The 61,169-nt window shown below is 58.3% G+C and overlaps 1 protein-coding gene across 1 annotated transcript; it reads left to right on the top strand.

Moving 5' to 3' along the window:
- The first annotated feature begins 4,662 nt into the window (after positions 1–4,662).
- On the top strand, positions 4,663–47,886 carry SPSB1 (splA/ryanodine receptor domain and SOCS box containing 1). The gene is made up of 3 exons (XM_040987865.1): positions 4,663–4,736; positions 39,553–40,369; positions 45,957–47,886. The coding sequence occupies exons 2-3, from the start codon at positions 39,676–39,678 to the stop codon at positions 46,082–46,084; spliced, it is 822 nt and encodes a 273-aa protein (XP_040843799.1). The 5' UTR covers positions 4,663–4,736; positions 39,553–39,675; the 3' UTR covers positions 46,085–47,886.
- The last annotated feature ends 13,283 nt before the right edge of the window (positions 47,887–61,169 follow it).

Below are 61,169 nucleotides of genomic sequence, written 5' to 3' on the forward strand. Positions count from 1 at the left end.
AGCGTCTTGGGGTCCCCAACAAGCCTTGACCATTTGGGGGAACCACCCCACCCTCACCACCCTGGAATGCACAGTGTGACGAGCTGCAGATTCACAGAGGAGTCAGAGAAAGAAGGATAAAAACCACCTGTGTCCGGGGGGAAAGCTTGCAGCATTGGCAATGACCAGGCAGGGAAGGATGGAAACAGGAGCAGGAGTGGGAGCAGAGAGTGGAGGTAACCACAGGGTGGGCAGGCGATGCTCAGGAGAGGTGACTGGAGGGAGGCTGGAACTTGAAGAAGGAGCAGGGGGCCAAGCCAGGAGCAGTGGGAAGGTGCCCTGGGGGCAGATGGTGGGTGTATTAGCCTCCTGGGGTGCTGAGGTCAAGTCCACTGCAACTGCTGGGACATGATCTCCCTAAAAGCACTGGGAAGGATCCCCCCAGGGCACCTGGACACAGGCAGTTTTCCTACCCAATGTGACCTCACCTTAACCTGGGTACATCTGCCAAGACCCATTTTCTAAAAAGGTCCCACTGACAGACACGAAGTTTGGAGATGCGCTCTTTAGCCCAGCACAGTGTGGGTGACAGGTAAGAGGGTGGACAGAGCTGGGACTTCTCGGGGCAGTCTGGCGTCCTTCCTTCGCTCGGTCAGTGGGTTGCTCCACCCCTCCTTTTTTTTGGCCACCTGATGCTCTGTCACCGGGGTAGGGGGGCGATGAGGCAGGGTGGGGATATTTCAGTAATTCTGGGCTCAGGTGGTAGTTCTGCCACCCACTGGTTGGGTGACCCTGATGAACATCCCCCTCGTAAGTGGGGAGAAGTGACAGCCCCACCCCGGACGTGTCATGCAGATGTCACAGATAAGTACGGACTGTGTGGCTGACACCCAAAAAGTGTCAGGTTTGAAAAAATGTCTATTTATCCTGTGGCTTGGACACCTTAATTCTCTCTTTTTCCAACATGATCTATCCCCTGGAAAGAAAGTTCCAGAATATACGCACTGCAGGAAGAGCCCACCCGGAACTGGCATCTCCAGCTGCCAGACAGGGGTGGCAGCCTCCACCCAGAGGGGGCAGGACTGCTGACCAGAGCGCCTCCCTGAGGGATCTCCCAGGAGTGAGGCAGTGTGGGCACTGAGCTCTCCTCCCTCTTCACACTGCCCCCTCACAGTCAACACCAAGTTCACACGCAGGACAGAGCCAGGTCCACCAACTGCCCCTCCACCCTGCTCCCCGAGGGAAAGGGGCAGCTGCCCGCTGGCTGGGCACTGGGGTTCGTCCAGAGACGAGGATGGGACAGAGGTCTGACATTTGAGTCTGGGCGCATGGGTGGAGGCATCCACCCAACACACCAAGCCCCACAGTGGGGAAGCAGGTCTCATTCCCCAGGTCCCAGATGTGTCCCGTGACATAACAGTGACCTCTCTGGAATCTCTCTAGGGAGTCATAATGTTTGACCTGAAGCCACCACACATACCCCCTATATGCCCCCACCTCAAGTACAAGAAAAGCAGTGTCGGCAAATCCAGGTCCGGATGACCCTTTACTAGGGCCGTCGCACCTGCTGTCTCTCACTTACCTGGAGGCTAAGGCCAGGACCGCGTCCACTCAGGATTCACGCCTGCTGTCCTCCCAGCCTTGCTACCACAGCCAAGGTTCTGTGCCACAGAGGGACATCCCATGGAGCGCTAGGAAGGCACTGCATTCCAAACGCTTTGGGAAAATTTGCAATGATTTTGTCCCAATCCCAAGGTCATCTCCTTCTTCACTTCCTGAAGCTCTAGGAACTCTCTCCAGGCCTGTTTATCACCCAGTGCCACACCACAAACTACTGAAATTGTGCCCATGGTTAAGTGTCTGATAGAGCCCTCCTGCAATCTCAAATTCAGCCAGCAGGTGGCACCATCCAACAATAGAAAGTCACTTCAAAAATGCCCAGATGGTGGAGTTAAAAGATATTTATTTTTGGTGCAAAATTTTGAAATCCATTTATAGTTCCCTCAGAGTATGCATTTGGGAAGCTGGAGATTTCTTGTATGCATAAATTTTCATTTTGGAGTACCAAAGTAAACATTATTTAATTCCATTTTCCGTGAACATTTTAAAGTAGCCTTCTTTGAAATCCCGTGAAAACCCACAGCTGTTGAAGGCCAAAAAGTCATGACATTAACCAATCTACTGCTTCACAGATGCCAGAAGAGCCAAACTATAAGGCAAGAAGCACTGTATATCAGGGCTTTTTAAAGATTTTTTTTTTTTAATTGAAAAAGTCAGGTTTACAGAGGAGATATGAAGAAAAAGATCTTCCATCCACTGGTTCACTCCCCAAGTGGCCGCAACAGCCGAGCCAAACTGAAGCCAGGAGCCAGGACCCTCCTCCAGGTCTCCCACGCGGGCGCAGGGTCCCAAGGCTTCAGGCCGTCCTTGCCTGCTTTCCCAGGCCGCAGGCAGCGAGCTGGATGGGAAGTGGGGCTGCCGGGACATAAACCGGTGCCCAGATGGGATCCTGGCATGTGCGAGATGAGGACGCTGGGTGCCACGCCAGCGCTAGGGTGCCACGCTGAGCCCGGTGGATATCAGTTTTGCCTGGTAGGGCGAGTGTGTTTCATGCCAGAGCTGTGTGGTGGCCTGGGTTTTACATGCTCTGAGCCTCTTGCCACACTTCTATGATGAATCCCATGAGTTTTCTAGAAAGTTACTTGGAAATATTTCAAAACCCTTGATTTCACCCTCCCACGATGCCCTGCATCTGTTGTGCTCAATGCTTGTTGAAAGGTTGCCGCTCCCACCCCCTCCGCCCCCTGGGAAATATGGGGCAATTGGACAGATTAAGGGACAGAAAGGCAGCAGCAACGCTAAACAGCGTGCTCAGGGTCACGCTGCTGCTGAAGGGCAGGGCCGGAGTCTGCAAGAGGCTGGTCTAGTCCAAACCCTCCGGCCATTCCCTCTGCTCAGTGAGATGGTGTGCCCCGCGGATCCTGCTCGCAGGGCCTTGGCGTCTGAGGAATATCCGTGTCCACACCCCAAGCGTGGTGGGAGGGCGGTGCCCAGGGTTCCTTCTATGAGATCCTGTCCACGGGACAGAGGGGAGCAGTGAGCGAACTGCTGCGAGGGACGAAGGGGGGCAGAGTGGGGGTCGGGGCCAGCACGGAGAGCTTAGGGTCACGGCCGCCTTACTCACCATCGCGTTAAGGCCTGAGTCAGGCTTCAGATCCCCGCACAGCGCTTATTGCTGATGTCATGGAATTGCAAGATCCTGTATTGTTTTAACAAACAACAGTGTCAGCCCCATTTCCACCCTTTTCACACTCCTCGTGACTCAACACTGGGCCCCCTCAGCAGTTACTGCTGTAGGACCTGCGGCCAGGACACCTGCCCGGGGCCCCAGGGATGGATGGCAGGCCCATTCCTTGGCGTGCCTTGAAACTTGTGGGTCAGCGGGACCCCAATGCTCCACCTCATGTTCCAGACCCATGCTGACGGGATGGGGCGGTGGCGATGTGGATTCTGAGGACTTCTAAATGGGAACCTTCTCAGGGCCCCTGCTTCAAAGCGGGGGGGTGGTATCTATGGGGCCAAAACAAAGCCTGAATCACGGGAACCACTGGAGAACTCGCCCAGGTTGTACAGTGGCTGCTGTGACCGGCAAGGGCTTGGCTCCCTCCACCTCTCGACGACTGGGCGCAGGAGGACCACTGAGGTCCACAGGGGAGCCCCTGCGTGTGGGGTCCAAGCCTAAAGGGATGGGAAGCACAAGGAGCCAAGAGGAAGCCAGAGCTTGGGATGTAGCCGCCTGGGCTCTGACGGGCCATCACCACCTCCCCAGCCTCACAGCACTGCTGGCATGTGTTCCAGGAAGGTGAAGCTGCACACGGCCAGGTGTGTGTGAGAGAGAGATCTCTGTAGGATGTCTCCCGTCTCCTGCTGTGGGACAGCAGAGGGACATTTCCCGGATAGGCTAGGGCCACAAGATAGCCTCTCTACGCCAAGTCCTCTCACGTGGAGCAAGCTCTCATTCATTCATTCAACAAACATCCAAGCAGCACCTGCCCAGGCCGAAGATCTAGCGCTGCGGGTGCCCAGGTGCGGCCTGACAGGTGCCCAAACTGACCAGCCACAGGCTCCCGCAACGCTGTGGGCGGAGCCCTGGCATCCCTCCCCTGCGCCCTATACCCAGCCTAGTTCTGTTAGGGATTCCAGTCAAGGTAGGCGAGGTCTCCAAATGCGTTTCCACTGGCAGGCCCTTCCCCACCCCCAGTCCGGGCCTGGCACCACCGCAGCCCTCCCACGGGGGCCACCCAGGCCTCTCGCCCGGCCCTTCCCAAAGACGCTTCCGGAGGGACCGACTGGGAGCGGTCAGAGCCAAGGCCAAGGCGGCGGCCCCCTCGGGGGCACGTGGTGCCCGGTGCGCCCCGCGCCCCCAGCGCCGCGCTGCGCCCTGCAGCGGCCAGGGCCGGGGCGGGGTCCGGCTGGGCGGGCTGGGCGGGCGCCCCGCCCCCGGGAGCTGCTCTTTTTTTTTTCTTCACTTTAAAGCCGCGGTTGCTTTCTCTTCTCGGCACTGCAGCGGCGCTCGGGCTGCCCGCGGGCTCGCAGCTGGCGGCGGGAGCAGCAGCCGAGGCTCCTGCGCTGGCGCCGGGGCCGCGCGGAGGAGGCGGCTTGGCTCCCGCGGCGGGCGCGGCCCGGGCGCCCCAGCTCCTCGGCCCGGGAGAGCGAGCGGCGGCGGCGGCCTCCCCGGGCGCGGGACCCGGAGGACGGTGGGTGGAGGAGCGCGCGCGGGTGGGTGGGCGCCGGGCATGGCGGCGATGCGGAGGGGACCCCGGCCCGCACCCCGTCCCGCGGAGGCCCCGGGAGCCCTGGGCTCGCCGCGGGTCCCCGGAGAGAGGGGCCGGGCGCCGCCCAGAGCCGCTGCAGGCGCCATCGGGTCGCGGCCGTCCGGGTCCCCACCTGCGGGGGCGAGGCTGGGGCAAGGGGTCGCGACGGCGGCGCGGGCAGGCGGCCGGGCCGGGACGCGGGGTCTGCGCCCCGGCGGCTGCAGACTCGCGGGGTGCTGGTGGCGGCGGCGGAGATTCCCGGGGGCTCCCCGCGGCCTCCCGTGGTCGTGACCCGCCCTCTCCCGCACCCGGGCAGCTGCGACCCCGCTCGGCCAAGTTAGTTTCGCTTTTCCCGCCAGTTCCGGCCCGAGTTGGCAGCGCGGCCAGGGTGCCCCCCTCAGGGCGCCTCCCCTGGGCAGCCCTCCGGGTGGCGCCTTCCTCCTGCGGCCGCAGAGGGCGAGCCCGAGGTTCTGTCAGGAAATCGGTTGAAAACAGAAAAACAAGCGTAGCCGGGCCCTGGGCTCGGTCTGTGGAGGCTCGGATGGGTCATCGGCGCCGGGGCTTGGTCACTGTCCTGCTCAAGTTCAGGGATGGGTGATGGGCGCGGCTCGGATGAAGTGGACCGAGCAGCCACAGACTGCTGGGCTGGGAAATGTGCATGCGACAGAGTGTCTTAGTGGGAGTGTATGTGTGAGTCTGTGTCTGGTAAGTGTGTGTGCATGTTTAAGGGTGTGTATGTGTGTGAGGGTTTGTGTATCTGTGTGGGTTTTTTGTTTTGTGTGTGTGTGTGAATGTGGGACGGTATGTGTGTGTGTCTGTCTTGGTGCCAGCGTGTGCTTTGAGAGCTGCCCAGCCTGCCTTTGCTGCATGGTCCTGGTGCCCTCACGGAGGGCGCGGGCACTCCCCCCCTCCCCTCTCTTTTTCTGTGAGTTGGCAGGAGTTGCTTCCTGAATGAGTAACATTTAATGAAACACTCCGGGGTAGCATCAGACGCTGGTCATGAGCTGAGTTTTAACAGGTGTTCCTGGTCAGAGCGCCATGCGGGTGACTAAGGTTTGGTGGCCTTGCAAGAATTTTCTCTGAGGCAGGATGGTTGGGGGCGGGGGGGAGCCCACAGCCTCAGCCCTGCTGGGCAGGGGTGAGGAGGGTGAGCAAGGAAGCAGGTGGAAGGTGCCAGACGAAGCGTTTTCAGCACAGGCTCATCTCCCTGTTGGTCAGCTGGCACAGCCCTGCCCTTCTGGAGGCCCAGAGAGGGTGGGTCATTTCACCGAACTGCACAGCCTGGGCTGCAAACCAAGACTCCCTGGCTGTTGCTGTTGGTCGCCGTCCTCGGCACTGAGGTCATGGCCGGGCAGCTGCAAAAGGGTGGGCCACATTCGGCCATTTGAGGCTCTCTTCCCCGCTCTTCTCCTCTCTCCAACACCGTTTCCATGTGCAGGGAGCACGCGTCCTTGTAGAGTGTGCGTCTGTTGTCTTTGTAGACACCCAATCTCACGACTTGACAAGTCTTGCTTTTCCGTGCCCGGCTAAGCCACCAGCCTAGGAGCCCAGTGGCCAGGTGCAGTGGGCGGCCTGGGCTGGGCCTCAGGGTGGGGGCCTGGGCAGCCCCAGGGGGGTTCAGAGCTTGTGGGCAGGAGTGGTCTTGCCCGGGGCCCTGGGTGATGTCACTTTGGAGCTGGGCGAGGCCGCATAGCTTGGGTTGCTTGGGCCAGGCTGGACCCGCCCTGCAGTGGGTTCCCAGGGCTCTTGCGAAAAACTCACCCCCTTGGAATCAGCACAGATGTTTAATTTTCTGGCAGAGCTGGGGAGCCCTCCCTGAGCCTCTGCCAGGAGCTGCGCCAGTTCCCTCCTGCGCCCTCAGCCTCCCTGCCAGGTGGGTGAGAACTGGCCTGCAGCTGCGTTTTCAGAGTTGGCAGAAACTCCACCCCTTTGGGTCTTCCTGAGTGGGTACAGGCATCTCGCAGCCGCGGTCGAGGCTGCCGGGAAGCCTTGCGTGTGTGCGCTGGTTTTGTTGTTGTTGTTGTTTTATCAGGTCAAAGTGAGGAGCAGGTATGGCTCAGTCTGCCTAGGAGTACGTCCTCTTGGTCCCCCACAAGCCACAGGTGCAGGCTGAGCGGGAGTTTGATGCAAGACTCGCACCCACCCTGGGGCGCAGTTCTGGAAGACAGGCCCGTGCTGCTGTGTGCTCTGTGCACTTGGCCTGCCAGGAGCCCTACTCAGAAACAGAGTTATAGGGCATGAGCGGGAGCTCCCATGGCGGCTGGTTTACTCCCCAAATGACTGCAGACTGCTGGCGCTGAGCTGGGCTGGAGCCAGGAGCCCGCAACTCCATGCACGTTTCCTGCATGGGTGCAGGGCCATCTTGGGCCAGGGAGCTGGATTGGACATAGAACGGGCTGGGCTTGAACCAGCGCCCATATGGGAGGCTGGCATCGCAGGTGGAGGCTTGACCCTGTGTGTCAGAGTGTCGGCCCGAGAACGGTTCTGTGGCACAGATTCCAGCTTGAGTCCTGGACCTGTGCTTCCCGAGATCCAGGTGACAGACTTCCCCTCAAGCGTGTTCTCCAGAGGCTCCGGGCAAGTAGGGGACATGGCCAAGGTCTCCCTGTTCTGGAATGGTGGACCCCAAAGGATAATAATAATACAAACTCTGGCACCCCTGTCCTGAGCTGGTACTGTTGATGCCATCTCCACCACCCGTTTTTTGGTTATGGCATATTGCCAGTGTAACCGAAGATGAGCCCTGGACCTTCACCCGTTAGCTTCGGATGTCACACGTGTGTCTGTTCTTCACCCAACATTAAAAATGAATGAGTCTGCAAATCATGAGACCAACCACATCCAATATGGGCTGAGCTCCGTGGCCTTGTTCTGGGGACGTGCCTGGATTTGCTGGAGGTGTAGGCAGGTGCAGCAAGGGCCTGGGGATGCACCGCGAGGCCAGTGGCCAGAGATACGGGCAGGGTTTCTCAGCCACGCTCAACCACATCCATGCCCAGCTAGGCAAGTGGTGGGTAAGAGAGTCTGGGAACCTCTCCCCTGTGCCCCGCCCCAAGGTGCCTCTTGGAAAATGAGGGAGTTTGTGGGTGACTTGGAGGTAGGGAGGTGAACCCCATCTTGAGAGGGGACTGCTGAGTGAGTTCTCGGTGATGGAGCTGGAAGGCACCCTGGCTGTGACCACACCTTTCTGTTCATTTCCTGGGCACCTTGACTACGACAGGTGCACATCTGTGGCCTCTGTCTGCCCTCTGGCCGGGCCTCTGCGGAGGCCCAAGGTCTATTCGTGAGGCACCAAGTGTGACCACGAGGAGGGGCACTGCACTCCAGACAAAGCACAAAGCTGGGATGTGCACAGGGATGGATCTGAGGGCGTGGACACTGGGGGGATGAGCAGGAAGCTGGGTCAGGCTGCGTCCATCGAACTGGGCATGCCAGGCAGAGGCTTTACATTTCAGAGTACCCTGGGGCGCTGGCAGGTGAGACTTGCATTGACTGAAAGGTGGCTCACGTTGGCACGTTGGAGAGGCCCATCTCCCTGAGGTTTTGGTGTGGGTATGTCAGGGACCCACCCGTGGGGCTGAGAGTGGGGTTAGCACATGTCCTCTCAGTTCCCTGAGGGATCCACTTGGATCGGGAGCCTCATAGAGTTCTGCAGTGGACCCACAGGCACTGCACTGCAAACACGCTCCGGGTGGCTGTCTTTGTTGTGGTGAAGGGCAAAGGGCTGGGCTCGGTCAAAAAGCCGTTGGACTCGTGTGGTAGACCCACGTGTCAGCCGGTCATTAATCGTGGAATCGACAGGCAACCAGCTGGATTGTAACACCTTGACCCAAGCCGAAAAAGGAACGAAAGTCTACCTTGGAAAACCAGGACCCCTCCATTGGGTCCTAGACTCGGGCCAATTTATAGGTTCAGAATCCCTGAAGGAAGAGGGGACTGCATGCCCATGTGTTGGAATCCTGATGCGCTGTAGAAACTGGTACCCAACCTTTCCCCTGCCTTCCCTCAAGGGACCTACAACCTTGTAACCCAGGAGATCCCTGTGGCCATTTCCTGTTTTCCAGGATATTCAGGGCTCCATGGTCCCATCAGCGGCCTGGTTCAGCCCTCTTGGCTGGCCTGGACGGAAGACAGGTGGGGTCTGGAGGGTGACAATGGGTCCCTAGGGGAGATTGGACGGCTGTTCCTCAACGATGCTGCGCAAAGAGCAAATCCCTTTAGACAACCCTTGGTCTACTAGGCCCAGGGCTATTAGCCCTAACTTGGCAGCACAGGACGTGGCCCAGACCTAGAGGAATGAAGATTGGGGTCAGCGGAGTGGCTGTTGCATACAAAAGAAGACAAAGCAGGTGCGAGAGGTGGTTCTGAATGGCAGCCTGCCTGGGAGCAGCAGGTGGCCAGGGGTGCTAACATCTCCTCCTAGTGTTGATAAGGGTGAAGTCTGCGAGCACCTTCCATTTGTTTCTTGTTCCTCATCCTCAAGCATGCGCTGCAGAGAGTGTGTGTCAGGAGGTGAGCACTGTTCATTGCCACGACCGGTGTAATGTCAGGGGAGGTGTGGGCCTGCCTGTTGGCCGAAGGGAAGCTTGACAGGTTGGCGTTGGATTTGAACCACAGAGCTGCACCAGGCGTATCTGTTACCAAGTTGCCAGGCTAGACTGTGAGCATGGGCGAACCGGGCAGGGACGCAAAGGCAGAAGATGTTGCTGTGATAGAATACCCAAGACCAGTCACTTCCTGAGATCTGGGGTGTTGGGGGGCTCGGGGTCCTGGAGCTGGGTGATCTGGCGCTTCTAGTGGGGGCTTCTCACTGCTCCCACATGGCGGGAAGGCCGTCACAGGGCAAGTCAGACAGGGTCCACTGCCTCTTTTAGTTTAGGGGTTTTGTGCTTTTTGTTTAAACAAATTGTGGTGCAGTACGAATGGTGTCAAACTTACCCCCTAGCTGCTTTAATAAGTGTGCCTTGGAGACTTTCCATCTGCTGGTTCACTCCTGGCTGCAAGAGCTAGCGTTGGACCAAGCTGACGCTGGAAGCCAGCAGCTTCTTCCTGGTCTCCCACATGGATGCAGGGGCTCGGATATTTGAGCCATCCTGTGCTGCCGATCAGGCCATGGCAGGGATGGGATGGGAAGCTGTGGGTGGGAATTGGTGCAGCCAGGAGTCGAGGTCGTGCTCACACAGGATTCTGGCACCACAGAGGGTCTGCTAGGCCACAGTGTCTGTTTTTTTGTTTGGTTTTTTTTGTTGTTGTTGTTGTTTTGTTTTTAGAGGGAGGGGTAACTGTGGGGGGAAACTCTGAGCAGGAGACAGATTTGGGCTGTTCAGAGGCCTTCTCAGAGCTCCAGCTCCTCCCTGTGCCCGGCATACCCATGGTCCCTGGCAGGTGTGGGTAAGGGGCAGTAGCCAGGGCTGAACAGGGAACACCTAGGTTGCCTGGCATCATGGCTGGAGCACTGTGCCCTGGATGGGGCATGCTGAGCGTGTTGCCTCCCCGAGTGCACTTTAGCAGGAAGCTGCGGGTGGAAGCAGCACTGGGGTTTGAACCCAGGCACTCCAGGAGGACAGTGGAAGACAGAACGGTGGTGGGAGGAGACACACAGAGAGCATGAGCCTTCATCTACTGCTCTGCTCCTCAAAAGACTGCAGCAGCCAGGGCTGGGGCAGGCTGATCCCCGAAGCCAGGGGTTCCATCCAGCCCCTGCACAAGCTGTTGCTGTCCCAAGTGCGTCTGCAGGAAGCTGGGTCAGAAGCGGAGTGGTCGGACCGTATACCATGGTCAGACGTGGGATCTCAGCATTGCACACAGCAGCTTAACGCGCTGCGCTGCAACCCCAACCCCCTAATGGGTTTCTTTATTCCCAGTTCACAGATGAAGAGACTGACATCCAGGGAGGCTAAGCTCACTCGGTTGAGTCCGATTCCTGAACTAAGGCCATGTAACCGGGCAGCGTTTCCCAGGCCTTGTAACCACCCAGTGGTCCCTAGGTCGTGTAACCACCCAGTGGTCCCTAGGTTGTGTAACCATCCAGCCCTAGGTTGTGTAACTGGCCAGAGACCCCAGGCCCTATAACTGGCCAGTAGACTCCAGGCTGCAAAGGACACTCTTGTCCCAGTGCCAGCCACCTGGTCCCCAGCAGGTGGGTACAGGTGGATACTCTGACACTGACCCCCTTCCTGCCAGGGCTGAGACCCTCAAGGGGCAGTGGCAGGCAGGGCCACCTCACCGTCTCTTGGATCCAGAGCCTCAGGAGGGACTGCCCTGCCTGCAAGCTGCTGACTGAGTGTGTGCGCAAGTGGCTCGGCCTCATAGGCTAAGTTTCCAGTAACTGCGTGGGTGGATTTGTTTCCTTGAAGGGGAAAACAGAATGAAACGCGGAGGGGTTTTCTCTCCCGAGAAGTCTTGCTAAGCGTGGGTTTAGTGCGTATGGCTCCAGGCCCCCAGTACAGGGCCAAGGCCAGTGTGGGAGGGGCTGTCCTCTGGGCGGATGGCCTCAGAAGAAATCGCCAAGTCCTTTTTAAGCCAGCCAAAGTGCCAGAGGGCAGGGATGGTGGCAGGTTGCAGTGTCGTTCTGTCTGCAGGCCTGCTGGGGGGCACCCTGGGTACCCTTGACTCTTTGCAGATCAGCCCTGCTCCAGGCCAGGCAGGGAGAGGGAAGCTGAGAGGCGGGGACGGGTCCCAGTGAGCAGCCAGCCCCACCCTCCTGGGAACCCCTGCCCCACCATTACCTGGCCTGGCTCCCAAGGAGCCCAGCTGTGTGGCCTGGGAGCACCCAGCTGCAGAAGGGCAGGGTGACCCCTCTGGCTGCTGGATGTTGAGGGCTGGGCTGTGGTGTCTTACGCGTGCACATGCTGGGTTCTGCGATCTCCCAGCAGCACACCAAGCGGGTGGCTGTGCTGCAGACACTGGTGTCTTCTCGGAGGAGGCTGCCCCAGGAAGCTGTGTTTAGTCTGGGGCAGGGGCAGTCGCAAACCTGCCTGGGGGTCCCACAGGTGGCTGGAGCCCCACGGTGCTACTTCTCAGTGGTCTGGTTATCCCATTTAACCTGTGTGAGCCTCGTCTCCCATCTGTGAACTGGAGGTGTGAGAGTGACCTCTGTCTAGAAGAAAGGGGTGCAGGTGAGCTGCCTGGTGCTGTCTGGGATCCAGGGCCCAGGGGAGAGGTGGAGGGCTCACCCTCAATTCCAGCCTTTGAGGGTTTGCCTCACACTCTCTCTGGAAGGGAGAAAGGCAGAGTTAGGTCTCAAATAGTCCACTAGTAGGCAAAAGGCAATAAAAAGCAATGAGAACCCAGTGGGGCTCTGGTAGAGTCTGGGTTTTGTTGGCAGCTGGCAAATCTGAGAAGGCTTCCTGGAGGAGGTGATGTTGAAGCTGAACCTTAGGATGTGTGGGACCTGGAGAGGGAGGAGGAAGGGAGACAGGCAGTGAGTTCACCAGTGGAAGAAGGCGCGTGTGTAGGAAGTATAGATGGGATCTGGAGTGTGGCAAGTACTCTGTGAATGTCACGGTCAAGTTCAGCGTAGTCCCAGGGTGTGCCTGAGAGAGGGTGAAGAGGATTGGGGGGGCCTTACTGGATTGCCAGGCTGGGGACTGTTCTCCTCCAACCTCTGTTCTGAGGGCTGGTTCTGCCCCAGCGTCCCCTAGGAGCCAGAGGAAGTGGAGGGGACAGACTCGGGCTTGGGACGAGCCAGGTGGGGGCAGGAAGCAGCTGTGCTCCATCTCCCTTTCCGGGTAGGTCGGGGAAGCGTGATTGTTCTGGGAAGCTGCAGCTTGGGGAGTGAGGACACCGCTTCCTGTGGCCTGGGGAGCTGTGCCCAGGGGGCCAGGAGCGAGGGTGGCCGATCCCCGGTCCTCGCTGGGGAGGTAGCCACCGCAGACCCGTGTCGAATCCTGCCCAGCCAGTCTCTGCCGACTTCCTTATGTTGATTTCTCAAGCCTTGGCTGAGCTGTCCGGGGAGCTGTGCAGGCAATGGGACAGCATCCTGCTCTGTGGCCCACAGGGTCTCCCTAGGGTGTACCTTCTTGACCCGCAGGCCACCCTCTGCCCGTACTTTCCAGCTTCCGACATCCTAAGAAGACTGGGAGTTTTGATTCTGGCTTCTGACCTGAATCCCAGGCGAGCCTTTTGGCGCCTCGATTTCCATATCTGTATAAATGGGTACAAGACTCAGGTTGCACCTGAGATGGACAATGCCTAAAGAGCAGCGGCTCCCATCACTCAGAGCTCTGCTCTCCTGTCTGACCAATGCCTGGCAGAGCTCACATAGCCAGACAAGGCAGGGCGACCCTGACCTTGAGGACTGCCCCCGCCCACCCACGATGGGGAGTTATGACTGAAAACCTTGCCAGGGGAGGGATGTCCTGCACCAAGTCACGAGCAGGTAGGACCTGGAGACAGGCAGCTTGTGGTGCCAGGGCTGCGTGGCCAGACTCCTGGGCTTGTGCTGTTCACCATGAAACTGAGCAGAGGGGAGAGGGGTCAGTGCCCTGGGGAAGCCTCTGGCTCAGCCCAGGCCTAAGGGGCTGCAAGAGGTGGAGCCAGAGCTGCACCCTGTGGCCTGAACCACTGGCTACTGGTGGCCGCCTGCAGAAGGGTGGACTTGAAGTGTGGGCTCCTCCCGGGTCTGGGGGTGCTGCTGTGGTTTGACTGGAGCAGGGATGCTGTTGGGTGGGGCCGCTGAGACTGGGCAGCCCTTGATGGAGACATCACACCTGCTGTTCTGTGGCTGGCCCAGCTTCTGCCAGAGCTGCCTCCCTGCCTTTTCTGACCTCCCAGGAGGCCCACGGCCCAGCTCCAGTCTGGTGCCTGGGTCAGAGGCAGGACTCCAGCCACAAAGGGCAGGACTAGGGGTGGGGGAGCATGTCCTTGGAGCCTGCTGGGTCTGCTGACTCCTGCTGAGCCCCCAGACTGAGCGGCTCAGGTCAAGGCCAGAGTTCCCTGCCTGGGACGCCACAGTCCAGGGGTGGTGTCTGCCCTGTCCCCACCCCTCACCACAGCTTCTTCCTCTTGCAAATATTTACCCAGCACTCAGTGAATGCCACGCAGCAGTGCAGCGATGGGACAGACCAGAGGACAATTAACCATTGTGGTGCCTGGGACCAGGTCTCTGTGTGCCTGTGCGCGTGGCCTCCTGGGGAGGACTCTGCCCCTCCTCCCTGCCCCTGCTGGCTGTGTGCTCTGCACCCTGGTCCCCTGCACTGTTAGTCCAGAGCGCGCTGTTAGGCTCCGCTCAGTATTGCTGGAGAGTCCCGATCGAGGAGCTTGCGCCACACACCTCTCACATCCCAGAAGAGCTGTGCATCCCTCGCTTCCGCCCTGCGTGCCAGGCAGAGATGCAGAAGCTGAGGCAGCCCCGGTGCAGAGATGGGGCTGGGCCCTGGCGCGGGGCCTCAGCGGAGTCAGTAGGGATTTGAATGGAGGTAGGTAGGAAGAAATGAATGCGCTGAGCTCCCCAGCCACCCTGGCCCCATGAGAGCTCACTGTAGGTAACCCGGGACTGTGTCCCGAAAGCGGGGATGTGTCCCCTGTGTTCCGTAGCCCCTGTGCCTGCGACAGTCTGACACCTGGTGGCTGTTAGACTCTATGACTGGTCCCCAGCTGTGGGGACCTGGCTGCATCCTGGGCCTGTCTCCCTGCTCACTCCGGCTGACCATGGCTGTGTCTGTGTTTCTCGCTGCCCCGTGGGGGGCTCTCTCTGTTCTGTGGCCCTGGTGTTCCTGAAGCCAGCCCCTCCCCAGGCTGGGTCGGGTGGGATGTGTGTCTCAGCTTGGGTCTTGCCTCTTGTCCTCTCTGCTCACCCCTTGGAATCCCCGAGTCTCAGACCCCCTACACTTTTGGCCAAGGCAGTGACTTTGCTGGGGAGTCTGGCTGGACAAGGCAGCTAGCTACGTAATTACAGGTGCTGGAAATAGGCCTGTTTCCCTTTCGACCTTCTCCTCCTAGCCCCCTCCAAAAAAGAAACAAAACCCAAAAAATCCCCCAAAAACACACAGCTGAAAAAAGCTCTTCAGCCTCCTGAGTTTAGTCTGCAGAGGTGTCTCGGGCGGTGGCCTTGGCCTTAACCGTCTGCGTGTCTGGTGCTCAGTCTCCCTTCCAAGGAAGTGACGGATGTCTGGGTCAGGGGAAAGCCGCGTGAAGCCAGGGCAGCCGCTCCCGCACTCAGCAGCCTGTGTGCCGTGGGCTGGATGCCCCCATCCATGGCCTGGGCTGCTTCCGAGCTCCAGGACAGAAAGCAGATCCTGTTGGACTTGATCTGAACGGGCACAGACCTCGGTCCCCAGGACATAAATGTTTACACAGTTCGGATCTGCAGGCCTCGGTCGACCATGGCTCAGTATGCGGCTGAGAACAAGGGAGAGAGTGTTGGGCATGACAGCGAGGGAGAGAGATGGCGTGCAAACCGTGCTCATCGCATCCAAGACCCAGCCAGGGAAGGTCACCTTTTGTTTGTGTGCTGCCGGGTGCCAGCCGTTGTTGCTGGGACCAGCCCACTGGCGAAGGTGTTAAGATGGTAATCTCATGAGAGGTAGAGGGTGGCAGTGAGCCGGATGGAGGGTCTGCCGGGGTCAGGCAGAGGTTGTGTAACTACAGAAGGTGTCTCAGGTGGAATGGGGCCAGGGTATGTGGCCGGTGCCAGCCCTAGGCTCCCAGTGCTCCTTGGGATGCAGCCTCAGTGCCCTTGAGCTAGAGAGGGGCAAGGCTGCCCCCCAAGTGATGTGTACCTGGGAATCGGGTCACACTCTTAATTGGCTCTTTATTAGCCATTAGCCTCTGCCAGTCCAGGCTGGCCCCTTCTGTATCTCACACCCACCTTTGTGGCTTCTTGTTAGCCACCCCATGTTATATAGCAGGTACAAGCCCCGTGGGCTACAGCATGAACTTGCCTGGTCCTCAGACCACCTCCAGGAGGCAGGGTCGTTGTCATCCTCGGCAAGTGGGGACCCTGGGACCCAACGTCTCAGGCCAGAGCTGAGCTTTGAGCCCAATGTGGTCAGCTCCAGAGTCCAACTCCAACTCTGCATTTTGCAACTTTTCTGAAAAATTCTTGCCTGTGATACTGGGAGAATGTCGGACTACCTGCCGGGGCTGGCTCGTATCCTCGGCTAGTGGGTTTGCCAGGCCTGGCTTGATGGCTTAGTAAGAAGTGGGCCTGGGGTTTGTGGCTGGTGAGTTTTCTTGCAAGCCTTCTGAGAAATGGCAGCATTGTGGAACACGGTGGGTAACCTGGGAGAGTCCAGGGCCACAAGTAGGGAGACCAGAACCACCATGGCTGAAAATGGGCAGAGCGTCCTGGGTCAGGAGAGCCCCCGCACACAGCTGGCACCTGGCTCTGAGGGACATTGGCTTGTCCCCTGGCCAGTATGACGGCCAACAGGTGGCAGGAGCGCCTGTCACGGAGAGTCTGTGAGGTCACCAGACACCCTAGCCCCTCTCCCTGCCCTGCCCTTCCTGATGCACGCCCCAGTCTGGTCCTTTGTTGTCTGCCTGCGTCAGCTGGCCGCGCCTGCAGGCAGGTTCCTGAATGGGCTTGGGAATAAGTCACTCCCTTCCCGGGGCCCACAGGCGCTGACCCAGAGGTGACCTTCCCCGTGGTGGCAGTGTCTGGCCATCACTCTTTGATGCCGGCAGCCAAGAGGGGCCGGCCGGCCACCTCTCCCCAGCTCAGGCCTAGGGGGACTTCACTGCCTTGGCTGCCACCTGCTGGATGATGCTCCCAGCGGTCCCTGTGCTGCTTGGCCTGGTGGGACAGGAATGCATCCTCGGACACACAGCCCATGGGGCAAGAGCTCAGAGAACTGGGTGGCGAAGCTCACCGTGGACCCGTGGACTGGGCCCAGGGCAGAGGGCAGAAGCCAGTGGTGGCCTGGGGCCTGAAGCGACTGCCTCAGGGACCCAGACAGGAATAAAGCCGACTGGAAAGAGCCCGGCCCTCTAAGGGGCAGTTCCCTCATGTCCTCCAGCCATGGCACCTGGGGGTGGCAGATTCTGGGCCAGTGGCCTCTGTGCTTCCTTCAGGTGGCCTCCAAGGCCATGTCAGACAATGTCACTTCCCCTGACGTACCCTGCCAGGTTTCCAAGGAGATGAGGACTTTGCTCTGCCATCACCTGAGGAGAGCATTGCCCCGTGGGACCTTGAACCCTGGCTTTTTGTCCCTTCCTGCCTGGGCCAGAGGAACTTTTCCTGCAGGACGGAGAAGCAGCACACAGCGCCTAGGGGCCCGAACACAGGGAATGGAGCTGCAGGTACCGTCACTCCTGGGGATGGTGGCGGGGGTGTCCTGGTGGCCGTCGCCATGCCTGGTTTCTTAGGCCATGTATCTTTGCATGTCTTTTTGTGAGCTGAAGGTTTCTGGCAGGTGATCAGCACACTTCTCTCACCAGCGCTGCAGGTGGGCAGGTCTTGGTTCTCAGCAGGTGGACCTGCCACCGGCGTCCATGGCTGGCATCTCAGTTGACCCACTCAGCAGGGGTCCTCTGCTGCCCACCACCTGTTCTTGCCCAGTGGGGCAGGCCCTGGCTACTTTGTGTCCCTTGGTGTCTCTCCGTGCCCAGTCTGGAGGCGTCCTGGGCCCAGCACCCACTGAGAAGGCTGCAGGCGGGGGTGGAGCAGTCAGGACAAACGCCTGTTTGTGGACTTGGAGAAAAGCAAACCTGGGCCCTGGCTGCCATAAAGGGAACTTTGTGGCTCCTGGCACCCCAGCGCCCTAAGAAGGGCGTGGCCGCCTCCAGGCGACCACACGATGTCACCATCACTCTGGTGGCCCCTGACTGCTCCAAGCCCGTGTTAGGCCAGGGGTCATGTTTGAGGACACTGAATCTGCTCCTCAGGTCGTGGGGCCTTGCGGCCAGATCCAGACCAGCAGGTTCTCTTTTGGAAAACCAAGGGTGACTGGGGAGGTGGAGGGGCGGAGCCCACAGGCAGGGCTGGGCCGGGTGGGCAGCCCAGGCAGGAACCCACTGTTGCTGGCTGCTGCCCTCTGTACAGGGGCATGGCCCTGTCTGCTGTGGTATGCCCTGGGCTTCCTGGGGTATGCAAACCGAGGGACACCCTCCTCTGCTCGCACTGTAGATGTGGGGTTCCCCACCCAGGGGCTGGGTATCCAGAAAGCCCCCTGTCTGTGTGTAAGCTGGCTTTGGGCCAATGCCGTGGATTCTGGCTGTGTAGGAGGGGAAGGGATGGGGCCAGAGCTGTTGCCTGGCAGGGTGGATGGTTGAACTCTGACAGCATTTGGGGACTGGGTTATGCAGGAATGAAGAGCCTAAAGGGCCGGGCAGGAGGACTTGAGACTGTTGGGGAGGTTTCGTAGCAGGCCAGGGACATGTGAGCTGCTTGCATGGGAGTAACATTTCTGATGAGCATGCTAGTGTGGGCATGAGGCAGAAAGAGGCATTCATTCACTCAGCAGCTTTTCCTGAGCAGGAACGTGTGCCAGCCCCAGCCCCCGGCTCCAGGTCCCGAGACCTGGCTGCAGGCCCCAAGGCCCAGCAGTGCCTGCCAGCGTGGAACAGGTGTTCAAGTGGGGACACGCCTTCTCCTTCTTCCTCTTCATCCACTTCCTCCTCCTCCTTCTTCATTGTATTTACTGGAAAGGCAGGGATACGGAGAGAGGAAGGCACACACACACACACACACAGGCACCTTCCATCTACTGATGCACTCCCCAAATGGCCACAACAGCCAGGGCTAGACCAAACTGGAGCCAGGAAACAGGGATTCCAACCAGGTCTTCTACTTGGGTACAGGCACCCAAGCACTTCTCTACTGCTTTCCCAGGTGCACTGGCAGGGAGCTGGATTGAAAGTGGAGCAGCCAGGACTTGAACCAGCATTCCTCACATGCTGGCGGTCTGGCCTCTCTGTGCCACAGCGCGGGTCCCCATGGGGATGGGCCTTTAGCAGGTGATCTTCAGAGTGAACATCTGTGTCAGGTGCCTGGAAACACACAGTGTGCACAGGGCAGAGTGGTGACCAGGGAGCACAGGCCTGATGGGGGTGAGAGAACCTCTCCCTGGACACTCATGCCCAGCTCAGGAAGTGCAAAGGCCCTGGGGTAGGAACTTGGCATGTGTGTGCAGGAGAAGTCAGGCGACCTAGGAGGTGAGACGGGGATGTGAGGGGAGAGGAGGGACGGGTGACAGGAGGTCAGTCCTGGATGCTGGTTTTTCAGAGTGGGGTCCCAGGGAGTCTAGGTGGAGAAGGAACTGAAGTGCTCTGGGACTCGGCCTGGAGGGGAAGGGCTGCTGCGGCCACCAGGGGTGAGAGGCTGAGCCGGGAGCTATTGGCAGATGTGGCCAGGTTCTGATGGTTCATCGGTAGCAGGACCAATCTTTGTTCCTAGATGGGTGTGGATTTCTACCCTGTGACCTGCCCATCACGAGGCCTCTGGTAAGGGCTGTCTGATGCTTCTCTGGCACCTTCTGTGTGCCAGGCCCTGGGCCAGACCCTCGAGCCACCAGCCCCTGTGTTTCGGGAGGGTGCGGCTTGTACCTCAGCAACTCCCTTGCTGATCTGAGCTGAGCCCGGGGCAGGATCCGTGTCCAGCCCAAATGGGAGGGCCCAGTGGGTGAGCAGAGAGAAGACCCCAGGGCTGAGAGCACACAGTGGGATCAGAGCCGGATGACGAAGCCAGCACATTCCAGGGAGAAGGGAGGGGTCGCTGTCTGGTGAAAGCTCACCTTCACAGTCAGCTGAGATGGTCCTGGTGGCAAGGGTCAGAAAATCCAGTCCAAGCAGGCTTGAGTGAATAGACTGCTTTATTAATCCGCACAAGTCCGGGGATTTCAGGCACAGCTGGATCCAGGGACTCGAACCTGGTGTCGGCAGTTGTGTATAGGTGTGTGTGTCTTCCACCTCCTTATCTGACAGTCACTTAAGCACCCCAGTTCTGGCTGTGACTGAACCTGGATATGACCCTAGGAGCATGGGAGGCCCTGATGCAGCTGGCTGGGCCATGGACCCGCCCCCAGAGCTCACCCTGAGTGCAAAGGAGAGGCAGTACCACGAGGACCAGCCTGACCAGGGCATAGGAGTTGGTACCCCATCCCTACCCCATGCAGCTGGTTGGGGACACTGCAAGTACTTTCTGAGGGTGTTTGTGTTGGGGACAGGATGATGAGGGCAGTGCGGCTGGAGAGTGGAACCAGCTCACCCAGGACCCTGAAGGTCGCCCTGCTGTGGTACTGGGCACACTTGCCAGGATGACCTGCAGCAGGGCGGTGCCCTTTGCAGGGGCTGGACTGAACTGGAGGCTGCTGGGGGCTGATGGGCAATGTTGGGAGTGGCCTCAGCATTGAGCCTGGCCCAGCAGCCCCTCTCCCTCCTGCCCCCCTACTCCCTCCCTCCCCCAGCCCGCTTCCTCTGCAGGCTCCAAGGCCCTCTCCCTCGGGGCCGCCTGGGCACGTTTGGGTGGCGGGTGGTGGGAGCCAGGCCTATCATTAGCTCGCCCTGGTCTGGCCTGACGGCGGCTACCCTCACTTCCCCATCTCAGCAGCCAGGCAGTGTCTGCAGCCACCACAGAGGAGCAGGCCAAGTTTCTAAAAGCAGCAGTGGCCTGCGGGGCCACCCTCATGCTTGCGTGGCTTCCTGGGCTGGCCGAAGCTCCGAGGCGGCTGTGGCTTCTCCGATGCAGCGAGCCTGCCCATTCCCACTACGCGGAGGGGACCCTAGGGGAACCCAAGAGCTCTCGCTCCAACCCGATCCAGGAGACTCCTGAGGTTTGTGAGATCGGGGGACCCTGCCTCTCTGCTGTGCATCTGCTTTACTCCTCCGAGCTGGCGTCAGGGGCTCAGGGCCTGAGTTTTCTTTTCCTGCTGTGGGTGCTTATGAAAAGATGTGTTGGCCCAGCATCCCCTACTCCTCCCCCCTGGGCTGGTCAGCTCACTTCTCTGAGTCTCAGTCTTGCCCCAACTATGGACCACTCAGACTTAACCTTATGGGTACACTCAGAGCCGGTGGCACTGCCCATGGAAATCAGGGTGTCAGCCCGGTGATCATGCCAGCTGCCCCAACCAGTGGCCGGAGGCCTGGCCCCATCTGTGTGAAGGAGTTACTAGCCACAGGTGGCAACTGTTCTACCTGGCAGTTGGGTGCAGGGGCTGGGTCCTGGGGGGCGGGCAAAGCCTCCTAGGTAGAGAGCTGCCATGTTGTGGATGCCCAGTAACCTGCAAGGGGAAGGGAGACGTGGAGGAGGCAGCCCAAGCAGGTTGCTTGAAGAGGCCCAGGCCCTGACACAAGGCAGTACAGGTAGTTGCAGGTGGCTCAGTTCTGCCCCAGGATCCAGGGCCTTCCTCCTCCTCCTGCCACCCCCCATAAAGGGTCCACAGATGAAGGGCAAACCAGAGGGAAAGGAGGTGAAGGCCCGCAGGGGAGGGGCTGCCCCAGTCTGGGAGCTGACACCTCAAGCAGCGAAGTGGTGGCCAGTTGGGGGAGAGGTGACAGTTGGGGAGTGGGAACAAGGGCGGGAGAGAGGGCTGAGGAAGGCAGCCTGTGTCCAGTTCAGGGAGACGGGCCTGACAGCCAAGCCGAAGTCGTGTCCAGGATCCAGGATACCTTGGGTTTAGAGGGCCAGCAGGTGGAACTCCGCTCTGGGGGAGGGGCATCCTCAGATTCTCACTCCATGATGGTGATATTCAGAAGGAATCCCAGGAAGTTGGGGCCCAGGCAGGACGTTGCCCTGGGTGATGGAACAGCGGCTGCCCAGAGGGGCCTAGGGACAGGTGGTCAGGCGTTGCCAGGAGAAGCAGGGTCTCCTGCTGCCCAGACAGAGGTGCGGGCGACTCTTCTTGCCCCAGTGGCTAGGTGTAGGAGCTGGGGCAGGGCACGTGGCGGGGACTTGTTGCTAAATGGGATACGAATCCTATGGGGGGCTTGTGGTGGGGGGCTCGAGCAGAGTCCTTCCACACAGAAGGGTGGGATGCTATGTCAGCCGTATTGGCCATCAGGGCCCTCGGTGAGAGCTCAGGGAAATGAGAAAGCCCTTGTGACGGAGTGGATCAGGCTGGTGGGGAACAGCCTCTGTCACTCAATGTAGAAATTGGTGGTGGGAGCCTTTGCCCTGCCAAGGGCCATCTGGATGTTTACAACACAATTCACAGGAAGTACAAAATGAGCATCTTAAAACATTTACTGTAATTCCCACCTGCAGGTGCCTTGGCAGCCAGACCCTAGGATTTCATGAGCTAGGTGTTCCGCCCTCCTCTCTAGGCACAGGAAGCCACCAAGGGTCTCTGGGCAGGAGCTAAGAATTCAGTGCAAGGTCTCACGCGGACATGGGCAGCGGCCTCCCCGCGGGAGCTTTAACAGGGAGCTGGACTCAGGAGTGGAACTGGGCCTGGAATGTAGGAGTCATGATTTGGGAGGTGGGAGTCCTAAGCAATGACTTTGCCCCAGGGCAGACACCACCCCCTTTAAAGGCACAGTTCAAGTTACTCAGTGCATTCCTGTTGCTGTGCCACCTCCACCACCATCCATCTGCAGGCTGTGTCCCAGCTCCCTCCCCCATCCCTGGGCAGCCACTGCTTTGTGTCTGCATGGCTGCGTGGGAACGTGCTGTCTTTGCCTTTAACTAGAGTTTCTTTCACTGAGCCCCAGCACTTCCAAGCTCCTCCAGGCTCAGTGTGTGTCAGGGTCTTCGTGCTCAAAGCGGTTGCGTGCCCTGCACACTGCCACGCGTCTGTCCGTCCACGGATTCAGTGGCTCTTGTGGACACCAGCACTGTGAGCTCACAGGTGCACACACCTTCCTGTCGAATCACAGGCCCAGGTGCTCGCTCTGCTTGAGGTTGCAGAGGCGTCACCCGAGTTTCCATGGGGACCACAGTCCTTTGCAGTCTGTGGTCTCTCCCCATCCTAATTGACACCTGTCATTGCCCGTGTCTCTTTGATGCAACGTGTACCTTTTAGTAAAGGTTAATGTAGCCAGAGACCAGACCTTCCTGCCTGCTGGCTGGTGAGTTCACCTCTCTGGGAACGCCGTTGCTGTGTTAAAATGGGCTTGCCACATCAGGCATTTAGTGTAGCGGCAAAGATGCCTCTCGGGTCACCTGTATCCCATACTGGAGTGCCTAACTTCGAGTCCTGCCTCCACTCCTGGCCCCAGCTTCCTGCTAGCACCCACCCCAGCAGATGGTGCTTCCAGAAGTTGGATTCCTACTTGCCCACATGGAAGACCTGGGTTGGGTTTCTGGCTCCTGGCTTCAGCTTGGTCCAGCTCTGGCTGCTGCGGGCATTTGTCCTAGGAAGCAGTGGATAGGAGCTGCCCACACGACTGCCTCTCTGCCTTTGGGAAGTATGTTCTGTTTGTTTTTGTTTTTTTCACACATGGGCCTTTCCCGTTGTACCCTGCTCTTCGCTGGCCGCTTGTGGAAGCCTCCAGGTCCCTGGCGGGGTTCCGCCTGGCCTCTTTCATTGCGGGGCTGTGGTTGGTGGCAGAGCGCCGTCACCCATCGGCCGACCTTCCTTCGGGGAGGTTCATCTCGCTTGGAGAAATGGCAGCCGTGCCCTCCTGCAGTTCTTTCTGCTCTATAAATGTTGCTGTACATTACTGAGACAGCGCACACACTAGCTAGCTCCCATGTTCTAGTTCACTACTAAATACCCATGATGGCTAGGCTGGCTAGCCTGAAGCCAGGACACAATGCAGCTCCCGGACTTGGGCCAGGCCACCTGTCCCCCCACCACCCCAGGGTACCCAATAGGAGGAAGCCAGGCTGTGTGATATGGGATGCAGCTACTCCAACCAGAGACTCACCTGCTATGCCAGCTGCCCACCCCTGGTGATTCTGCCATTATGGGCTTGAGCCCAGAAGTGAGCTTCCCGTGTGGGTTGCCTGTTTGAGAGCATCCTACCAGTCACTGATGGCTGGAAGGCTCGTTCCTCTCTTTTCCAGCAGGAGGCGCTATCTCTGTATCCACAGTAGGAGCCTGGGGTGGGGAGTGTTGCTAAGTGCCTCTGGTCACTTCAATCGTGTGTCCATCTGGGAGGTTAAATGACTTCCCCACCATCACCCCCGACCCCCGGGGGGTGACCATTTGCATGGCGCTTTTCTTGGAACCCCTGGCTGTTGGGCTTCTTGATGCTAGCATTACCCAAAGCAAACATGACAACGTGTTGACAAGGGTTGACCTTCAGTACGGACAATATGCAAATGTCTTATACATTTCAGTTACACAGTTTTTGAGAAGAAATTGCTGTGGGAGTGGGTCTGGGTGGGTTAGGTCCCTATCTGGAGAGTGTCATCGCCCTGGAAGTGACCGTGGTCGGGGAGGTGGTGTGGGGTTGATGGTTAGTGGCCCAGAGAGAAGGTTGAAGGAGGACCACAGTGATGGAAGGGTGAAGACAGACCGGGGGCAGGGCAGGGGCAGGGTGACCTTAGGCTGAGAGGGCTTGTTGATTGGGGCAGGTGCTTTCTGGGGGGGGCCTTGAGGTGGGGGCCTAGGTGTGGGTGGAGGAAGAGACCCTGGAGAAGGCATGGGTGGGGCTGTGAGAAGAGGTAAGAGCTCTTCAGGTCAAGGACATGGTCAGTGCGTTCAGGTACTGCTGCCAGGAAGAGAAGTTTGTTTTCCCAGCCTGATCAATGTATTGATCAGGAGGTTGTGACTTTGGCAGGGCTGTCTGCCTGACAGAGGTGTGGCCTCATGTCACTTTGCTGTTGTACTGCAGCAGCCCAGAGGTGACAGGGGCTAGAGGGAACGTGGGTGGTGGCAAGAGAGGCCTGGGGAGCGTGGAGCGGTCTTGGTGTCCGGCCTGTCTGTGCAGCTCCCGCCCCCTTCCCGTTTGCTCCCGTGTGGGCTGAGCCCCCTGCCCGTAGGGCAGGGTGGATTCCATAGACGGCCCTCCCCAGATGTCCGCGAATTGGCCTCCCGCGTTCACAAGGGTGGGATGCAGAGACACAGCCCCCACCTTCCCGGTGAGAACCTCTGTCGGCCAGTTCTGCTCCCGGCGCAGCCCCGTGAGACCAGGGGAGATCATGAGTCATTTCCTGGACGGCAACCTGTCCTGGCTGCTCAGCCATTTGGGGCTTGGCCTTGTAGACGGTCGGCTTTTTCACATCCCCTTCTGCTTCCTGCCCGTCGACAGCTGTGCTGCTGCCTGTACGGCCCGGCAGGGCAGAGGAGCGGTGTAGTTGGTGGTGCAGCCCAGGAAGACCCGGTCTCTACACTGATGAGAGGAGGCTGGGGACCTGGCGGGGGCAAAGGATGGAGCTTTGCTCAAGTTGGGCACAACCGCTGGGATGGGCAACATTGGCCCTGGGGCTCCTTAATGAGGTAATGGGGCGTGGCTGAGAGGATGAGCCACTTTTTTCTTTGATGATTTTTTTTTGTTGTTATTGAAAGGCGGAGTTGGGGGGAAGGAAGAGAGGGGCTCTTCCTTCCACTAGTATATGCTTCACTGACCCAGACCAATGGCAGGAGCCCAAGAACCTGGGGACCATCATCCTTTGCTTTCTCCAGCATCAGCAGGGAGCTGGACTGGAAGTGGAGCCATGGGAGTACTCCCATGGGTTGCCAACTTTTCCTGTGCTATGGATACAGAAGCACCATCTTCATCTTTCTCGGCCAGGACACTGTGGTCACATACTAATGCTCAGGGTATTGTTGTGGTGCAGTGGGTGAACCCCCTGCATGGAATGCCTGCATGTCTTACTGGAGTATCTAGGATGGAGTTCACTTCCATTTCCAATATAACTCCCTGCCAATGTGCCTAGCAGGCAGCACGTGATGGTCCGGGTGCTCAGGTCCCTGGCACCTGCATGGTAAACCCGAGTGGAGTCCTGACTGCTGGCTTCAATCTGGCCAGGCTGTTGCTGGCACCTGGGGACTAAATCAGCAAATAAAGATACCTTTCTCTCTCTCCTTCTTCTGTCTTCATCTCTCTCCCTTTCTCTGCCTTTCAAATGAGTTAATTTTTAAAACAATTTTCCGTTCCCCTATTTTCCTTGTACGCTGTGTAAGTGGAATTATCCTGTGACGGGCTGTTTCACCTCACCGGATGTCCCGAGGTTCATCCCTGTGCTAGCATGCATCTGAATTCCTTCCTCTTCGTGGTCGCATAACATTCCATTGCGCCAATAGGCCTTCAGCTCGTCCATTCCTTGGTCAGGGGACACTTGGGTTGCTCTGTCGTGGATAATACTGGTGTGGTCATTGTCTGCGCATGCAATATGTTCTGGATCCTTCTTCCAGGTCCCTGGGGGACATGCCCGGCAGTGCTCTTGCTGGCTTAGGAGGAATCACCATGCTGGTTGCCATAGTAACCGCACCTTTGTACGCAATAAGGCATTGAATACATGGTCTTTGTGCTCGGACAAACTGCTGACGTTCCTGGTCCACTGGTCCATGGCTGGAAGGTAATGTTTGGAGTTCAGATTTGACCACCTGAATGTCACGTGACCAGCAACAGCTGCCACCTGATGCAGCTGTGTGTGTCACGTACAAAGTGAGTGTGTTTGAGGTGTATGTGGAGAGCCATGCCAGCATCCGGTGTTTGCAGCCCTACTGTGTGCTGGGTAGTGGCTTCATGGGAAAGATACAGGACTTGCCCTTGGTTCCCGTCTGCAACCCCAGGGGTGGTGGGAACTTGGGTGGTGAGAGGCGACGTTCTGGGGTGTTCCCCACTGCTACCCCTGCCTGCTGGCCTGGCATCCCGTGGTGGCACTGCAACCCGTCTCCAGCATTTCTCCTTCTCGCTCTCTCTCATTCTTGCCCCAATACTCCTAGGAATTTCCCATCCACTTGAGGCCGAGTGAGAGGAGGTAGATGGGGAGGCTTTCTGGTAGCTTCTTTTTGTCCCAGAAATGCTCATTTTCTTCCCCTCTGCAAGCCCCTACTCCCACCCCATGGAGAGCAGGCCCAGCCCCTCACAGCAGCTCAGTGGACCGGCTTGTTTGCACTCAGACCCCCGTGCTCTGAGAGAGTGAGACAGGCCTCCTCCGCTCTTCTGCCCACTGAGGGCCTTGAGCCCTTTGCCCTGGCCCCAGCCAGAGCCAGGACCGAGCGCCTGGGCACTGGAGCTGCTACTGCATGGGGCAACCTCCCCTTGGAGCTCAGCTTTGTGCTCCTGGTGAGCATGCAGGCTGCAGGGCCCCAAGCTGGCAGCGACATAGGGGTGGCACCTCCACCTGCTATGCCATCCTTTATCCTAGGACAAAGCCAGGTGGGCTCTTGTAGCTGAGAGCACTGTGGCCTGGGAGAGGCTGGGAGGAGCTGAGCTGAGCGTGCTGGAGGCATTTGGGGAGGGGGAGCGGCCTTTAAGGGAGGCAGGCAAGTCGTGCTGGATTCTCCCCCATGTAGGGTTTGGACCTGGAGCTGTCTCAGGTCAGGGGCCTGACCTTCTAGAAGACTGGGGTGTTAGTGGATGCAGCCTCTGGAAGTGCTGAGGGGCTTCGGTCAGGGAAGGACCAACACTCCCTGCCCCCTACCCTGGGCCTGAAACACAGGATGTGTAAGGGTGATTGTTGCCACCTAGCCCCCCTGCACCATTATCATTCAGACCCCTCCCAAGCCCTGCTCAGTATGGACCCTCCATACTGCAGGGAGGGGGGGACCCCAGCCTACGGGGTGCTGCAGGTGAGGGCTGTGAGGGCCGTGCCCGAAGCCATGCCACAGGACAGCCCTGGACACGACCCAGTTGCCTGAGTGTGTTCCCCTTGTTGGTGACTTCGCTTTGGTTTCAAGTTGCTCAAGTTGCAGAGCTGGCCTTGGCTGGCGGGTGGAGGTGGGGTCTCATGGGGGCATACCCCGCACAGCTGTCTGCCTCCTGAGGAAATAGCTTCGGAAACTTGACCTCACAGTTGGGAGAGGTGTCCAGTGCTGGCCGTGACCATCTGAGCTCCGGCCATGTCGCTGTCCGCTCCCTTGATTGGGGTGGGGAGGGGTCTCCGTATCTCAGGGAGGGCCCGGCCAGGAAGTGGTCACAAACAGGCCTGCCTTGGGCCTGCAGCTCCATTCTGGAGGCGTTCTCAGCCCGGCGATTACCCTGTAATTGGTCCCAGCAGTGCGTGGAGTCCAGCGGCCAGGAGCGGCCTCCAGTGTTTGTTTTGCCTTCTGTGCTCTCCCGGCTGCGGTAACCAAGGGCCGCTTCCCCTTAGTGACGGGGGAGCTTGCGCGGGCCAGGGCTGAGCCAGGCCGGGCAAGCAGGCCTGGGGCGCCCGGCGGGGCAGCCACTGGCCGAGAGGACAGCCTGCTCTCCGGGCCCTGCCTTCTTTTCCTTCAACATACCTCTTACCCCAGCCCTTAGGGTTTGGTTCCTGACTCTTTCTCCAGGCACTTGCCTGGAACATTCCAGAACTCTGGATCCTGTGGTAGGTGTCTGGGAGACGGTGAGGCCAGTCACTGGCCAGCCACATGGGGGTGGGTCTCGGGCAGGGAGGTGGACTTCAGCCAGGAGTCAGCACCAGGGTGACCGTCTCCTGCCCAGGGTCCCCGAGGGACATGAGGTCTACAGGTAATGCTGGGGCCAGGGGTGGAGGAGAACACGGCTGAGACAGCTGCCAAGCAGGGAAGGCAGGCTGGAGGAGGGGGCAGGCAGATGGGGCGGTCGGGGCTCCACTGGGGTGAGGCCAGTCCAACGCGTGCAGAGTGTAGAGATCGGCAAGGCTGGTGTGCGCAAGCAGAGGACTTCTTGCTGGGAGCCTGTGAGCAGCTGGGGGCAAAGGCGGTGTCCCCGTGCGCTGTGGCCATGGCCTTTGGCTTCTAGAAGGTCTGGGACAGAAAGCAGCAGCTCATTTCATGTGGCCTGCCCCCATCTCTGTGAGTGGGGGTGGAAGGACAGGGGACCTGTCCTGGCACGGGAGACACTGCCCACTCCTCCTGTTGCTCAGCGTGGCCTCCGGGCCCTATGTGTCCAGGACTGGCTTCCTGGGGGAAGGGGAGGAAGAGGGAGAAAGCCTCCATGCTGGCTGCCCTCTGGTGTTTCCCTGAGCCTCCCGGGACCCAAGCGGACAGCCCCGCCACCCGGGGCACTGGGGCACCTGGGGTTCTGGAGGCTGAAGGCGGGTGGGAGAGTGCGCATTCCCCACCCCCCACCCCCACCCCACAGCTGCCAGGTGATGCACACGCTGCCTGCTGGCTGATGGGTGAAACCAGGTACGGGGCACATGGGCTGCCTGTCCTGCCTGCCCTAAAAAGGCTGTGTTCTCCGGAGAGGGAGCAGGGGCTCTGTGCCCAAGGGCTCGGTCCTGTGGGCACTGCCGTTTGGGGGCACAAGAGCAGGTGCTGTCACTCAGGAAGGGGGCAGGGGCCCTGGGACGGGATGGGAAGAGGGGTGTGGGGCCCTGGCGTGCGTGCGTGCCTGTTGGGGAATGAGCTGCCGGTGGCTTGTTTTGTCTGCAAGCAGGTCTCGCTGCCTCAGCAGAAAAGAGACGCCTTTGATATGGGAACGGAAGCCTGGGACAGTGCTAGAAATAGTATGTGCTGCAGGAGTGGGCTGTGGTCCTCCCTCAGCTGCTGGCTGGAGGCTCACCTGGCGAGGGCCAAGGAGGGGTCCCCAGGCCCCTCTCAGCTGGTGAAGGTGACCTGCGGCGGGAAGCACCACCCTCCTGCCCGTGGGCCCGGCATGGAAGGGGGCGGGTGGAGCGCCTGGTCTGGCTCCAGGGATCAGGCCTCCACAAAGCTGGGAGAGCCATCCCCACAATGCCTCGCTCAACCCACCTGCTCTCCCGTGGAGCAGTTAAGTGGATATGGGGCCCATTTCTGGGTTTCCATTTCCCTGTTCTTCCCTGCTGTGTCCTCAGGAAGTGGTTGGTGGAGCAGGCCCTCCCAGCCGCAAGTCGCCTCTCCTGAGAAGCCATTTCTGCCCCTGAGGTCCCCGGGTCTCAGATGCTACCGCAGGCGGGAGTGACTCTGCATCAGCCCCCAAGGGTTGGGAAAGGGCTGAGAGGGCAGAGGCAGCCACTAAACAAAGCCTCAGGGTCCAGAACAGCTGCTCTCAGACAGCGAGGCCACACTCCCAGGCATGCCATACGCCTCCCTGCCTGTCTGCCCTCCCCTTCTCCTCCTTCGCCGTCTTCCCTCCGCTGTGGTACAGCACGGCCCTCGGGTTGGCTTAGCGCTTGGGGCGTCCTTGTGTTATCCTAAAGCAAATGATGAGACTGAAGGCCTGTACCGCCAGGAAGAGCTCGAGGCCCAGTGAGGCAGGGGAACTTGCCCAGGCTCACCCAGCCTGTGGACCTGAACTTGAAGCCCAGATAGCCTCCCTCCCGGTCACATCCCTTCTGCATCTGGTCAGTCATTGAGGATGCACCCTGTTTGGGTTCCAAGGACTTGAGGAAGGAGGCGGCCTGCCTTCCCTTATGTGGACACCAGGGAGATGGGCTGAACCTTTGGGTCACTAGGGCCCAAGAAACTGGGTCCTCCCCTCCACAGTATGTCTATTGCTGGTGCCTCTGCCAGACTCACAAGAGACAGATGGATAAATCCAGGTGCTTCTTCTCATCCATAAAGACCAGAAGTCAGGGGTGGTTAAGGATGGCTTCACCAAGGAGAGTGGCAGGTGAACAGTGCCTTGCCTGGGTCCAGGGAACCAAGGCAAGACCCCGAGGACTCGGGCAGCCCAGTGGGTAGACTCGGTGGTTATCTTCAGGGGTAGAGAGGTTGCTAGGGTGGGTCAGGCCACCGTGTCCTCAAGGTTCTCTCAGTTCCTTCTCCAGCAGCACTTCCCAGACAGCCTGTACCCCTGCTCACTGGGGTCTGGCCAGTTGGGGCTCACTCTTGGACCTTGCTGCCCCTTGTCCTCGCATTGTCGCCCCTCCCCACTGGCCGCCCCGTGTCACTCTGCCTGCCCACTTCCTATTAGCACAGCAGCTGGAACGTTCAGTTGGAACGGAGGTCAGGCCCCCTCCTTGGTCGCTCACAGCCCTCCCGAGGTCTGGGCCTACTGCGCACCAAGCCCCCAACCCTCCTGGTGCCCCTAAGGCCTAATATGCCCGGCCCCCGGCTGGCTCCCTCTACCACCCTTTCCCTCCCTCAGTCTTTCCCTCCTTCCCTCTGCTGCAGCCACCTGGGGCTCTCCTGCCCCGGTTGGCATGGCCCGTTCTCTCTGCACTTCCTTCCTGGCACACAGTCCTGAACGAGGACAGATTCTGAGAGGTGCCCGTCAGGGGATGTTGTCACCGTATGCACCTGAGGGCGCAGCCCATGTGTGGTCAGATGGTGCCATCCTTGGCATGCAGGAGTCCCAGGATACACTCTGGACAGTAAGGTTGCTTTTGTATGTATTGGAAGAAGACACCTCAAACCGCAGTAAGAAGTTCAATGTAAATACACGAGCCAGGAGTGTGGTGGTTGTTCTGTCACACAGTGCCATCAATCATGCCCTCGACTGGGAAGGCAGGGTCTGTGCTCACCCCAGCCTCGCCCCAGCATCTGGAAGTTGGCCCCATTCCTGGGGAGCTTGCCAGAGTCGCATACACAGGTGCACCTAGGAGCTTGCAAGAGCCTCATCGCACATGTGCACTGTGGCGACCGAGTCAACTTCGTGGTTCCCATTCTCTTCCACAGGCCTTGGCTACAGCACAGGGACCTCCCGTCTCCTGCTGTCCTCACTCCCTTCCCCTCTGTGCTCGCTGCTCTGATTCCTGTTTTTTTGATGCGTGTGCTCTGAGTGTCTCCTAGATATTCATTTATTTGTTCAGCACCAGCTGTGTCCCAGGCCCTTGGAGTTTGTGTTCATTGCTCGAATGCTTGAGTGTGGTCAGACTGCAGTGTTTAACCTGGTCTGGGTACACAGTAGGTACCTCACGAGTATTGTACCAGTCCCGAGGCACACTGCCTGGAGCAGTCATCTGTGGCGACAGTCCTGCCTCGGGCTGTCACATCTGTGTGTTAGTATAATGATAGCATCCACCCAGCAGGGGAAGATGTCTCCTGCTGAGACAGGTGTTCACACCGCAACCAGTCCAGTCTGTGTGTGTGTGTGTGTGGTCCCTTGGGCACCTGTTCTGCTGGGTGGCACCCTGGCTGGCAGCCAGGCCCCGGCACCATCAGCGGGTAGTGGGGAGAGGAGGAGGAGGAATGAGTTGGTTCTGACATCAGAGACCCCGAGTGTTACTGTACTGTGAGGCAGTAGGAGTGCAGGAATCCCAGCAGGCCCTTCCACAGTATCCCGTTTTGTTCCCCGAGAGCAGGTGCCCATGGCCCGCCATGATGTGTTCCCATCCTCGGATCATCTCTCCCTGGACCATGTTCAGGGTCCAGGCATGGCGGTGTAGGCATACATTCCCGATTCCTCCAGAGAAGTTGTCTCAAGGCAGGAAAGAGCTGCCAGATGCAGCTCTAAACGTCTTTATTGAGCGGAGCCAGGGCAAGGGTTGGAGGGTGGGCCGTGTCCCCGGATGAAACCCCTGTTGCGCCTGCCAGCCCGGGTCCATCCTCAGCTCCCCAAACCACAGCTGCCGCTGCCCGTGTGCATTTCCGAGGAACAGACATTTTCCGGCCATTTTATTCTTTCTGTTTATTGAGGTGAAGAGTCCACCGCCATGTAACCCTGATCTTGATGAAGAATGCAGCCCAGTGGCATGGTGACTGCTGTGTGGCCACTCCCTGGGTCACCCCAAGGAGCCCCTAACCCCAAGGAGCCCCTCCCTGTACCTGCACCTTGACCACCAGCCGCTGTGGATCTGCTCTGGTGGATTTGCCTGTTCTGTTTTGTGGGAATGGTCCCTGGAATGTGTGTGCACCACACTCACCAAGCACAGCATCGTGGCCTGCCCTGGCCCAGTTCCTCATCGTGGCCGGACCCTATTCTGTAAAATGGATCTGCCCCACTTTGTTCCTCCATCTGGGGCTTTGCACTGGTGACAAGGGAAAAATTAAAAGGAGAGCGAATGAGACCTCAGCAGGTGAGTGCTGTAAACCAGGGTAGAGAAAATTCAGCTTGATAAGGTCCCCAAATCACTGGATCTGGCCCTGGCGAGATACCTGATCAGAAAGTCACCAACTCTACAGCGGGCTGCCGGATAAGCCGGTAGTTCTGTGTGGCCCATGAATGATGTTGCAAATACCCACATGTCTGTTGGCAGAAAAACAACAAATCTCCCTGGGCTGCTTCTAAACAGAGCAGTGTGGTCGCTGTTCCAGGTTCCTTCCCACCTCTTTGCCCTCTCTGCGCTCTTTCTAGGCTGCAGTCCGAGGTGCACCTGTCTCCGTTGCTTCTCTCACCGCAGCACACCTTTCCCTGGCTTCTTGGACACTGGTCCTGCGCATGAGGGGTTCACTTTCTGTGCACTGCCGGAGATGAACCCCACACCCTTGAACTTGCTGAGAAGTTTGGATTCAACTTACTCATTGTCTTTGGACTCTTGGAGACCCGCCCCTCTCCAGTGTGGCCTCATATATCAGGGTTCTCTGGGTCGCTGACGGGGCTAGAGAAGGAAGAGAGGCCATCTGTAATGGGAACGGAAATCAGAGATATGGGATTAAGGGGCCAGCATTGTGGCACAGCCTGCACTGCTGGCATCCCCTTTGGGTGCTGGTTCAAGTCTTAGCTGCTCTCCAGCTCCCTGTGACTGTTCCAGGGAAGGCAGAGGAGGATGGGCCTCTGCCACCCTCAAGGGAGACCCAGATGGAGTTCAGGCTCCAATCTCTTGAGCCCAATGGGTCTCCCACACTGAGCAGCCTGATCCCCAGTGGGGTGGAAGGCAGTGCGCAGGGAACCACCTGAACCACTGACTCAGAACAGCAGCCAGGGCCCCGGATGTGCGTCCCTGGCTGGTTCCCAGGTGACACCATTGCTGTGGGCCTGGGGGACACCCTTGGGGAACCACTTCCCCATGGAAGTTTTAGGGGATGCCCACCTCTGCCTTTGAACTTGGGCCTTTGGACCTGATTAAGTTTGGTTAGCCTCAGTCATACTGGGCCCTGCTGTCTCCCCCTCTCCTGTCCCAGGAGAGCGGCCTGCAGGTAGCACGGGTGCCCCTTTTTCCTCCCATGAGACCTGCCATGGTGCCTGCCATGACGCGCCCTGGCAGGGAGTGTTTCATGCTGCTATTAGAGGAGGCGGGGCAGCAGGAAGCAGCACTTAGCATGCTCCTGCTGTGTACCTCATACTGTGCGGGGGGGGGGGGCTTTCACCACAGACTCCATGTCAGGGTCACGGGTGTCCTCTTTCTTCCTCCTCATTGCCCCCAGATGGTGTCCATGCACCCACAGGGGTCCATTCTAACTGTTGGATCAGCCAACCGTGGCCCCTCCACTCTGTCTGCATACTGGCTGCTCCTGGTGCCCAGTGTCCTGCTGGACTCCTCTCTTGCTTGCTCCCCTTAGAGAAACCTGGGGCTTGGGGCAGCCTGAGAGATCCCCCCAAGAGGTGACCTTCATAAGTTGGCACACCCCCCAGAAAGAGGTCAGAGTGTCACCTGCCCTCAGCCCCCACCCTCGTGCCTGGAAGCCTGGGCCTGGGCAGACATCCTGCCCCTGGGCTTGCTCCTGCCTCCCTGTGTCAGGCCATGCAGGCCCAAGACAGTCAGGGGTGTGTCCTCATGCTCAATGGTGTGACTGTCCCTGCCTTGGGCAGCCACCAGAGAGGCCGTTGTATGTGACTGGGGGCCTCCCAGGAAGGAGGCTTCTGGTCCGCCGGGACCGGGTTGCCCTGAGCCGCACTGTTTCCAGTACCGAGTCTCTGTATGAATAGCAGGCTGACTTCCCAGGGCACAGCTCCACGGACGGGCACGCTTCTGAAAGCGCCTGAGTCATCTGAGTCCTTCCATAAGTCTTTGCGGCAGGTGCACTTGTGGTCTCTTGAGGTCAGAGCCTAGAACTCTGGACTATGGGAGATTTTCTTTCCAAAATTGCTTGGCAGGACTTTCCAGAAAGGTCTGGTCATTTTTGTTGATTCAAGAGGCAGGGGTTTCATGTTTAGGCCACTGCTTGAGGGGAGGGATGGTATGTGCTTGCTGCACGGATCTGGCTGGTAGAAGCAGCTGTGCCAGGAGCTCCATGGCCTGGCATGCGCAGGGCACGTCCTGAACGTTGCCACTGCCAAGTGCGCGTTTGCTGGGGAGCACAGGGTGGTAATTAGAAGGTGGAGCTCAGCCCGGGAGCCAAGATGCGTCTGAGCTAATCACACAGCGCTCTGGGCCTGTTTGTCTTTGGTAACTGGGCTGCAGCCGCCCGTGCGTGTGCTGGGGAGGCTGAGGGAGGGAGGGAACTTATTTGATCTGCAGGTGAAAGGAGGCTTTATAAATAGGTCACCTTGTTTCACATCCTGAAGTTCATTCTTTCCCCGTCTTGGGTCCAAACAATGGCTCTTCTGTTCTGGGGGCAGTCAGACGCGCTGAGGGGGAACTGGGCCTAAGGGAGAGGGTGTACCTCTGCCACTCAGCAGTGGCCTCCCTTCCTGGTGTCTTCCGTCTGTCTCCAGGCAGCACCTTGGATGTGAACCAGCTGACCCGGAAGCATTGTGGCGGAGAGGGAGAGCCTGTGGGTTATGGCTTTTGCTGGCGGACATCAGCAGGTACTCTGTGGCCACCCGGAGCTCTGCTGAATGTCCTCCTGCTCTTTCTGAGGTCCTCGCGGTGTCGCCACCTGCCCCCCCCCCCCGGCAGCCTCACCAGGCCCTTGCCAGGTGCTCAGCCTCAGGCCACCTGCACACGTACGTTTGGGACGAAGCAGCCCTTGTCTGTGGGAAGACACCTTTCTGGGGAGGTGGAGAACAGTGATGGACAGCATTGTATTTGGGTATCTTGGGAGAAGCGCTGTGTAAATACTGTCTCTCCTTGGGGTGGCCTCCCTAAGCCCTCTCCGCCGCCCGTGTTGGCCATCGTCCTTCGGCCACCCTTCCAGCGACTGTGGCGTCAGGTGCCTCTTTGTGGTGAGCGTCTGGGGAGAGAAGGCTTGCTTGTCACTTTCCTGGGCTCACTTTATAGGAAGCCACACACGGGGAACGTTTAGAAAATGCTTTGTGTGAGTGTAGTGTGTTAAGTCAACCTTGGGTTCTGAGCTGTGCTCTTAAAAGCTCATTTTCCGGAGCAAAAGTCTTGGCCTAGCGGTTAGGATGTGGTTGTCCAGAATGCCTTCATCCAATGTAGCTAGATCTCATCCCCAGATCTAGCTCCCGACCCTAGCATCCTGCCGAGACAGAGTCCGGGGATGGGGGCGGGGCAGCAGTCATGGTTTGAGGGAGACCTGGTTGCATTCCTGGCTCCTGGGTCCGGCCCTGGCCACTGGAGACATGAAGATGTGCCTGGAGCTCTTTCTGTCTGTCTTCCTGCCTCTCAAATAGAACCTTCTTTAAAATAAACCCTTTTGGTTACCAAAGTAAAAATGCACTTTGTAGAAATTTTTAAAATTGAACATATGTTCCTACTACCCCGGATGACTGTTGTAAGAGGCCGGGGGTTTGCTCATTTAGACCTTTCTTTGTCTCATACATGCTGCGTCCAGCACGTGCCTCTTTGCCACCCGCTACATGGGGTGCCTTTTGTGTTGAGTCAGCAGGCCCCAAGGACTGCCCCCTTCTCTCCCAGGGTTAGGGAGTCGCCCTACGTTGTGCCGGCTCATCAGGCTTGTAAGCAGAAAAGCCATCTGGTTAGGGACTGTCCCGTTGCACCTGCCAGCAGAAGCTCGTCCCCGTTTGGGTCTGTCTCTCTGGGACACACCCCCACGCCTGGCGCAGCGACCTTTCCCCTACATCCTCTCTGGCCCGCGGAGCACCACTTCCCATGAGAGCAGGCGTGGGCTGCCCCAGGCCCCGCCTCTCTCTGGCACGTCCTGCGGGGCCCTTGTGCCTGCGCTGTGGCCCCTGCCCCTTGCAAGCGAGACACAGCCTTAGATCCTTGGAGGCCTGGGGCACAGAGGGGTGCACTCTGCCCATCTCCACCACAGCACACTTGGGGTGAGGCTCCTGACTTTCTCTCCCCTGCCCTCCAGGGTCACTGTCCCCCTACCTCACTCTCACCCAAGCCCACCAGAGGATCCTGGGAAGACAGAGGGGTGTTGGTTTCGAGGGGTGTCCTGCTGTGGCCTCTGGCCCCTGGACATGGACCACCTGCAATGCCAGCTGGGCCAGCAGTGGGAGAAACCAGCTATAGGGAGCTCATCTGCTTACTGGGAGTTCCACCACACAACCTTGGTGGGTTCTTGGGGTCCCAAGCCATCCCTGCGCCTCGGCAGCTGCCAGGCACTGCTTTAGCCCCCAGGAGGCACAGCCTTGCCCACCATCCCCTGAATTGACTTCAGAGGGGTATATGTGTGGCGGTGGTGGGGAGTGCCATGGGGCAGGTCCCCACAGCTAGGTGCAGTGCTCAGGGCAGCCTGGCTAGGTGCAGATGCCCCTCCCTTCTCCTCAGAGCTCTCAGTTTTACTGGTTCTGGTGCTGGTACAGGTGGGACCTTGCCAGCCCTGCCAGGCTTGGAGGGGGTGTGTGGCTGCTGTGTCCTCTGCAGGGCCGGGGGATCAGCTCAGAGGCCTGTGCAGGGACAGGTGTGTCTCTGCTCTGGCTTGGACTGCCTCGCTTGTTTAGGAAATACGCTCCTTGTGCTGCTGTGTCGGGTCCCAGGGATGGTCTGCCTTCATCCGGACACCAGTGCTGGGCCAGGCCAGGCAGACTGTTGAGCTGTGCCAAGGCGAGCAGAAAGACACCAGCAGGAAAGGGTCTAGGGGTGCCACAGACTCAGAGCCACCACCAGGGCTGCCCGTTCTGACGAGGACAGCATGTGGGTGCTGTCATTGGTGTGGCCTGCACACCTGTGTGCCATGGCAAGGAGTTACCACCCTGAAACTTTGACCACCCTGAGCCCAGCCATTAGCCTTGGAGCTGGAATTCTGGCCCCAAATTCAAGGCCACTCAGAGCTCCCTTCCCTTCCAGGCCCCACAGCCCTCTCAGGGCTGCTTGCTGACCTTGACACTGATCTGAGCCTACCTAGGTAAAAAGCACTGCTGGGTGAATTCCAACCAGAACAGCTAGTGAGAGAGAGTGGGGCAGTGAGAGCTGTGAGCACGCACACGGACACACACATAAACACGCACACACACCTTCCGACGGTTCATGAACACACACACACGTGCCTACATGCGTCAGGCAGACATGGCACTAAGAGCTCTGACATTCATGTGAATGGAGGGTCTTCCGAAGTTTGTGGAAAATGCACATGTGTTTGTTTTCTGGTGGCAATGCCCGCTGCCTCAGAGCTGGGCACAGGGAGCCCCCAGTCTCAGCTATGTTCCTGGCACCCTTGGTCTCCCAGGGGGCTGCCCAGACGAAGGTGCCCAGACAGCTGTGACTTTGGCCTGGGACCAGCTTGCCCAGCCCAAAAAGATGTGAGAGTGGGGGTCAGGTGCCCTCAGAGGAGGCCCCGCCAAGTGCCACTGTTAGTGAGGCTGTGTGCAGCCCCCAGTGTGGGCCTCCCTGGAGCCAGCCCCGAAGCCACAGGCTGCCTCTTTAGCAGGGCCACCCAGGGCATCCTGGAGGTTTAGGTGGTTTCCAGGAGAGGAGACTGAGTGGGATTGTCCTGGGAGATCCAGGGTGTGTGAGCTTGATGTCCACAGAACTTTCCAGAACCTTTCCAGTTTCCACAGCTGCAGAGGGAAACTGCGCTGGCTCTGCTGTCATTGCCTGTGTCTTGGGGTGCAGTGGACTCTCACCCTAGGGAGGGGAGGATGAGGAGCAGGATCCCCTGCCCCCAAGGAATGGTTCTGCTGCGAGCCAGCCTCATCCCACCAGATGGGGGGCAGTGCAGGTCACCCACTGCCAAGCCTGCTCCAAGCAGGGGGCCAGGGCTGGGAGCCCCCCAGGGCTGCCTTCTTTGTGTTTCAGTTCCATTACCACATGCAGCTGTTCCCAGAAGCCCGGGCTCTGCAGCTGCCCTGGCCTCCCCTGCCTGCTACCTTGGCTGCGTTTATTCAGCCAGGAGCCAACCCTCCCTACACTGTCCCCAGGATGCCAGGAGCCTGTCCCCCAGCCTGGCCAGCCAGGAGTCCCCTGGCAGCCTGAGGAGGCATTTCCACGGCAGAAAGAACCTTGGCTCTGGTGCGAGGCACAGACCACCCAGAACACCTTGTGTTTTCTCTCCTCTGAGGCTACAGGCCGGGGGAAGGGCAGTCCTGGGGCCACTGCCCTCTCCAGGGCTGCTTCTGGGGAGAAGAGAGCAGAGGTTGTGGCCCCTTCAGCCCACGCTCTAATGCAAAGGGATGGGGTCTCATGCAGGCTGAAGGTGAAACGAGATAGTGGGTAGAAGCTGAAGGGTGTGGTCATCCGAGTGTTCTCCGCGACTACCTGGGGACCTGGGGTGAGTGCCCCCAGCCCCATCTGAGCTGCTCCCTTCAGAGGGGTGTCACAGCACAGCAGGCCCCTGCTCCGGCCTGGCACGTGCTGCAGCCTGGGGTTGGGGGGCCTCCCTGCTGAGCCTGAACTTCCAGGCTATACTGGGCTTACTCCTGGCAAGGACATCGACTTGGGACTCTGTCTCTTCTACATGGCACAGCTAGGGCAATGTCCCTGCCTTTGTTTTGGCCAAGATGGCATGCATTATGTTGCAGCTGAGTCCCATTCAGTTCCATGCCTCCTGGGAAACCCCTCTGGGGGGTACCTGAGGGGGATTTGCAGCGTGCCCTGAGCCCACCTCTCCATGCAGACCCTACAGCAGATGGCCCCTTGCTGTGACAGCACGGCCACGGGCACAGAGGAACATTTCATTCTGTGGCCAGGCCCCAGCTGGTCCCACATCAGGTGTGATGTGGTGGCCAGGCCCTACCCACACTGTCGCGTTCCACTCTTTGTCCCGAAACCCCACTCACCTGGCCTTCTTTTTTTCTTTCTGTCCATCAGGCAACACGGAACTTTCCACAGCGTGCGGGGGTCTCCTAGCAACAACCCTCAGGAATTCTGTTTGGCCCCGAGATTGATGCACGTGCCTGGGGAGCAGGAGCGAAGGTGAAAGCCAGGGCGGCCATGGGTCAGAAGGTTCCCGGAGGGATCAAGACTGTAGGCATGAGGGACCCGGTGTACCGGCCCCTGAAGCAGGAGCTCCAGGGCCTGGACTACTGCAAGCCCACGCGGCTGGACCTGCTGCTGGACATGCCCCCCGTGTCCTATGATGTCCAGCTGCGCCACTCGTGGAACGACAATGACCGCTCGCTCAATGTCTTCGTGAAGGAGGACGATAAACTCATCTTTCACCGGCATCCGGTGGCCCAGAGCACGGACGCAATCAGGGGCAAGGTCGGGTACACACGTGGGCTGCACGTGTGGCAGATCACGTGGGCCATGAGGCAGCGGGGCACGCATGCTGTGGTGGGCGTGGCCACAGCGGATGCGCCCCTGCACTCCGTGGGCTACACGACTCTCGTGGGGAATAACCACGAGTCCTGGGGCTGGGACTTGGGGCGCAACCGACTCTACCATGATGGCAAGAACCAGCCGAGCAAGACGTACCCTGCCTTTCTGGAGCCAGACGAGACGTTCATCGTCCCCGACTCCTTCCTGGTGGCCTTGGACATGGATGATGGGACCCTGAGTTTCATCGTGGATGGACAGTACATGGGAGTGGCTTTTCGGGGACTCAAGGGCAAAAAACTATATCCTGTTGTGAGTGCCGTCTGGGGCCACTGTGAGATCCGCATGCGCTACTTGAATGGACTTGATCGTAAGTATCCCCCATACGGTCCACACCAGTGCCTTCCTGTGCCCTGGCTGGGCCCAGGCCCAGAGCTGACACTGTCATTGGAATGGAAGAGTCTTGAGTTAGATGTCCCAGTACACCCATACCCTCAGAGGCAACTCTTGCCTGCATCCTGTTAGATGAGCAGTTCTGGCTGGTGTTTTTCTAGATTACCCGAGCAGTGCCTTGGGGATTGACTAATGAATGAACAATGTGGAGAGTAAATGAATGGACAGATTGATGGTTGGATGGATGATGGGTGACACGTGGATGGACAAATGTGTGGATGATGGATGGCTAGACAGATGGGCGGCTGAATGGAGAGATGGATGGAGAGATGAGTGGGTTAATGCATGGCTTATGGATGGACAAATGGATGGATGGATGTTGGATGACAGATGGATAGGTACATAAATTGATGTCAGATAAGTGGATGGGTAGAAGGATGTGTGAATGAATTGACAAATAATAGGGGGATGGATGACAGGTGAATAGATGGGCAAAGGGATGATGAATTGATAGATGGATATAGATGGATATATATCCATCCATCAATTCATATATATTTAATATATATATTCCATATATATATTCATATATATATACGGAAGAATGGATAATCATGGATGGTTGAGTGGATGGTTTTTGTCTCAGTCTGATTGGTCTCCAGGTTCGGTCTGCCCTTGAGCCACAGTCTGATCCTTGGTGACACTAGGCCCTTTCAGATGCACAGAAGCTGCTGACCTCTCACGGTCAGGTCTAGCAGCCTCCCTCCCGGGGCTGGAGCTTTCTGAGTCGGTGCCTCTGAGATGGTCCTGAGAGCAGCTCTTGAGCTGTAATGCCAGGAGGCTGTTAGGGAGGTACATGTGGATTAGAAATAGCTGAGTCAGCAGTGATTTCTCCCTTGCCAAAAGGAGTGACCTTTCTCAGACTGTGCTGTATGACTGGGAAGCCTGTGACAGTAGGAGGTCCTGGTGTTCCAGAACCATCTACACCTGTGTTAGGCCTTTCTGCTGGGAGCTTCTGGTCTGCTTTAGTCTCCTCTACCTTTAGCAAATCCCACTGTTGGAAGAGGGTAGACAAGAAGGCTCTGTGTACTCGTGGCCTGTTTTAGAGGAAGGTTTGACTTGGTATGCTGATTCCTAATTCCACTCTGCAGGTTCATGGACCAATGGGGGAGGTCTCTGATGGAGGGTCAGGAACAGTTATTGGGGTCCCCAACATACAACTTCTCCCCCTCCCTGGCTCTCCCCATTTCAGGATTTAGAGATTATTGGGTGAAAGGGGTAGCCAGGCCTGAGCAAACCCTTCAGCATTTTTCTTTGAGAGCCTTCCTCTCCATCCTCCATCTGACTTTTACAGCGGTGCCAACAACTGGATGTGCTGTCACCCATGTAGCCTGGCATCTAGGGTCCAAGGACTGCTGGCAAGGATGATCGGTACACACAGTAGGAAGTCATTATGGAATGGGATAAGGGAACCAGCAGGACGAGTTCTGTGAGCCCATCACTCCAGGAGACAGAGATGAGTGGCAGTTGGTCCAAAGTCAAATTTGCAGAGCAGGGATGGACCCAGGGTTGGGAGCTGAGGAGGACATCATGGCGGCAGCGGAGTTGACTCCATACAAGCAGTCAGTTGAAGGCACTGCCTAAGTCTGGTCCATCCCACACCCTCCAGAATAGCCAGCCATGCTCACCCAAGCTCTGGGAGCCAGCATGGCTACACCTGAGCATAGCCCATGCAGGCCCCAGTGTGACCAAGCTAGGACACAATGCAGAGGGCAGTACTGCCAGAACAGTCCCAGAGTCCCACATGTGGTCTGTGACAAATGACGCCCCCTTAGGGAGACGGGTGCGTCTGTAAGTTCTGGTTTGGAAGACTTTAGAAGCAGTGGGAAGATGGGCTGGGGAGCAGGTGTTAGAACAGGCAAGTGAAGTTGGGAATGAACCTGAAAAGGAACCTGTGCCATGAACACCCTGCCTTCCAGTGGCACAGGGATGCTGGGCACTATGGCTTCTCGTCTCCCCCAGTCCCGGTCAGACGTCAGGGGTTCTGCTGCACATGGCGAGTGGCCTTTGGAGGCGCAACAGAGGAAATGAATATGACCAGTCACTGGGATGCTATGCACAGTGTCCTGGGGTTGTCATCAGCCCTACAGGACAAAGGCTGTGTCAGCCTCTGCTTACCTTGACCTGCCCATACTCATATCTTGGTGCCTTCATGGAGGAGGTGCTTCTTGTCCTGCAAGGCTCTCCAGCTGTTGTGTAGACAGGGGAGGTCAGGGCAAGTGTTGGCACGGTGACAGTTGTCCCAGGTGAGAGGTCCTGGGGCTTGGGCCTGTGGGAGCCGTGCAGGTGGTGAGAGGTGCCCAGCAGAGGAATGAAAATGAGCAGAAGTGTCTAGATGAGTCCCAGCTTGAGCAGGTGGGAAGATGGGGCTGCTGCCCACCAGGGTCAGAGGTGGGACCAGGTGAGCAGCAGCTGGCAAGTTGAAGTTCGGGACAGTGGTGTGTGGGTGTATGAGTTGTGCCCTTGCTTGGGGTCATTCTGGGACTAGGGGCGGGTATGAGTCAAGGTTAGGAGGACTAAGGACAAGTGGCCAGGTGGCCAGAGGGGGCCCTGCAGAGTGGCCTGGGAAGCCAAGTGAAGAAGGGGTTTCAAGAAGGACAGGTCCAGTGCACTGAGAGCTGCTCTGGGAACAAGGAGTTTGCTAGTGACCTTGGCAGGAGCTGCCTCAGTGGGGCGAGGGCTGAGCCTGAAGGAGCCTCCCGGTGGGTGGGGCCTGGGACAGCCCTGTCCCTTGGGCCCCGATGAGCTGCAGGTGAAAGAGGCCTCAGAGCAGACATACTCCCCACACTGGCCTGCAGAGGGCCACACTCAATGACCAAGACCTTTTGGAAAGCCTTTTGGACTCTGGGGAGCTAAGCTGGTGGAATCCAGAGGAAACCCCTGGTCTGGATCCCTTTTCAGATAGAGAAATTGAGACCCTGATAGGGAGTGGCCTGCACTAGGGCAGGCTGTCGTGCAGGACAGAAGGGGTCACTCCAAGGCCCAGTAGCTTGTCCAGTGACAGGTGGAGGAGACCTGGGCCCCCACTGCTAGGCGTCTGTGATACCCTTGACCCTCAAGTTCAGAAGGTCATTGAATTCATTCTGCTGCCTCGAAGGAGTGGCCTCACTGCCCAGGAAAGGCATCCGCCAAGCTTTAAAATGTTAAAAACATTTGCCGTTCAGCTCCTCTCCGGGCCCAGCCGCCACTGTCCTTAGACCACGCACAGGACAGGAAGAGCTGTATGCCCTCTCAAAGTAGGGACTCAGTGAATCCAGTGTCAAGCATACAATCGATTATGTTTGTTAAAGATCTATTTTATGGAATTCACTCCATGGCATAGTTTGTTAAGCCTTTGCCTGCAGGACTAAAATGCCATGTAGGTGTCAGGTCAAGACCCAGCTGCTCCATTTCCGATCCAGGTCCCTTCTTCTGTCCCTGGGAAAGCAGCAGATGACTCACGTCCTTGAAGCCCTGCTTCCATGTGGGAAAACTGGAAGAAGCTCCTGGCTCCTGGCTTCGGAAAGGCCAGGCCCTGGCCATTAAAGCCACTTGGGGAGTAAACCAGCACATGGAAAATCTCTCTCTCTCCTTTCTCTGTAACTCAGCCTTTCCTTTAAAATAAAAATAAATCTTTGGTTTTTTTGTTTTGTTTTGTTTTAAGGTGTATTTTATTTGAAAGGCAGAGAAAGATCTTCCCAATGGTTGCAAGGGCTTGGCCGTCATCTGCTGCTTTCCCAGGTGCAGGAGCAGAGCAGAACCGGAAGTGGAGCATCCGGCTCTCGAATCATGCTCCTGTGCCTGCTGGCAGCCTCACAGGCCACAGTTTGACCCGCTGTCCCACCACGCAGGACTCCTGCCGGTTAACCCTTTTAAGGCCACTGGTGAACATGAGAAAACTTGAGTCCACTTTGTTGGTGTCGTGCAATGGCTTTCCCATTTTGTGGTCTGGCCTCATGGTTAAGCGCAGACCATGGATTAAGGCATAGGTCATTTCTTTCCACCCCAGAACCCTGAGGCTGGCCCCGAGCACTCCAGGCACACTGGCCTGCACCTGGTTAGGGAGAAGAGCCTTGGGAGACTTCCCTGGGGGAGGCTGGCAGGTGGGTCCTGCCACACCCCCAGAAAGCTGAGGAGGCCATGGAGGCCAGTCCTCGGCTGATTGCTGTAGTCCCCAGGGCTCCCACATGGCCTGTAACCTGCCATGGGTGCCTCTGGCCATCCCCTGCTAGATCTTCGCGGGCAGTACTGCTTGCTGGCAAGGCACCACCTGCCTTAGAGCCCTGCCCTAACCTGAGTACATCTTGCTCTGTGCCTTGGCATTCAGGAGCTCTTGGATCACAACATGTTGATTTCTGGAAGCCTGTGGGGGCATGTGCTGGGGAAGCTGGCACCCGTGGGCCCCAGACTGGTGCACTCTGCTGACGCTGCTCCTCTGGATGGGGCAGTGGCATGGCCCGGTAGGGGAGGAGCTCGGATGGGCTAGACTCAAATTCCAGCTCCTACTCCTCTAGCCTCATGATGCTGGGCACGGTGTTTGGACTGCATCTGTCAGTTTTCCTCATCTGTGAAATGGGTGTGACCACAGCAACATCTCTAGTAATTAAGTCACAACAGTAAATTACTAAGCACCCATGCTGTCCGGGACCCTCCAAAGGGCCTGACTCTGAGTTGGCTCTCAGTTCTGTTTCATTTCTTTTCTTTTTAAGATTTATTTGTTTTTATTAGAAAGGCAGATTTACATAGATATAAAAGAAAGAACTTCTGGGCCCGGCGCGATGGCACAGTGGTTAAGGTCCTTGCCTTGCACGCCCGGGATCCCATATGGACGCCGGTTCTAATCCCGGCGGCCCCACTTCCCTTCCAGCTCCCTGCTTATGGCCTGGGAAAGCAGTTGAGGACGGCCCAAAGCTTTGGGACCCTGCACCCGCGTGGGAGACCCAGAAGAGGCTCCTGGCTTCAGATCAGCATAGCATCAGCCGTTGCACTCACTTGGGGAGTGAATCATCGGACGGAAGATCTTCCTCTCTGTCTCTCCTCTCTGTATATCCGCCTTTCCAATAAAAAAATAAAAATAAATCTTCCAAAAATATTTATTTAAGAAAGAACTTCTATCTGCTGGTTCACTTGCTGAATGGCCACAGTGGCCAGAGCTGAGCCCATCTAAAGTTGATTCAAAACCAGGAGCTTCTTCCCAGTCTTCCGCATGGGTTCAGTTTCCAAGGCTTTGGCCCATGCTCTGCTGCTTTCCCAGACCACAAGCAAGGAGCTGGAAGGGAAGTGGAGCAGCTGGGATACGAAACAGTGTCCTTGCAGGATCCCAGCACTTACAAGGGGGGATTAGTCAACTGAACCATTGTACCAGGCCCAACTGTTGGTTTATACCTAGAGAACGGATTACTGGATCATCCCTTATCTGTTGCATGATTTGAACCCCTGATGATCTTGTTCCTGGCCTTGTGTCTGCTCCTGGTCCAGCCTGAGCTAGGCCCATCTGAATCTCCTCTCTCTCTCTGTCTCCCCAGCTGAGCCGCTGCCGCTCATGGATCTCTGCCGGCGCTCGGTGCGCCTGGCCCTGGGCAAGGAGCGCCTGGGTGCCATCCACACGCTACCGCTGCCAGCCTCCCTCAAGGCCTACCTCCTCTACCAGTGACGCCGCGCCCTGGGACTGCCACCTCCACAGCCACCTGGTGCCAACTCACTGAGCCGCCAGGGCTGCCAGGGCCGCTGTGCCTGCACTTGGAACTGCCAGTCGCAGCCCTGGTCAGATGTTCCTGCCCCTCTTCATCCTCCCTGGCTGTATCACTGGCCCTGGACCGATGGTGACGCAGGCTCCTCTTCCCCCACCCTCATCCCGACACTGGCTGGAGGCAGTGTCCCTGCATGTGAGAAAGAATCCGAGAATAAACACCTACCCAAGCCCTACATGGCGCTCCAGTCTGCTGTCGGGTGGGCCCCGGGGCTCCCCACACCCTTGGGAACAGGCTGGGGTTCCCAGGGTGGTGGGAGGTGATGCCCCAGCTTGGGGAACAGACGCCAGAACGCTCATGGTGCTCAAGAAGGGCCATGCTGTGCCGGGGATGCCCAAGCCATTCATAGAGGCACCTGGCACACTCAGGCAGAAGCCGGACCAGAGACCTTCCATGGCCAAATGAGCCCCAATCCCAGCTATCAGTGCCCTGTCCCCGTATTTATTTTTGCAGCAGTAACAGAGGTTAGTTATTTATTTATTTCACATGGACAGAAACCGATGCTTTGGTCGCCTCGTGCCAGCAATTTCTGTTGCTTTTCTCCCACCTGCCTCTTTCCTTAGGATATATGTGCCTCACCTGTCCTTCTCCAGGGCCACACCTATGGCACACGTGCACATGCATGCCTGGCCCCGAGGGTGTGTGTGAGAATTTGCCTTCAATCTGAGGGATGGGGGAGCCTGCGGCAGAGGGCTGGACACTCCCGGGGGGCTCTCAACCTCTGGAATCGGAAGAGCTCAGCACACAGTGGACGTTCTCTGGTCACAGGTGACGCTTGGGCTCTGCATTTGCGTCTCTGTAAATGAGATTTCACAAGTGCATCTCACATGCCCTGAGGATCCCAGGAGGGGGAGCCCCAGAAAGAGGAGGCGAGTTGAGTGGGTCCCCAGCCTGAGACACCAGAGGCAGGGAAAGACTTCAGGAGGAAGCCAGCAGAGCCTGCTCAGGAGGGGTGGCTTGGGGCAGCCTGGGGGAGTAGTGTTCTGTCCTGCCAGTTCCATCCCCAGCACCCCCTGGCCTGGCCACCACACTGTTCCTTCTGTCATCAAGTCTGCCTTTAACTCACTTCTACACAGGTACAATGGATAACTTTATTTGTTTAAATGTCTAATATATATACACATATATATTTGTAAGAGTTTTGTTTTCAACAGCTGCTGTAGGTTACTTAAAAAAGACTTTTCCAGTGAAGTATATATATTTTTAAAGCACACAGTTGGTGCCAAGATTGGGTGAGGGATGTAAATCCCCCCCCCCTTAGTGTCTTAAGGGATTTTTCCCTTTCAGGACAGGAATCCTGGCCTGTCGGACGTTGAGCCTGGCCAGCCTGGCCCCTGCCTCAGAGTGGCTCACTTTTCCACCACCTGTGCCCATCACAGCCTATGGACTTGACCCCACCATCCCCCGGGGCACCGGAGCCGGAGCCCTCAACCCCACCTTCTTTCCTATCAGCCCAGAGCCTTGGGGCTTGTACAGTTCTAGCTAATGACGGTTGGTAAGAGTCAGTAACCCAATAAAGGAACGTTTGTTCAAGTACAGCGGCACTGTTGAGTCTCTCCTTTGTGTGTTGGGGGAGGGGGCTGGGTGTCCCTGGTCCAGCCTCCAACCTTGGCTCAGCCCCGGTCTGTGCATCCTCACTGCCAAGTGCAAGGTGGTGCTTGGAGACCGTGCTGACTGGAGCTCTTCCGCCTGCCCTTGAGGTGAGAGTTCCCAGCAGAGAGCATGTGGAAGGCTGGCTTGGAGGAGCAACAAACGAAGTCTGTCAAAGCGATCCCCACGGTTTGTGACCACATGAGCAAGAGCTGCTTCCATCCCCAGGGGCATGAGGACCAGGGGCTGCTGGGACGAGTGCCTGGCCTGTGGGCCCCAGGTCCCTTCCTCCGGGAGTCTCCTGATGGGCTGCCTTAGATGCCCGACCGCAGCCTGACCTGGGTGGCCTTTGTTGAAGTCCATGAAAGGCATGGAACCAACATCCCTAGGGATCTGCATTCTCCCCCAGCTGACCACTGGGACAGCATCAGCCCTTTGGCCTGCAGGTTGCGTTGGTGGCGCAGCACAGGAACTTCTGAGTCAGACCTGGGTTCCAGCTCTGGCCTTATGGCCCTGCCCAGACTTCTGTGGCCATGGCTGTCCCTGGAGTGCTGCCTCGTGGGTGGGCAGCATGGCATGAGTGGACAAGGTCCCAGCAGGATGGCATGTCTGCCTGAGGACACCCCCTGCTTTGGGACTTTGGTCTCCGTCACTAACTTCCTAATAAACCCTGCCTTCCCAGGGCAGGTTTGGATGGATCAAGGTGGGAGTGGGGGTGGGAACGAACCCTTAGGGGTGGTCTAAAGTCATTCTTCAGTTGAAGTTCGTGTTTGGGTTGCTGTTGGAATGCTGGTGTCCCTGAGAGGGAGTTGCAGGGGAGGGGTGGGTCCGTCATGGTGGGCAGGGGAAGCAAAGGCGGAACAAGGGCCTTAGTGCCATGGAAGGTTCTAGGGGCATGAAGTTTTTGTCGAGAGCGGGTTTAAGAAAACCGGCTGTGCAGACTTGGCCCATGTGGTTGTAGTTAATCCCCCGCCTTGAAGCAGGTAGCCGCCCTCGGGGCTTGGCCGTAGATGAGGAGCATCCTCCTGTCTGAGCCCAGAGCTTTCGGCCCCGCTGCCCTTCCTCCTCCTCCTTCTCAGTGGCCACGGGATGAGGAATGTGGAACTCCACTGAACCATAAACTATGCTGGGAGAGCTGGGGAGGGGGCCGAAGACAGAGCAATTAGTTCATGCTCCAGTCCAGACACCCAAACATGGTTGGATTCCAGCTGCAAGGAATATTTGAAATAAATGAGCTGCCCGCGGCCAAGAGCTTGCTGTGTTTGCTCTTCGGGGCCATGGCAACCAGGCAGGAAGCCATGAGCTGCGGGCCGAGCTGCAGGATCGACACATGATGCCCTGGTCGAGCCTGCCCCGTGAAAGCTGCTCACGGTGCTCCTGGGGCTTCTGGGGACCTGGATGCCGACAGCAGGACATAGCCTGGCCATCCTGGACCCTTGGTCCTCAGCATTGTCTCCTGTGCTCTCTTTGTAACCTTTCTTCTGGGGCAGAGAACAGCAGCTGTTGTGACTGCCTGTCTGATAATGACTTTCCTGGGCAGAGGGAATGTTCTTGATGGGAAAGCCCAGGCTGGGGGCAGCTGGCTGGACAGAAGGTAAACATTGACCTCTGGCCTGGCTCTGCCCCATGGGCAGCCGTAGCTTCAGCCTCTTCTGGGTCTGCCAAATCCCGGGCAGGGCCGTGGGTGGGGCCTGGGAGCCTGTGTCTTTGGACACCCTGGGGTCCTGGGTTGCTCTGCTGCTCCCACTGGTCCACAATTCTGTAAGAGACGCTTGGAGACCACCAGGCGTTATCTGCTTTGTCCCAGCACATGCCGAAGCCCCAGCAATAGGGTCCTGGGCAATGTCAGCTCCCCCCACCAGCACAAGAGGGTTTATCTCAAGAAAGGACAGAGCAGGAGCCAGCACTGTGATATGCTGAGTAAAACCACTGCCTGCAGCACTGGCATCCTATGTGGGCACCAGTTCAAGTCCCAGCTGCTCCACTGCTGATCCAGCTCCCTGCTAATGTACCTGGGAAAGCAGTGGAGGATGGCTCAAGTGCTTGGGCTCCTGCACCCATGTGGGAGATCTCTAGAAAGCTCCTGGTTTTTTTGTTTTGTTTTGTTTTTTGATAGATCCGGTTCTAGTCATTGCCATCATTTGGGGAGTGAACTGACCTGTCAACGATGGCCCAGCAAGGCCCTCCCTCGGGAGCCAGTCTTGAGAGCAAGCGTGTCCCACCTCCTCCTGACCGCCCTGCTAGGGCCAGGCTCTCCCAGCTCCTATCTCCCCCTCTACAGCCCACTCCTCTTCCCACTCCGGCCTGGACCCCACCTCCAGAAAGATTTTTTTTTTCCAACACCTCCACCTTTCTGACAACGCCCATGGTACACAGGAGCACCTGGCGTTTTGGATGCCCACGGCGGACCAAATCCCAGCCATGTTGCGAAGGGGCTTACTGGGCTGGGGTAGCATGACTAGGAACCAGGGTCCAGCCGGCCCTTGCTTGCTGTGGCGATGATACCTTGAAGCTCCAGAGCCTTGCCATTCCCATCTGTGAAATGGGACCAACATTTAACCTGCCCAGGGGTGCTGAGGCCTGCATGCTTGGGGCCTGGCCAGGGCCAGGGCCTCCACACAGGCTGCCTCCCCTTTTCCTGCCCTTCTATTTGGGAACTAGGTGAAACTCACATGATCTAGTGAATACCCTTTAGTGACCTATAGGACAACCACAGCACGAGCAATGTCACCACTCCCTGGTCACCCGACAAGCTCCCCCAGCCACGAAGTACTTCCTCTCTAGGTCCCTCCACCCCAGCCCATGGCAGCCACCATCCTGCCTTCCTGCTCTGTGGACCCTCTGTCCTTCATGTCGGGCTTCTCTCACTTGGATGAGGTTTTTGAGGAGCTCCTCCGACACCCTCCCCCATGATGTCCCTGTGTCTTTGCCAGATGTGATCCCGTTTCATGGGGTGGTGGTGAGGATGGGCGAGTCAGAGCATGGGCAAGTGCAGGACGCAGTGTGGCCATTGTGCGGGTCTGGTCACAGCAGCTGCTGCGGTGCCCTGCTCCCAGAGAGCCCAGCTTATCTCTGCCGCTCTGTCAGCCAGCTCCATGTGGCCCTCTCTTAGCCCCTCTGCCTGCATCTTGCAGGGAAATGGAACTTAGCGATTTTGGACAGTTTTTTTCAGTTTCTCTGCCCCAACACCCACATGGCATGCATTGCCAGGGTTGTTGCCACACAGCTCAGGGGAAGTCTGGAGCACAAAGTCAAGGTGTGGGCAGGTGGGCAGGGCTGAACTGCCCTGTGGGGTCTTCCGAGGACCCCAGCTCTGAAGGGCTCCCGTCTCTGCTTCTGTTTTCACACACTTTGCCCTCTGTGTCGGCGTCTCTCTCCTATAGACATTTGTCCCTGGGTCAGGGCCACCCTGATCACTCAAGATAAGATCCTCTCTGGGTCCTTAGCTCGTGACGTCAGCTGAGACCCTCTCTTCTGACCTGGGTTTCAGGGTCAGGGCTCTGGAGCAGGCCACAAGCTCTAGGGTCAGGACACCTCGGCAGGTCACCATACGACTCTCCACACACACAGCAGAGTGCCTGGGGACAGCCGTGCCTAGGGTGATATGGGTATAAAGCAATCAGTTCCTGGGCCTGCAGCAGGTGCTGCCCTACGGGCAGGGAGGCCTGCCATCATGGCTAGCCCCGGGCTGTCTGCTGTGTGCCCTGGCCCCTCGTACCCTGCCCCACCTGGCCGGGGCCACTTTGAAATGGATCCGTGCTCTCCAAGGTGGATGCCAGGGCTGGCCCGAAAGTCGCAGGACTGATCTTAATCCAGAACAGGACCTGCCTCCTTGTGTCTGACCAGCTTCAGCAGGTGGCTCCTGGAAACTGACAGGGCCTAGCTCAGTGTTCCCCGGAAACAGAGGCTGAGCCCGAGGCACCATGACCCCTGGGCCCAGCTCCCGAAGCGTCTCAGCGCGGTGCGCCTGCATCTTGGACCTAGGGATAAGGCTTGCATCCATGAGGCTTCTCCCGCTGGCCCGGAGGCTGGGTGCTCTGAATTGATCGTACAAGGAAATGGAATGTGAGCTCCGGGCTATTTAAAGCACAGGGCGGCCAGAGGCGCAGCTGGAGCCAAGCCAAGCAGGGGTGCCTGGGTCGGCCCCAGGCTCCTCCGTGCACATGGTTTGATTTGTCGGGGAGCCGCAAGCAACTCCCGCTTCAGACAGAGAACTATTTGAAGCTGCTGCCAGCTGTTGTGTCTGAGCTGCATTTTTACAACTCGCTTACTGGTTGGCAGCCTGCCTCCTGCCGGAGTTCAGCATGCCCCAGCGGGTTCAGCACCCAGGCTGGGCTCCCTCCCGCTGGGCTCCAGTCTGCCAGCCTCCAAGAGGGCCTCAGCCTCCCTGGGGTGGCAGCATGGTCCTGACTTCTAGACATCTCTCCAACACCCAGCAAAGTGCTGCTAGGCCCTTTGGGAGCAGGTCCATCCTGCCAGGGCAATCCCCAAGCACCCAGTGACCCGGGGCGCGTCTCACACACACACCGCAGGGCCTCCTTCTTTCCCTTCCTGCTCTTTCCTCCTGGTCCCTCTGGCTCATTCCACTTTGGCCACCTGATTCCAGCCTCTTTAGATGGACCATGTGAGACCACAAAGGACCAGGGCTGAGAACACAGCTCAGCCAGGGGCTTCTGGAAGGTTCTGAGCCCTCTGGAAATCCCAGCAAATCCGGGAAGTCCCAGGGAGGCGCCAGCGACACTAATCTGCCACTCGAGGCCTCTGTGTCAGGTCAGGTCAGCCACGGCAGCGTGGCCAGACTTTCCCCAGCACCGGACTGTTGGGGTTCACCGCAGCTGTGGTGTTTCTCAGCCCCTCCCGCACCCGGGGGCCAATGATTCGACGCTGGTTTCCCCAAGCCACGCAGAAGGGGCTTCTCAGAATCTTGGCCTCTCTGGGAAGGGGCGGGTCTTGGGTGGAGATGGCGTGTTACATCCCACTAGGACCCGCGTGGCAGCCAAAGTGGACCGAGTGCCCCACCCCCTCCGGAGTGCGCCAGACGTGCTTGTCCACTGGGAAGAAAAATTCCCCCTGGTTACACCAGCCTGAACTGTGCCCTGTGTCAGGGCTGCAGGGAGGGGTGGGGCAGCCCCCAGGCCTTGGGCACTCTGCCATCTCGAGCCCAAGCAGAGCCCCCTCCTCCCTCCAGCCTGCGTCTGTGGCAGCCCTACGCAGCGGGGCCCTCTGCACCCCGTCACACTGAACCCTACAGAACAGATCAGGGTCCTGTCACCCTCTCCCTCGGGTCAGCCAAGAAATGACAGTGGAATCTAGAACGTTCCAGGCTGGCCTCTGTTGGGGTGAAGCTGGTCGCAGCTTGCAGCCGTGCCAGGTAACAAAGACCAGGGCTCGGGAGGTCAGGAATGTGGACACTGAGCTGCAAGCAGCTGCCTCCCTGGTCTCGCCTCAACGGCCTCTTCCATAAAGTGGGCATAAGTGGGCGCTCCAGCCAGCTCATGGTGTTGCAGGGAGCAGCTGGTGCCCTAGGGTGGGCCCTTGAAAGGCTACGGAACCCACTCACACCCAGGGTTCATAGGAAAGTGGGGTAGACTTGCGTCTGGGTACGGGCACTTCTGTTGGGAGCTCAGAAATCAGTCCCCGACATGGTGAGTGGAGAGAACTTTCCAGAACACTGCTCCTTGTACGATATGGGAGCATTTTTAACTCTTTCACCTCAGGGAGTAGAAAGGTGGTAACAGATGATGCACCTTCTTACCCACAGAGTCTTCACCTGAGGCAGAGGCTCCAAGTTCATCCAGGCTTCACAGAAGAGACTGCTGAAGTTCAGGTGCACGAGCCAGGAGTCACAAGGTCAAATCCGTCAGGCTTCCCCCACCCTACACTCACAACCCAGTCTTCCGGGAAAACACCAGGGTTCTGCACAGGGGTTCCAGGAGCCTGCCAGGGGCAGGGACGATGGAGATGGAGGTGATACGGGAGGAGGTCCATGGAGAGAGTGGGATGTTGTCCTGGGCGTAGCGGACAGGTGCATGGGCAGGGGCTGGAACGGGCAAGAGATGAGGCCTGCAGCGCCCAGCCACCTTTGCCCCACAAGCCCCGGTCTCTCCATCCACGTTGGACAGGGCCCAGTTTTATAGTCTCCCTTTTGTCTGTCTGAAAATCTCTTTAAACAAGGCTCGAGTTGCTGCCCATATGCACACAGCCAACGCCCAAGGTGCCAACCAAGAAACAAAGCAAGAGTGGAAGATGAGCCCCTCGTCAGCAAGGGATGGCTGAGGTCTCCCCCAGGCCCTGACACCCCCAGGGAGCCCAGCCAGCTGGGGTGATGGGTCCTGGGGGGGCCCCTCATCCCTTCCTGCTTTGCATGACCTCCCCCCGGTTGACTGTATGCCAGGGGACACCTTCCTGGACTGACATCACTCCTGTTTTTTCTGAAAACGTCCCCATGTCCAGGACAAACAGGGCCAACTGCCCCAGCCCTTCGGCCGGCTTCCTTTCGGGGCCGTCTGCATGGCCCTCGCTCGGCGCATTCCAGGATGGCCTTGAGTGATAGCAGCGGCTGTCTAGACGGAGGTGCCCCACCCCTCGACTCTATCGTAAATAAAGTAGCTCTGGGCTCCCGGAAGGCGAGCAGACACCCTGCGTGTGGGCTGGCCATGCAGGGAGCCAGCCCTGCAGGAGGGAGGAGAGGCCTCCAGTTCTGGAATGGCCACAGGGGGGCCGAGTTCTAAAGCATCTGTCCCTTTTTGGGACTCCTACTGGGACTGCTTGGCTAGTGGACAAAGGGGGCTTTAATTCTGGATTCCAGGGTCCTCACGGTGCCACAGCAGGTGTAGCTGGTTCCTGAGATGTTGGCTTCCCTTATGAGGGCCAGTTTAAGTCCTGGCTGCTCTACTTCTGATCCAATTCCCTGCTAATATTCCTGGAAAAGTAGCAGACGATGACCTAAGTGCTTGAACCCCTTCACCCATGTGGGAGACCTGGGTGCAGTCCCTGGCTCCAGGTTTCAACCCAGCCCAGCCCTGGCCTTTTAACCATTCGGGGAAGGAACCAGTGGGATGGAAGGTTTCTTCCCGCTCTCTATGTATATCACTCGGCCTCTCAGATCAATAAAATATGCCCTTTGAAAAAGCAATCATTTTGGACTCAAGGCTGGTGCTCTGCCCGCTGCTGCCCGGGAGGGAATTCCCAGCCCCAAGCTACCCTCGCCAGGCCCTGCCCAGCTCCATTACTTCTGCTGTTTCTGTTCAGACTCAGGACCCGCCCATGGGGACCCAGGTGAGAGGAGGCACAGGCCCTAGGGCTGCAGGCAGGCAGAGGGACCTTGAGGTATCCGCTGAGCCTGGTGGACATGGCCCTGCTGCTGGAATGACACAGTATGTTAGGGGAGAGTGTGGTCGGGGTGCCCAGGCCCATGAGCAGACCGTGGGCAGGCGCTCACCTGTCTCACTTCTGTCCACACTAAGGATGGAGTCTCTGTAGGGGCAGTCCTCTTGTGCAGTGTGTAGCCTCAACACCTGCACGGGGCAGCTCTGTGCGACTTCTTCTTTCCCCAGAGTCTGTGGAGCACAAAGGCTATCCCCTAATAAAGTCAGAGAAGTCTGCATTTTGGTCTCTAACTAGGGGGTGGCCAGAAGGAGATCTATACAGGACAAGGAAGATTCCTGGACACGGCCCTGGCTGCAGCTGGGGCACTGGGAGTGGATTCGGGAGGCTGTGAGTGCCCGTGTGGACACGGTCTCTCCCCATAGGTGAACGGGCCTGTGTTTCTTCTCCCAGAGACCCAATGACAAGATATCCATCCCCTGTCCCTCCATCTTCACAGACATGACCTTCGAAAGCCGAGCTGGACCAAGGTAAGCCACAGCTGAGACGGCAGGGTCAGCAGCTGGGCCCAGCACATCCCATGATGCACCAGGGCTAAGCCACACAGGGGGCCTTCCCATGGGGTCTCCACATTGAGTCTAAACAGTCTCTCTAGTGCTGGGGCGGAGTGAGTCCTGCAGTGCCTCTGGCTGCACACAGGCCTTGGCCAGGACCAACGCAGCCAACAGCCCCGTCCTGGCCTTAGTGCAAGAGGTGGTGCCACTTGAGACCCCTCTTCCTTCCTCCTTCACCCACATCTGGCTCCAGGGTCCTGCAGGAATGACCTAAGAGAGGGCAGGGGACATTCTTCCCCATGGAATCCAGGCCACCTCCACCTCAAGACACAGCCAAGCACCGCAGCCAGAGCAGTGGACTCGCCTCACCCACCCCCACAGCACCCAAGTGTCTCCCTCTCCTGCTCCAAGGAGGGGGTCGGTCAGAGGACATTATGTGAGGTACAATGAGTCATGGGAGAAAGGAGAGGTCCTGGGCTGGCCTGAGAATCTGCACAGGCAGGTGGGGAAAGTGTGAGAAAAGGAGTGGCAGGGCCAGACCCTCCAGGGTAGACCACCTGCAGGTGGCACCAGGTCCTCAGTGCCTGGCAAGCACGGCCAGCAGGCGCTCCCCAGGAGCTGAGAGAGACAGAGGAAACATAGCTCGATGCAGGAAGGACAAATCCCAGGCAACTCAAGTCTCACACACCTTGTGACTTGTCACCCCCTGCCCTGCCCAACACACTGGAGGAACTGAGAGAGAAGCAGAAAGAGGGACACAACTGCAGAGAGAGAGAGAGAGAGAGAGCCTTCCATCTGTTGGTTCACTCCCCAAATGCCCACAGTGGCCAGCACTGGGCTGATCCAAAGCCAGGAGCTTCATTCAGGTGTCCCACGTGGGTAGCAGGGGCCCAAGCATTTGGGCCATCCTCCACTGCCTACCCAGGCCGTTAGCAGGGAGCTGGATCAAAAGTGGAGCAGCCGGGACTTGAACCAGCACTCTGATACAGGATGCTGACTTCTTGGGTTATATTTTAACCCGCTGGTCTGAGGTCTACATTTCTTAAAATGGAAAATATCAAAGGGGTTTGACCAGCTGTGGGGAGCAGTGATTGCAGCAAACTCAGATCAGCCCAAGCTGCTGAGTAAATCTGCTACCGAGGCAAGGACTCAGGGACAGTGACTGTGCCCCAAGCTCCATGCGGGCCCTGAAACACCCACAGCCCCTCCTGGGGTCTGTCCTCACATTGCAGGCACAAAAGGCAGGCAGCTGGCAGGAGGCCGGGCCAAGATTCAGACAGTGACAGCTCTGACTGGCTCCCTCTCCATGTCCTGTACAGCCTGGCACTGCGCTGGCACCAGCTGGGTGTATTCAGGGCCTGGGGCAGCCAGAGCCTTCTCCACCTCACCCCGAGTGTGGCTCTCACATGGCAGCATGTGCCTACGGACAAGCACCAGCTGAGGGTGCTGAAGGTGACAAGGAGAATCTGGGCCTGTGACGCTGCCTGCTGGGGTCCGAGAGACCAAGGGGAGCCAGCCAGAACCAGGCTCTGCTGGCAGAGCCCTCGGCTGCACGGCCAACCCGAGGGCCAGACCCCCAGGGCGGGGTTTCAGATTTGGATGCGGTTCTGGTTGGAGATCCACTAAGGCCTGGGTGACCTTCTCCCACTGGAGTCTTTTAGAAGAGGAAAGCAGCCCCTTTCACAGCAGAGGGAGAGGAGGGTGCGAGGCCACAGAACCATACCTAGGCAATGCGGTTCCACACTGCTGGCTCGCGGTCAGAGCCCCAGGGAGATCTGACCAAGCAGGGCAGACTGGAAAGCAGCAGCCTGGTCACCACGGGTGCATGTGATATGTGCTATAGAAGGGCCTGTGGGGTTGCAGTCCTTGGCTTGGGCTGAGCCATGCCATGACCTGAGCCACCTCTGCCTGGAACACTTCCCTTCCCCAGCAGCTTCTATGTGCCCCTGGCACAGGAGGACACCTTGCCCCAAATGAGGAAGCCCCATATCCATGCCTTCAATCCCTCCTCCTCTCTTACCTTGTAGCCGCAGTTGATCCCTGAAGCCTCCACCCACTTCTCTTGCCAGCAAGAGCTCAGGAGCCCAGGTTGCACCTGCTCCATCCAGAAGTCTCCGAAGCAGCAAGACTTCCCATTCGATGGAAACCCACTCGTCAGCATGAGGCCCAAGTTCCCTGAGGCCCCTCCAGGCCCAAGTGCCCTTCCTGTTGGGAGCCCAAAGTGGAACGGGCAGGAGCTCAGAGCCATTACAGCCCTCCCAGGTCAGGGGGCTGGACAACAGGTTGGTACAGGGCCAGCTCGGGCCTAAGGGTGTGGAGGGCAGGGTCTCCGCTGTGCCATTGGCTCACCTGAATCCAGAGCTGCCCAAGGCTAGGCCACCCTGGCACTTCAGGATCCACCAAGTTCTCTCTGCTGAGGACGTGCTGGGTCCACTCTGCTTCCTCCCCACCCCGAAGGACCCACAGAAACAAATGGCTTCTCCCGAGACTCCAGAAGGAGGACACGGCACAGCTCAGCAAAGCCCACAGGGCAGAGACACAGATCTGGCAGCTAACCCCAGGGCACAGCTCAGCCATGTGGCTCTAGACAAGTCACTCACCCCATGCCAGACCTGTGTTTTGTCCCATCAGGAGGGTGAAAGGAGACAGGGGACACACCTCGATGCTGGTGTGGTTGTCAGTGTCTCTGCAGGACACAGATGGTAGCCATGGGGGAAGCCGGAGCAGGGGCTGGGGGAGAGATGTTTGCAAGGTGGGGGTGCAAGGCAAGCTCAGGTGCGGAGCTGTCAGCTAAAGGCTGAAGGTAGAAGCAGGACCCACCCAGCACAAGACAGCCCTGTGGGCTCAGGGGACAAGACCTCAGCCAGGCGAGCTTCCTCACAAAGCCCCACCCACCCAGAGCCTCAGGTGTGACCTTCCCGGGACACAGGATCTTGGCCAATATAGCCAGTTGAGGGTCTCGAGGTGAAGTCATGTTGGATGTGGGGCAGGCCTGCCAGGTTCATATCCTGTGTCCCTATAAGGAGAGGACACAGAGACAGGGCCGAGCCACAGGAAGACAGAGTTGGAGATCAGAGCAGGGAAGCCACAGGCCAAAGATGATGAGGCTGGAGGCTCCCCAGGAGCCGTGGCAGTTCTGTGGCTCCTAGCCCCTTGCTTGGGATATGTGGGCCCAGAGCTTGGAACAGACCACGGTGGTTCTAAGCCACACTGTTTGTGGTCATTTGTGTCAGCAGCTGCGGGAAGTACAGGCCTGGAGGAAGAATGTGGAAGAAGCCATACCCTATCCCAGCTCCCTTCCTCTCCAGCTGGCCTCAGGCTCCCCAGGCAAGGATGGAGGGGAGGGGAGCTGCAAGAATTTCACTTTGGTCTTTTCCAGATCCTCCATCAGATGCTGAACACCAAGCCCCTCATACCTCCCTGACCGAGGGTTCCAGGAGATGGGCCCTCACAGCCCGGACTGGCCTTCTGGAGGGGCTCCAGCCACACCCTGCCCAGGAACAAGGCCACCACACGCCAGCATCCACCCTGGCACCTCTCTCGGCACAAGGTCTCTGTGGGACCCCACCTGGAGGCAGATTCAGCCCCAAGACCCAGTGGTGCCTGCTGCCCTAGGATTACAGACATGCTTGGCACCCCAGGGGGAAGACAATCTCTGATGTTCCTAGGGTGTCCCCACTTTTCCCCCAAGGCAGCCCCAGGGACTCTAGGCCAGCTGAGCTCCAGCTTCAGAGGCCCAGGGTCCAGTCCCAAGTGGACACTGTGTCCTTCCGGGCCACTGCACAGGAAGGCATACCCCGGGGGAAGAACTGGCTGCACAGGACAGCAGCTGCCCTGGACTCTTCCCGTATTACCTGCACAGACTTGGCCGTGAGACAAGGAGCTTACAGTCTCCACGAGTGGGGGGTCTGTGTTGTGGCACACCTGTGATACTGGCTAGAACACAGGGTGGTAGGGAAAGTGCAGCTGCTCCACATCCCATCCAGTGCCCTGCTGACGCACCTGGGAGGGATCAGAGGCAGTGCAAGTGCTTGGAGATGATGGGATTCCAGGCTCCTGACTTCAGCCTGGACCAGCAAGAGGATGAGAGAGTTTCTTTCCCTCTCTCCCTCTCCTCCCTCTTCCTGTAGCTCTCTTTAAAATAAACTAAATAACTTAAAAAAAAAAAAAAACCTGTGGGCAGCCCTCTGGCTAGTGGCTGAAACACCCACATCCCACATGCAAACACTCAGGGTTGATCATTGGCTTCTGAGACCAGCTTCCTGCTAACAGGGACCCCGAGAGGCAGCAGCGATGGTTGGGCCCCTGTCACCCACTGCTGGCTTCAGCCTAGCCCAGTCTCAGGGACATCTGGGGGCATGAAGCAGCAGAAAGGTTCCCAACGTCTCTCTATCTCTCTCTGCTTCTAAAAAAAAAAAAGAAGAAGAAGAAGAGCAGAAGAAGAAGAAGGAAGGAGGGGAGGCCGGAAGCCGGGAGGGAAAGAGTGGGGGAGATGGGCCAAGGAAGGACCCTGGCACGGGTTGTTCTTGCAGGTGGTGTCTCTGGCACTGGCTCACAAACCTGGCATCATAACAGCAGCAGAATTCTGACTTGCCACCCTGGGCTGCTGGGATCTGGTGAGCTGCTTGTTGACAAGGAGCAAGTCCCAGCATGGATTCAGCAACCTGGAGGAAGAGACCAAAGGGAGAATGCTGCCCACTGTGCCTACCCCCCAGGGGTGGCTGCTCCCCCTCCCCCCACCTGCAGCCATGCTGCCTCCTGCCATCTCTGAGAGCCAAGGCTTCCCGGCACCTGTTGACTTGGACCCCAGAGGACTGAGGTTTAGTCACCAGGCACAGCAGGGACCATGTTGTGTCTTTTCTCAGCAAGCAACATGATCCTGGCAGGTGCAGAGGCTGGAGGCCTGTCCACTGCAGGCTGTTCCCTGCTGTCCTGGCCCCCGTGAGCCAGCAACAGGAACAATTACAGATGCTTCCCCGAAGTCACCCACCCAGGGATGCGCAAGCCAGGACCCTGTAGGAACCCGCCGCTGGTACTGGGCCCCTGGCCAAGGTGCTGGCCACACCCTTGGCCAAGCCAGGTTTCCCCCCTGGGTGGAATGTACCAGACTTTTCCTGAGTGGAAGTGGGGGTTCAGACCCCCTGTGCCCTGTAAGCCCAGGGTACTCCCAAGGCCAATCGGTTCTCCTAAGAGGTAGGAAATTCTGGCCAGGGAGGATGGAGAGATGAAAAGGATGTTCACAATCTTCCAGGAGGCAGGTGTGTTTGGGGAGCTGGGGAGGTGAGGGGACTCCTCGCAGCTTTTGCCGGGTCACAATGAGGGCAGGATGAGAGATGGGCTGGCCGGGCGGCAAGGAGGACCAGGGCTGCTGGGAAAAGGAGGATACAGCTGTAGCCTAGGCCCAGACATGGTTTCCTCTCCCCCGTCCCTCCCCCCTCGCCAGGGATGCAGCCACCAAAGACCTCGTTCCCAGCAAGCACAGGCGGGCTCCACCCACAAAGGCCCTTAGGTCTCCTGT

The sequence above is a fragment of the Ochotona curzoniae genome, unplaced genomic scaffold (assembly GCF_017591425.1).
Source record: "Ochotona curzoniae isolate NIBS_2020 unplaced genomic scaffold, NIBS_Ocur_1.0 contig_4792, whole genome shotgun sequence".
In the NCBI taxonomy this organism is placed as follows: Eukaryota; Metazoa; Chordata; class Mammalia; order Lagomorpha; family Ochotonidae; genus Ochotona; species Ochotona curzoniae.

Coding starts and splice junctions, on each gene's coding strand:
- SPSB1 (XM_040987865.1), top strand. CDS start 39,676: ATGGGTCAGAAGGTTCCCGGAGGGATCAAGACTGTAGGCATGAGGGAC. Junction 40,370..45,956: donor CTACTTGAATGGACTTGATC/GTAAGTATCCCC, acceptor CTGTCTCCCCAG/CTGAGCCGCTGCCGCTCATG.